This window comes from Triticum urartu, chromosome 3, assembly GCF_003073215.2.
Source record: "Triticum urartu cultivar G1812 chromosome 3, Tu2.1, whole genome shotgun sequence".
Lineage (NCBI taxonomy): Eukaryota > Viridiplantae > Streptophyta > Magnoliopsida > Poales > Poaceae > Triticum > Triticum urartu.
The window spans coordinates 99,862,011-99,934,099 of NC_053024.1; positions in this window are offsets into that span (position 1 = coordinate 99,862,011).

The window sequence follows — 72,089 nt, forward strand, 5'->3', positions numbered from 1 at the left end:
AATATGAAATTATTGGTCTTACTTCTATTGCCGTGCCTCCTACTGATCCTTTAGAACAATATTTGCTAGACCATGAAAAAGATATGTTTATGAATGAAAGAAGGGAAATAGATGAAGTATTCTTTAAACAGGGACCTATTCTGAAACACAACTTGCCTGTTGAAATCCTAGGGGATCCTCCTCCACCCAAGGGTGATCCCGTGTTTGAGCTTAAACCATTGCCTGATACTCTTAAATATGCTTATCTTGATGAAAAGAAGATATATCCTGTTATTATTAGTGCTAACCTTTCAGAGCATGAAGAAGAGAAATTATTGAAAACTCCAAAGAAGCACCGTGCCGCTATTGGATATACTCTTGATGATCTTAAGGGCATTAGTCCCACTCTATGTCAACACAAAATAAATTTGGAGAAAGACGCCAAACCAGTTATTGATCACCGATGACGGCTAAATCCTAAGATGAAAGAAGTGGTAAGAAAGCAAATATTAAAGCTCCTTGAAGCAGGTATAATTTATCCCATTGCTGATAGTCAGTGGGTAAGTCCTGTCCATTGTGTCCCTAAGAAGGGAGGTATTACTGTCATTCCTAATGATAAAGATGAATTGATTCCGCAAAGAATTATTACAGGTTATAGGATGGTGATTGATTTTCGCAAATTAAATAAAGCCACTAAAAAGGATCATTAACCTTTACCTTTCATTGATCAAATGCTAGAAAGATTATCCAAACATACACATTTTTGCTTTCTAGATGGTTACTCTGGTTTCTCTCAAATACCTGTGTCAGCTGGATCAAGAAAAGACTACTTTTACTTGCCCTTTCGGTACCTTTGCTTATAGACGTATGCCTTTTTGTTTATGTAATGCACCTGCTACCTTTCAAAGATGCATGATGGCTATATTCTCTGACTTTTGTGAAAATATTTGTGAAGTTTTCATGGATGATTTCTCTGTTTATGGATCCTCCTTTTATGATTGCTTGAGCAACCTTGATCGAGTTTTGCAGAGATGTGAAGAAACTAACCTTGTATTGAATTGGGAGAAGTGCCACTTTATGGTTAATGAAGGTATTGTCTTGGGGCATAAAATTTCTGAAAGAGGTATTGAAGTTGACAAAGCTAAAGTTGATGCTATTGAAAAGATGGTGTGTCCCAAGGACATCAAAGGTATAAGAAGCTTCCTTGGTCATGCCGGTTTTTATAGGAGGTTCATTAAGGACTTCTCAAAAATTTCCCGGCCTCTGACTAACCTATTACAAAAAGATATTCCTTTTGTCTTTGATGCTGATTGTGTAGAAGCATTTGAAATACTTAAGAAAGCTTTGATTTCTGCACCTATTGTTCAGCCTCCTGATTGGAATTTACCATTTGAAATCATGTGTGATGCTAGTAATTATGCTGTGGGGGTTGTTCTAGGACAAATAGTTGATAAAAAATTAAATGTTATGCAATATGCTAGTAAAACTCTAGACAATGCCCAGAGAAATTATTCTACTACTGAAAAGGAATTCTTAGCAGTTGTATTTGCTTGTGATAAGTTCAGACCTTATATTGTTGATTCTAAAGTAACTATTCACACTGATCATGCTGCTATTACATATCTTATGGAAAAGAAAGATGCTAAACCTAGACTTATTAGATGGGTTCTCTTGCTACAAGAATTTGATTTGCATATTATTGATAGAAAGGGAGCTAAGAATCCCGTTGCAGACAACTTGTCTAGGTTAGAGAATGTTCTTGATGACCCACTACCTATTGATGATAGCTTTCCTGATGAACAATTAACTGTCATAAATGCTTCTCGCACTGCTCCATGGTATGCTTATTATGCTAATTACATTGTTGCTAAATTTATACCACCTAGTTTCACATACCAGCAAAAGAAAAGGTTCTTCTATGATTTAAGACATTACTTCTGGGATGACCAACATCTTTATAAAGAAGGAGTAGATGGTGTTATTAGACGTTGTGTACCTGAGCATGAACAGGAATAGATCCTACACAAGTTTCACTCCGAAGCTTATGGAGGACACCATGCTGGAGACAGAACTGCACATAAGGTACTGCAATCCGGTTTTTATTAGCTTACTCTCTTCAAGGATGCCCGTAAGTTTGTCTTATCTTGTGACGAATGTCAAAGAATTGGTAATATTAGTAGACGTCAAGAAATGCCTATGAATTATTCACTCGTTATTGAACCATTTGATGTTTGGGGCTTCGATTATATGGGACGTTTCCTTCCTCTAATGGATACACACATATTTTAGTTGTTGTTGATTATGTTACTAAGTCGGTAGAAGCTATTCCAACTAGTAGTGCTGATCATAACACCTCTATTAAGATGCTTAAAGAAGTTATTTTCCAAGGTTTGGGGTCCCTAGATATTTAATGACTGATGGTGGTTCACATTTTATTCATGGTGCCTTTCGTAAAATGCTTGCTAAGTATGATGTTAACCATAGAATCGCATCCCCTTATCATCCATAGTCTAGTGGTCAAGTAGAACTTAGCAATAGAGAGCTTAAATTAATTTTGCAAAAGACTGTTAATAGATCTAGAAAGAATTGGTCCAAGAAACTTGATGATGCATTATGGGCTTATAGAATTGCATACAAAAATCTTATGGGTATGTCTCCGTATAAAATGGTTTATGGTAAAGCATGTCACTTACCTCTCGAACTAGAACATAAGGCATATTGGGCTATTAAAGAGCTCAACTATGATTTCAAACTTGTCGATGAGAAGAGGCTTTTTGACATTAGCTCACTTGATGAATGGAGAACCCAAGCTTATGAGAATGCCAAGCTGTTCAAAGAAAAAGTTAAAAGATGTCATGACAAAAGGATACAAAAGCGTGAGTTTAATGTAGGTGATTATGTATTGTTATACAACTCTCGTTTAAGATTTTTTGCAGGAAAACTTCTCACTAAATGGGAATGTCCTTACGTCATCGAGGAGGTCTACCGTTCCGGTGCCATAAAAATTAACAACTTCGAAGGCACAAATCCGAAGGTGGTGAACGGTCAAAGAATCAAACATTATATCTTAGGTAATTCTATAAATGTTGAAACTAATGTTATTGAAACCGTAACCCCGTAGGAATACATAAGAGACACTTTCCGGAACGTTTCAGACTCCAAAAAGGAATAGGTACGTGGTACAGTAAGTAAACCGACTCCAAAACAGTTCTAATGGCAATTTTTCTCCGTTTTGGAATATTTAACAAAATAGGAAAATAAGAAGCACATCGAAAAGGACACGAGGCTTCCACAAGGGTGGAGGGCGCGCCCTACCCCCTGGGCATGCCCCCTGCCTCGTGGTCACCTCGTGCGCTCTCCGGACTCCGTTTTCTTGCACAGTACTTCTTTTGGTCGGTAAAAATCCATTAAATAATCTCTCGAAGGTTTTGACCACTGATACGTCTCCAACATATCTATAATTTTTGATTGCTCCATGCTATATTATCTACTGTTTTGGACATTATTGGGCTTTATTATACACTTTTACATTATTTTTAGGACTAACCTATTAACCGGAGGCCCGACCCAGAATTGCCGTTTTTTGCCTATTTTAGGGTTTCGAAGAAAAGGAATATCAAACGGAGTCCAAACGGAATGAAAGCTTCGGGAACGCTATTTTCTCACCGAACATGATCCAGGAGACTTGGACCCTACGTCAGGCAACCAACAGGGAGGCCACGAGGTAGGGGGGTGCGCCTACCCCCCAGGCGCGCCCTCCACCCTCGTGGGCCCCCTGTTGCTCCACCGACATACTTCTTCCTCCTATATATACTTACGTACCCCCAAACGATCAGATACGGAGCCAAAACCCTAATTCCACCGCCGTAACTTTCTGTATCCACGAGATCCCATCTTGGGGCCTGTTCTGGAGCTCCGCCAGAGGGGGCATCGATCACGGAGGGCTTCTACATCAACACCATAGCATCCCCGATGAAGTGTGAGTAGTTTACCTCAGACCTACGGGTCCATAGTTATTAGCTAGATGGCTTCTTCTCTCTTTTTGGATCTCAATACAAAGTTCTCCCCCTCTCGTGTGGAGATCTATTCGATGTAATCTTCTTTTGCGGTGTGTTTTTGAGACCGATGAATTGTGGGTTTATGATCAAGTTTATCTATGAACAATATTTGAATCTTCTCTGAATTCTTTTATGTATGATTGGTTATCTTTGCAAGTCTATTTGAATTATCAGTTTGGTTTGGCCTACTAGATTGATCTTTCTTGCAATGGGAGAAGTGCTTAGCTTTGGGTTCAATCTTGCGGTGTCCTTTCCCAGTGACAGTAGGGGCAGCAAGGCACGTATTGTATTGTTGCCATCGAGGATAACAAGATGGTTTTTTTTATCATATTGCATGAATTTATCCCTCTACATCATGTCATCTTGCTTAAGGCGTTACTCTGTTCTTATGAACTTAATACTCTAGATGCATGCTGGATAGCGGTCGATTTGTGGAGTAATAGTAGTAGATGCAGGCAGGAGTTGGTCTACTTGTCGTGGACGTGATGCCTATATACATGATCATACCTAGATATTCTCATAACTATGCTCAATTCTGTCAATTGCTCAACAGTAATTTGTTCACCCACCGTAAAATACTTATGCTCTTGAGAGAAGCCACTAGTGAAACCTATGGCCCCTGGGTCTATCTTCATCATATTAATCTTCCAATACTTAGTTATTTTCATTGCTTTTATTTTACTTTGCATCTTTATCATAAAAATACCAAAAATATTATCTTATCATATCTATCAGATCTCACTCTCGTAAGTGACCGTGTAGGGATTGACAACCCCTTATCACATTGGTTGCGAGGATTTATTTGTTTTGTGTAGGTGTGAGGGACTCGCGCGTAGCCTCGTACTGGATTGATACCTTGGTTCTCAAAAACTAAGGGAAATACTTACGCTACTTTGCTGCACCACCCTTTCCTCTTCAAGGGAAAACCAACGCAAGTGCTCAAGAGGTAGCAAGAATGATTTCTGGTGCCGTTGCCGGGGAGGTCTACGCAAAAGTCAACATACCAAGTACCCATCACAACCCTTATCTCTCGCATTACATTATTGTGATGCTCGGATAGTCATGCTACAGTGACCTCACACTAATGGTGCCATGTCATCAAGTTTATCTAAGCCAAATTACCCACACATAAAATCAAAGCCGAATGAAAATTTAAATTGCAAGTGAAATAATTATTTCTTTGAACGGTATAACTAAAATGTTTGAATAATTCTACAAATTCTCCTGATCATTGTCTTGTTGAAACCAACTTCACTTGACTCACAAATAAATTCCTAAGAAAATAATAAATGGTCCAACTGTAAATAAAATGCCATTTTCAAAATAAATAAATAATTAAACTTTTTCAGTTGACCCCAAACCTTGTGTGCACCCTTAATATATGGCCTAGTATTTATGTGCAAAAAAAGTTTTTAGAAGAAAATTCATTTACTATAAAAAAATTGCAAACGTTGAAAGAAAAGCAAAACAGAAAAAGTATAAAAGAAGGAGAAAGCCCGTGTGAACTTGGCCCATCAACTCCACTGTACCAGGCCCAGCCCACCACCAGGGCCTTTCTTCAACCCCTGTACAGGGGGAAGACAGAGCCATGGCGTGGAGCTGGCGCACCCGTCCACGCCCCCGATCTCCTCGTGTCGAGCATCCCATGACTCCCCCTTGTGGATAAGGACCTCCCTCGACACCCTAGACAACCCTAACCCGCCATCCCTCCCTCACTTGCCTTCTCCCACCTTAGTCGAGATCACCATGGTTGCATCGACGCCATAACCATGGCTACCGTTGCCGCCTCGCCCTCCATCGTGTCCAACAGGAGTGCCTCGACGTCCTCTTCCTCTCCAGCAACTCCCGCGAGACCACACGCGCTGCATCGAGCTCCTCCTCCTCATCTTCCTCCATGGCCACTGCTACCTCTTGAGCACTGCGTTGGATTTCCCCGAAGAGGAGAGGATGATGCAGCAAAGTAGCGTAAGTATTTCCCTCAGTTTTTGAGAACCAAGGTATCAATCCAGTAGGAGGCTACACGCGAGTCCCTCGTACCTACACAAAAACAATAGCTCAACGCAACCAACGCGCTTAGGGGTTGTCAATCGCTTCACGGTCACTTACGAAAGTGAGATCTGATAGAGATGATAAATAATATTTTTGGTATTTTTGGTATAGAGATGCAAAGTGAAAAGTAAAAGGCAAAGTAAAAAAGCAAAGCAATAATAAAGTGACGAAGATTGATATGATGAGAAAGAGACCCGGGAGCCATAGGTTTCACTAGTGGCTTCTCTCAAGAGCATAAGTATTCTACGGTGGGTGAACAAATTACTGTTGAGTAATTGACAGAATTGAGCATAGTTATGAGAATATCTAGGTATGATCATGTATATAGGCATCATGTCCGAGACAAGTAGACCGACTCCTGCCCGCATCTACTACTATTACTCCACTCATCGACCGCTATCCAGCATGCATCTAGAGTATTAAGTTAAAAATAGAGTAACACCTTAAGCAAGATGACATGATGCAGAGGGATAGTTTCATGCAATATGATAAAAAACCCCATCTTGTTATCCTCGATGGCAACAATACAATACGTGCCTCGCTGCCCCTTCTGTCACTGGGAAAGGACACCGCAAGATCGAACCCAAAGCTAAGCACTTCTCCCATGGCAAGAAAAACCAATCTAGTAGGCCAAACCAAACTGATAATTCGAAGAGACTTGCAAAGATAACCAATCATACATAAAATAATTCAGAGAAGATTCAAATATTATTCATAGATATAATGGATCATAAACCCACAATTCATCGGTCTCAAAAAACACACCGCAAAAAGAAGATTACATCGAATAGATCTCCACGAGAGAGGGGGAGAACATTGTATTGAGATCCAAAAAGAGAGAAGAAGCCATCTAGCTACTAACTATGGACCCGTAGGTCTGAAGTAAACTACCCAAACTTCATCGGAGGGGCTTGGAGGATGATGTAGAAGCCCTCCGTGATCGATGCCCCCTCCGGCGGAGCTCCGGAACAGGCCCCAAGATGGGATCTCGTGGATACAGAAAGTTGCGGTGGTGGAATTAGGTTTTTGGCTCCGTCCCCGATCATTTGGGGGTACGTTAGGTATATATAGGAGGAAGGAGTATGTCGGGGAGCTTCGAGGGGCCCATGAGGCAGGGGGCGCGCCCTCTACCCTCGTGACCGCCTCGTGGCTTTCTTGACGGAGGGTCCAAGTCTCCTGGATCTTATCTTATGAGAAAATCACGTTTCCGAAGGTTTCATTCTGTTTGGGCTCCGTTTGATATTCTGTTTCTCCGAAACACTGAAATAGGCAAAAAACAACAATTCTGGGCTGGGCATCCGGTTAATAGGTTAGTCCCAAAAATAATATAAAAATGGACAATAAAGCCTAATAATGTCCAAAACAGTAGATAATATAGCATGGAGCAATCAAAAATTATAGATACGTTGGAGACGTATCAGCCACCGTGGATCGCCGTCGTTGGATCGCCGCCATCGAGTCTCCCCCGAGCACATTGAGCATCTCTACGACTACCTTGTGAGCCCTGCATGTTTCCCCTCCCCCCTTGCTAATTTGCGTCATCTAACCGTGGATTTCACCGGAGCCGGAGCCTTGCTCCGCCGGCCACGTCTCCTCCGTGGCTATGGCCGTTGAAGCTCGGCACCACCGCGCCCTCAGCGCTTCGCCACGAGCCCCTGATCGCGCTCGCACCCCCTGGCCGCTCCTACCCATGCCCACCTTCGCCTGGCCACGCCGCGCCGTTGCTCGCCATGGCCCATGCCTGCCGGCCGCGCCATGCTCGACTGCTTGTGGGTGCGTTGCTTCTGCTGTATGCTGCTCACTGCTGCTTCTCCTGCCGCCGATGCGCCCCGCTCCGCCGCCCTGCCTGCTCGTCCTCACGCCGCACTGCTCCACCAACACGCCCGAGACGCGGTGCCGCCCGCCGTTGCGCTGCTGCTGCCCCGCGCCATCCCATAGCTGCTGTTGCCGTGCTGCTGCTACTGCTGGCCCGCTTTTGCTGCTCCTCCGTCACAGCCGCGCGCACGCCCAGCCTCACCCATCTGCTCCGCCGCTGCGGTGTTGCCTCGCCGATGCCCCGCCGCTCGCTTGCGCCGCAGCCGCCTCGCGTCGCCTCCTCTGCCGCGGCCGTGGCCCCCCTCGCTCGTCGCTCCTCCCCCCCCGCTGGGGCCTAGGGCCGCGCCCCTGGCCGCCCCTTCCGCTCGCCAGCGCACCTCCGACCGTCCGACCCCCCCGCTGCCTTTCCCGTCGCCCGACGTGGCCTCTGGCCACCGGCGCGCCATCGCCCGGGTTAATCCCGACGGCACCCCCCGCCCGCGCCCGTTAAGCCGCTCTAGTGGCCTTCTGTGCCACTGGCAGTTGGGCCCTTCCCCTGTATTTTGTTAAAAAGTATAAAAATAATAAATAAATAGATAGTTAATTAATTATTCTTAATTAATCATGTTTAGATAATTAATTAAGTTTAATTAGCATGCTAACTAAACTAGGTTAAATTTGTAATTAGCAAAACAACCTATGACAGGGGGGCCACTCCCTGTTGACCAGTCAAACGTTGACTGGTCAATGGGGACCCCCTGGCCCACCTGTCAGTCACTGTGTACACTTTGTGTACACTGTGTTGGGTGCATCTAGCATTTTAACAATTATTTTCGAAATAAGAATAAATTCAGAAAATGTTTAAATCTTTAAAAATCATATAAATTAATCCGTAACTCGGATGAAAAAACTTTGTACATGAAAGTTGCTCAGAACGACGAGACGAATCCGTGTACGCAACCCGTTCGTCCGCCACACATCCCTAGCATAGCAAACACGCAACTTTCCCCCTCCGATTCATTTGTCCGAAAACGCGAAACACCGGGATCTTTTCCCGGATGTTTCCCCCCTTCGACGGTACCACCTCATACCACGTCAGGGCACCCCTAACACCGCTACTTGTCATGTCATGCATCGCTATGCATCTGTTTTCTTAATATTTATTGTTTCTTCCCCCTCTTCTCTCCGATAGACTACGAGACAGACGTCGCTGCTACCCAGTACGACTACGGTGTTGACGACCCCTCTCTCTTGCCAGAGCAACCAGGCAAGGCCCCCCTGATCACCAGATATCGCCTACTCTTCTCTCTACTGCTTGCATTAGAGTAGTGTAGCATGTTACTGCTTTCCGTTAATCCTATCCTGTTGCATAGCCTATCATTGTTGCTACAATTATTGATACCTTACCTGCAATCCTACATGCTTAGTATAGGTTGCTAGTACTTCATCAGTGGCCCTACATTCTTTTCCGTCTGCCATGCTATACTATGGGGCCGTGATCACTTGGGAGGTGATCACGGGTATATACATACATATATACATGCTATACAGGTGGTGACTAAAGTCGGGTCGACTCGTTGAGTACCCGCAAGTGATTCCGATGTTGGGGGCTGAAGGGGCAGCTGGTTCCACCCAGGTAGTGGTGGGCCTAGGTTCCCGACGGCCCCCGACTGTTACTTTGTGGTGAAGCGATAGGGCAGGTTGAGACCACCTAGGTGAGAGGTGGGCCTGGCCCTGGTCGGCGTTCGCGGTTACTTCAAAATAACACGCTTAATGAGATCTGGGTATTTGATCTGAGTTTGGCTACTGGCCTATACGCACTAACCAAGCACGCGGGAACAGTTATGGGCACTCGACGTCATGGTATCAGCCGAAGCCTTCGTGACGTCAGCGACTGAGCAGCGCGTGCCAGGTTGGACCGGAACGCCTGCTCTTTTATAAGGGAGGCTAGGTCTGCTCACCGCCCGCGTTCGCAACGTGTAGGTGTGCAATGGGCGATGGGCCCAGACCCCTGCGCCATAGGATTTAGAATGGCATGCTGACCTCTCTGTTGTGCCTAGGTAGGGCTGCGACGTGTTGATCTTCCGAGGCCGGGCATGACCCATACAAGTGTGTCCGGACAAAGGGGATCGAGCGTGTTGGGAAATATGGTGCACCCTTGCAGGGAAGTTAATCTATTCGAATAGCCATGATCTTTGGTAACAGGACGACTTGGAGTTGTACTTTGACCTTATGACAACTAGAACCGGATACTTAATAAAACACATCCTTCCAAGTGCCAGATACAACCGGTGGTCGCTCTCTCACAGGGCGACGAGGAGAGGATCGCCGGTTAGGATTATGCTACATGATGCTACTTGGTGAACTTACCATCTACTCTCTCCTCATGCTGCAAGATGGAGGTTACCAGAAGTGTAGTCTTCGATAGGACTAGCTATCCCCCTCTTATTCTGGCATTCTGCGGTTCAGTCCACATATGATTCCCCTTTTTCATTTGATACCAATGCATACATATGTAGTGTAGCTCCTTGCTTGCGAGTACTTTGGATGAGTACTCACGGTTGCTTTGCTCCCCCCTTTCCCCCTTCCTTTACCCGGTTGCTGCGACCAGACGATGGAGTCCAGGAGCCAGACGCCACTGTCGATGACGACTCCTACTACACTGGAGGTGCCTACTACTACGTGCAGGCCGCTGACGATGACCAGGAGTAGTTTAGGAGGATCCCAGGCAGGAGGTCTGCACCTCTTTCGATCTATATCCCCAGTTTGTGCTAGCCTTCTTAGGGCAAACTTGTTTAACTTATGTCTGTACTCAGATATTGTTGCTTCCGCTGACTCGTCTATGATCGAGCTCTTGTATTCGAGCCCTCGAGGCCCCTAGCTTGTAATATGATGCTTGTATGATTTATTTTATTTGTAAAGTTGTGTTGTGATATCTTCCCGTGAGTCTCTGATCTTGATCGTACACGTTTGAGTGTATGATTAGTGTATGGTCAAATCAGGGGCGTCACAAGTTGGTATCAGAGTCGACTGCCTGTAGGAATCCCCCTTCCACACTCCTTGGCCGAAGTCGAGTCTAGACATTACAAAAGTTTTTACTAACATGGCTGTGTGCCTTACGGGCCCACGTCGCCATTTGGGTGATATTAGGATATTTTATTTCTTGTTATACTCTAGGACTCTTATCTCTCTTCTATTCGGGTTAAAAGGTTTTGCTAACTCTAACTCTAGGTTCTTGTAATTACTTCCTTCCGGAGAGGCCCTTATTACAGATGGTCGCCTGTTGCACCAGAAGATTCCAAAGATACTCTATGATGTTCTCTCAAGACTTTGTGCCCGTTGCTTTTGTAATTCCCTACCCCTAAAATACCCCTATGGATAAATACATACACCCGTCGTTCTTACTTTTATTCCAAGTTGATCTTGTTATTACAATATACCTCGAAATTCTCTCTATTGTTCCAAGAATACTTTGAGCCTACTGCCTTGCAGTTCTTTGCCACCTGGATACCCCTACGGATAATTTATTGCACTTATCGAGTATCCTCTCATCCCCAGTTGATTCATGTATTTAATAAAAGTCTTCAAAATACTATTCGTTTTTTTGAAAATCCTCAGTAGCCTATTGTTCCTGAATTCCTTACCTTTCGGCACTATGGTTAATTCCATATTTGTAGAAATCTCCGTTGACATCCTTTGTCACTGTCATTTTGAGTCCCTTGATTCAATATTTTGCGAATGCTTGCCATCCTCAATCAGATCCTAGAATTCATCCTTCTGGCTCAGACGGCATTTTAACATGAGCTGGATCTCGACCAATCAAATTGCCATCGATTGTACCCCTAAGGCTATTCAACTTATCCATCCCTAATTAGAGCATTGCTTGTGATCCCTTGTCTTGGAATTCATAATTCCTTTGTATTTGAGCTTGGAGTTAGTCAGTTGTTTCTATAATCTGATCTCCTTGCATTCTTTCTTCCTTTGGTTGAGTATCGATGCTCACATCAGATCCCTTGTGGACCACCAGACCCTTTGTCGGATTTTATCCGACAGCGTCCTTCATATTCAATAAGCTTGTGAGCCTTTCCTCGGATACATAATGCCTTTGGTAAATTGTATCCTCTGCTTTCTCAAGCATGCTCTACTATTGAGCTTGTGTTATTTATTCTTGGAATTTGTGGCATATGCTCCTAAGATGCCCTGATGGGTTGAACCTACGCCTTCCCTAATCCGTGTGAACCCGAAAGATTTCACAGGTCATACTTATCTGGTATTGCACCAGGTAAAAACTTTCAACAACTAATGTTATTTTCGAAATACGAGAGGTGAATGGAAGGTTATACATTGAAGAAGTGGGAGTCGACCTTGAACTTTGTGTTCATGCACATGGACACGATGTATATCCTATCATGGAAGCTTCTTGTAATAATAACTATTCCCTTGATATAATATCATTTGGAATCTGCGAATTGACCCTTTTCAATCGTGGTTCCGACCATATTTTCTCCTTGATTTCATATTCGGGGACAAGTTAAAGCACTTGTTTTTTTGCAGATCAATACACCTCTGCAACCTCTATTATGATCTACCTTCGAGTATTACCCCGTGGTATGTCGATAATATCATAGAACGATATTACTTCTTATGAGTTCTTCTTCAAGTACTAATTCTCACCGATTCCAATTTTCCCCGGGTTCTGAACTGTTAGACACTCCAGGACACCGATAGTGAATCGAGTCTGTACTCATATTCAATAACTCTAAGTAATTTTCGTTGCTTATGAGTTTAATAATCTTTCAAGTCATTCCTAGCCCGATTGGCTATATAATCATCATGCTAAATTTTAACTGTGCTACCTGGTCCTTCTCGGAGCACAATTTTCGACGATGACCTAATCTTACGTTGATCTTCCTCGTCATATCATTTCTCCTTGAACAACAAACTTGATTTCGAGTTTGTGTTGTACCCTTGGTTCCCATAACTTTTTTGCTTCATCATCATTTGACTTGATGTCATCGCCGACCGATTACATATTCATGAAATCTTTCAACAAATGTGTCGTGTTCATCATCAACATCCTGAGCTCTTCCAAGATATATATCAAATTCTTGATGAGAAATACCATCCTCGCCCCTCGATGGTTTGTGTTACCATTGACCACTTTATTGCCTTCCGTTCAACACAAACTTATTTGTGTTTTGTGTTATACCTTGAGATCCTTGCTATCCAACATTTGTTCTTCTTTACCTTGGAGTATTACCATCTTTTATGTCAACAATGTCGTGGGAATTTCACCATGTCTTCAGAATTCTTGATACAAGTGATATTTATCACCACTGTCCTTCTTTTCTTGGTCCCCATGTTCCAACCGGAATACCGGCAAATGGACTATGATGTGAAAATTTCAAAACTTGTAGCAACCCTATTGCTTGTAAGTTATTGAACGATAGCTACATTCTTTGTGTATTGGATATCGAATCACCCTTCTATCATTGATCTTGCTACCTAAGCCCATAATTCGGGTGCACCTTTCAACCAATGTTTAAATTGTATATGTTTCCTCAAGCATACATCATTATATCATTTGATCTGACAAATGCTATCTCCTTGTTCACATAACCGTGGACATTCATCTTTTGGAAATCTCAATGGATTGTCGCTGAGTCCATCTGTCACCTCCTCATCCTCTCGTTGGTTTACTGATGAAATCTTGTTTCGGGACTCACTTCCATAATTCATTTCCCGAGAATTTTACAATGTCATCTCGATGATTTGTGTTGCACCTTTCTTCTCAGGCATCCTGAGTCCGAGGTATCCTCACACCAATCGGATCTGAATCTCGGTGTGATATGATGGTTGGAACGTATTCCCAAGAGTTATAACATTAGTTTTTAACCCGATAAGGTGAGGTCATGCCTAGCACACCTGGCCGGAGGACCTATTGTTATAATTTCCTTTTGGCAAGGTTAAACCCTTCTTCCATGATGAAATTGAAGACTTATTCTATAAGTTGTTCCTGATAAATCCTTTGAGTATCCAAAGTTTGACCTTTGCATGAAGACCATGTCAATGCTATCTCGAAGCATGCCTGTGGTACTCCGATTTTCAATAAGAGCATTTGAAGCGCAATGCTAAGTTTTCTATATCCATTATCCAAACCCCGTTGTATGGATAATGTCAGGAAATTTCTCTCCCCTACCTAAATGGTTTTATACTTTATATCCTGTCGTGGATATCATGCTCTGCTTATCCTTAGGAAGGATATACCCCTGAAATATGTGTTTAAACACATTTTCCTTTCCATTGTTCTGTTTAATCTGATAACCATATTTTCCTTTCCATTGTTTGGTTTAACATTTCTTGTGATCTATATGATCCAAGCAATAATAATTCAGTGCTTAGGTAAACACCTCGGTGTACAACTCTGTCAGTAAGACTATGTTACTATTGTTGATAACATTTTGGTAGCAACAGATGGACGATAACTTTGCCTAATGGTCTGCCTCGTTCAACGAGCAGGAAAATGGTTCTCTTTGTCCCTCGCCCTTGGTACCAACGATGCAGTCAACATAACTGACTGGTTATTCTCTGACATGCCTTGCTATCATGACCGTGCCAGATGTCAATGCCCTTCCTTATTTTAACCCACATGGTGGGCCCATAACCCATAGTTCCATAGGATCGAAACCTGACTCTCCTGTACACCACTTGTTCCCAAGGTTGTTCCTCGCGCTTGACTTCGTATGTAATTCACGGACCACCAGTCTAGTGATCTATTCTGGTATGAGACGCAATACTTATTCTCGTTGCCCTGAAACCCTTTCACCTTCTGATTAGGCATCGAACGATTGCCTATCCGTCTGGAACTTCTCATGGTACCTTCTTACTTTGCTCCCGATATCTTCTTAAGTTTCAATTCGAGAGTTACTTTCCGCCACCTTCCCTGATGTTATTGACCAGATAGTCAACCTTGCAGAGGACTGTTCTCCTAGAATACCCCCCCTTTATTCTTTCATAAGTACGTTGGAGTTCCTGAAGAAAGGATGCCGACTTCATCATGATGACCCGAAGCAGATAAATGAAGACATCAACGTAATGGATCGACCTCTTTGAGAAGAGCAACCAAGACCGAGAAGACTCGTTAGAATTTCGTAACCAGAACTTTCCCCCTACCAAACCTCTTAAATCTCGGGACGAGATTTCTTGTAGTGGAGGAGAATTGTGACGCCCGGATAGTCATGCTACAGCGACCTCACACTAATGGTGCCATGTCAACAAGTTTAACTAAGCCAAATTACCCAGAGATAAAATCAAAGTCGAATGAAAATTTAAATTGCAAGTGAAATAATTATTTCTTTGAACGGTATAACTAAAATGTTCGAATAATTCTACAAATTCTCCTGATCATTGTCTTGTTGAAACCAACTTCACTTGACTCACAAATAAATTCCTAAGAAAATAATAAATGGTCCAACTGTAAATAAAATGCCCTTTTCAAAATAAATAATTAATTAAACTTTTTTGGTTGAACCCAAACCTTGTGTGCACCCTTAATATATGGCCTAGTATTTATGTGCAAAAAAACTTTTTAGAAGAAAATTCATTTACTACAAAAAAATTGCAAACGTTGAAAGAAAAGCAAAACAGAAAAAGTATAAAAGAAGGAGAAAGCCCCTGTGAACTTGGCCCGTCAACTCCACTGTACCAGGCCCAGCCCACCACCAGGGCCTTTCTTCAACCCCTGTATAGGGGGAAGACAGAGCCATGGCGTGGAGCTGGCGCACCCGTCCACGCCCCTGATCTCCTCGTGTCGAGCATCCCACGGCTCCCCCTTGTGGATAAGGACCTCCCTCGACACCCTAGACAACCCTAACCCGCCATCCCTCCCTCACTTGCCTTCTCCCACCTCGGTCGAGATCGCCATGGTTGCATCGACGCCATAACCATGGCTACCGTTGCCGCCTCACCCTCCATCGTGTCCAACAGGAGTGCCTCGACGTCCTCTTCCTCTCCAGCAACTCCCGCGAGACCACACGCGCTGCATCGAGCTCCTCCTCATCATCTTCCTCCACGGCCACCATGGATCGCCGTCGTTGGATCGCCGCCATCGAGTCTCCCCCGAGCACATTGAGCATCTCTACGACTACCTTGTGAGCCCTTGCATGTTTCCCCTCCCCCTTGCCGATTTGCGTCATCTAACCGTGGATTTCACCGGAGCCGGAGCCTTGCTCCGCCGGCCACGTCGCCTCCGTGGCTACGGCCGTTGAAGCTCGGCCCCACCACGCCCTGAGCGCTTCGCCACGAGCCCCTGACCGCGCTCGCGCCCCTGGCCGCTCATGCCCGCGCCCACCTTCGCCTGGCCACGCTGCGCCATTGCTCGCCGTGGCCCATGCCTGCCGGCCGCGCCGTGCTCGACTGCTTGCGGGTGTGTTGCTTCTGCTGTATGCTGCTCGCTGCTGCTTCTCCTGCCATCGACGCGCCCCGCTCCGCCGCCCTGCCTGCTCGTCTTCACGCCGCACTGCTCCACCAACGTGCCCGAGACGCGCCGCCGCCCGCCGTTGCGCTGCTGCTGCCCCGCGCCATCCCGTAGCTGCTGTTGCCGTGCTGCTGCTATTGCTAGCCCGCTGCTGCTGCTCCTCCGTCGCAGCCGCGACCGCGCCCAGCCTCACCCATCCGCCCCGCCGCTGCCGTGCTGCCTCGCCGACGCCCCGCCGCTCGCGTGCGCCGCAGCCGTCTCGCGTCGCCTCCTCTGCCGCGGCCGTGGCCCCCTCGCTCGTCGTTCCTCCCCCCCGCTGGGGGCCTAGGGCCGCGCCCCTTCCGCTCGCCAGCGCACCTCCGGCCGTCCGACCTCCCCCCGCTGCCTTTCCCATCGCCCGACGTGGCCTCTGGCCACCGGCGTGCCATCGCCCGGGTTAATCCCGACGACACCCCCCGCCCGTGCCCGTTAAGCCGCTCCAGTGGCCTTCTGTGCCACTGGCAGTTGGGCCCTTCCACTGTATTTTTTTAAAAGTATAAAAATAATAAATAAATAGATAGTTAATTAATTATTCTTAGTTAATCCAGTTTAGATAATTAATTAAGTTTAATTAGCATGCTAACTAAACTAGGTTAAATTTGTAATTAGCAAAACAACCTATGACAGGGGGCCACTCCCTGTTGACCAGTCAAACGTTGACTGGTTAACGGGGACCCCCTGGCCCACCTGTCAGTCACTGTGTACACTTTGTGTACACTGTGTTGGGTGCATCTAGCATTTTAACAATTATTTTTGAAATAAGAATAAATTCAGAAAATGTTTAAATCTTTAAAAATCATATAAATTAATCCGTAACTCGGATGAAAAAACTTTGTACATGAAAGTTGCTCAGAACGACGAGACGAATCCGTGTACGCAACCCGTTCGTCCGCCACACATCCCTAGCATAGCAAACACGCAACTTTCCCCCTCCGATTCATTTGTCCGAAAACGCGAAACACCGGGATCTTTTCCCGGATGTTTCCCCCCTTCGACGGTACCACCTCATACCGCGTCAGGGCACCCCTAACACCGCTACTTGTCATGTCATGCATCACTATGCATCTGTTTTCTTAATATTTATTGTTTCTTCCCCCTCTTCTCTCCGATAGACTACGAGACAGACGCCGCTGCTACCCAGTACAACTACTGTGTTGACGATCCCTCTCTCTTGCCAGAGCAACCAGGCATGCCCCCCCTGATCACCAGATATCGCCTACTCTTCTCTCTACTTCTTGCATTAGAGTAGTGTAGCATGTTTACTGCTTTTCGTTAATCCTATCCTGTTGCATAGCCTGTCATTGTTGCTACAGTTATTGATACCTTACCTGCAATCCTACATGCTTAGTATAGGTTGCTAGTACTTCATCAGTGGCCCTACATTCTTGTCCGTATGCCATGCTATACTATGGGGCCGTGATCACTCGGGAGGTGATCACGGGTATATACATACATATATACATGCTATACAGGTGGTGAATAAAGTCGGGTCGACTCGTTGAGTACCCGCAAGTGATTCCGATGTTGGGGGCTGAAGGGGCAGCTGGTTCCACCCAGGTAGTGGTGGGCCTAGGTTCCCGACGGCCCCCGACTGTTACTTTGTGGTGAAGCGACAGGGCAGGTTGAGACCACCTAGGTGAGAGGTGGGCCTGGCCCTGGTCGGCGTTCGCGGTTACTTCAAAATAACACGCTTAACGAGATCTGGGTATTTGATCTGAGTTTGGCTACTGGCCTATACGCACTAACCAAGCACGCGGGAACAGTTATGGGCACTCGACGTCATGGTATCAGCCGAAGCCTTCGTGACGTCAGCGACTGAGCAGCGCGTGCCAGGTTGGACCGGAACGCCTGCTCTTTTATAAGGGAGGCTAGGTCTGCTCACCGCCCGCGTTCGCAACGTGTAGGTGTGCAATGGGCGATGGGCCCAGACCCCTGCGCCATAGGATTTAGAATGGCATGCTGACCTCTCTGTTGTGCCTAGGTAGGGCTGCGACGTGTTGATCTTCCGAGGCCGGGCATGATCCATACAAGTGTGTCCGGACAAAGGGGATCGAGCGTGTTGGGAAATATGGTGCACCCTTGCAGGGAAGTTAATATATTCGAATAGCCGTGATCTTTGGTAACAGGACGACTTGGAGTTGTACTTTGACCTTATGACAACTAGAACCGGATACTTAATAAAACACATCCTTCCAAGTGCCAGATACAACCGGTGGTCGCTCTCTCACAGGGCGACGAGGAGAGGATCGCCGGTTAGGATTATGCTACACGATGCTACTTGGTGAACTTACCATCTACTCTCTCCTCATGCTACAAGATGGAGGTTACCAGAAGCATAGTCTTCGATAGGACTAGCTACCCCCTCTTATTCTGGCATTCTGCAGTTAGTCCACATATGATTCCCCTTTTTCATTTGATACCAATGCATACATATGTAGTGTAGCTCCTTGCTTGCGAGTACTTTGGATGAGTACTCACGATTGCTTTGCTCCCCCCTTTCCCCCTTCCTTTACCCGGTTGCTGCGACTAGACGATGGAGTCCAGGAGCCAGACGCCACCGTCGATGACGACTCCTACTACACTGGAGGTGCCTACTACTACGTGTAGGCCGCTGACGATGACCAGGAGCAGTTTAGGAGGATCCCAGGCAGGAGGCCTGCGCCTCTTTTGATCTGTATCCCCAGTTTGTGCTAGCCTTCTTAAGGCAAACTTGTTTAACTTATGTCTGTACTCAAATATTGTTGCTTTCGCTGACTCGTCTATGATCGAGCTCTTGTATTCGAGCCCTCGAGGCCCCTGGCTTGTAATATGATGCTTATATGACTTATTTTATTTGTAAAGTTGTGTTGTGATATCTTCCCGTGAGTCTCTGATCTTGATCGTACACGTTTGAGTGTATGATTAGTGTACGGTCAAATCGGGGGCGTCACAATTATTTGCCATTTGCCTCTCGTTTTCCTCTCCCCCACTTCACCCTTGCCATTTTATTCGCCCTCTCTCTCTCTATCCTCCCTCTCTTTCTCTATTTGCCTCTTTTTGCCCATTTCTTGTTTGCTTGTGTGTTGGATTGCTTGCTTGTCACGATGGCTCAAGATAACACTAAATTGTGTGACTTTACCAATACCAACAACAATGATTTTATTAGCACTCCGATTGCTCCTCTTACCGATGCTGAATCTTGTGAAATTAATGCTGCCTTGCTGAATCTTGTCATGAAAGATCCGTTTTCCGGCCTTCCTAGTGAAGATGCCACTACCCATCTAAATAGCTTCGTTGATTTGTGTGATATGCAAAAGAAGAAAGATGTGGATAATGATATTGTTAAATTGAATCTATTTCCTTTTTTCGCTTAGAGATCGTGCTAAAGCTTGGTTTTTGTCTTTGCCTAAAAATAGTATTGATTCGTGGAATAAGTGCAAAGATGCTTTTATCTCTAAGCATTTTCCTCCCGCTAAGATCATCTCTCTTAGAAACGATATTATGAATTTTAAGCAACTTGATCATGAACATGTTGCACAAGCTTGGGAGAGGATGAAATTAATGATACGTAATTGCCCTACTCATGGTTTGAATTTGTGGATGATTATACAAAAATTTTATGCCGGATTGAATTTTGCTTCTAGAAATCTTTTAGATTCGGCCGCGGGAGGCACTTTTATGGAAATCACTTTAGGAGAAGCTACTAAACTCCTAGATAATATTATGGTTAATTATTCTCAATGGCACACTGAAAGATCTACTAATAAGAAAGTGCATGCGATAGAAGAAATTAATGTTTTGAGTGGAAAGATGGATGAACTTATGAAATTATTTGCTAGTAAAAGTGTTTCTTCTGATCCTAATGATATGCCTTCGTCTACTTTGATTGAGAATAATAATGAATCTATGGATGTGAATTTTGTTGGTAGGAACAATTTTGGTAACAACGCGTATAGAGGAAATTTTAATCCTAGGCCTTATCCTAGTAATTCCTCTAATAACTATGGTAATTCCTACAACAATTCTTATGGAAATTATAATAAGATTCCCTCTGATTTGAATCTAATATTAAAGAATTTATTACTACTCAAAAGAATTTCAATGCTTTGATTGAAGAAAAATTGCTTAAGATTGATGATTTGGCTAGGAGCATTGATAGAATTTCTCTTGATGTTGATTCTTTGAAACTTAGATCTATTCCACCTAAGCATGATATCAATGAGTCTCTCAAAGCCATGAGAATTTCCATTGATGAGTGCAAAGAAAGAACCGCTAGGATGCGTGCTAAGAAAGATTCCTTTATAAAAAGCGTGTTCTTCTAGTTACCATGATAATAAAGATGAAGATCTAAAAGTTATTGATGTTTCCCCTATTAAATCTTTGTTTTGCAATATGAATCTTGATAATGATGGGACTTAATATGATCCACCTTTACCTACAAGGCGTTCCAAAAATTCGGAGTTTTTAGATCTTGATGCTAAATTTGATAAAAGTGGGATTGAAGAGATCAAAACTCTAGATGTTAATGAACCTAATATTTTGGATTTCAAGGAATTTAATTATAACATCTGCTCTTTGATAGATTGTATTTCCTTGTTACAATCCATGCTAAATTCTCCTCATACTTATAGCCAAAATAAAGCTTTTACCAAACATATCGTTGATGCTTTGATGAAATCTTATGAAGAAAAGCTTGAGTTGGAAGTTTCTATCCCTAGAAAACTTTATGATGAGTGGGAACCTACTATTAAAATTAAAATAAAAGATCATGAATGCTATGCTTTGTGTGATTTGGGTGCTAGTGTTTCCACGATTCCAAAGACTTTGTGTGATTTGTTAGGTTTCCGTGATTTTAATGATTGCTCTCTAAACTTGCACCTTGCGGATGCCACTATTAAGAAACCTATGGGAAGAATTAATGATGTTCTTATTGTTGCAAATAGGAATTATGTGCCCGTAGATTTTATCATTCTTGACATAGATTGCAATCCTTCATGTCCTATTATTCTTGGTAGACCTTTCCTTAGAACGATTGGTGCAATTATTGATATGAAGGAAGGAAATATTAGATTCCAATTTCCCTTAAGGAAAGGCATGGAACACTTTCCTAGAAATAAAATTAAATTACCTTATGAATCTATTATGAGAGCCACTTATGGATTGCCTACCAAAGATGGCAATACCTAGATCTATCCTTGCTTTTTATGCCTAGCTAGGGGCGTTAAACGATAGCGCTTGTTGGGAGGCAACCCAATTTTATTTTTATTCCTTGCTTTTGCTACTGTTTAGTAATAAATAATTTATCTAGCCTCTGTTTTGGTTGTGTTTTTTGTGTTTAATTAGTGTTTATGCCAAGTAGAACCGTTGGGAAGACTTGGGAAAAGTCTTGTTAATCTTGCTGTAAAAAACAGAAACTTTAGCGCTCACGAGAACTGCTGCCATTTTTATTCGGAAAGTGCTATTTAGTTAATTATTTTTGAATATGATTAATAGATAAATTCCTCACGTCCAGAAATTTATTTTCGAATTTTTGGGGTTCCAGATCTTGCGCTAGCTACAGATTACTACAGACTGTTCTGTTTTTGACAGATTCTGTTTTTCGTGTGTTGTTTGCTTATTTTGATGAATCTATGGCTAGTAAAATAGTTTATAATCCATAAAGAAGTTGGAATACAGTAGTTTTAAAACCAATATAAATAAAGAATAAGTTCATTACAGTACCTTGAAGTGGTCTTTTGTTTTCTTTCGCTAACGGAGCTCACGAGATTTTCTACTTTAAGTTTTGTGTTGTGAAGTTTTCAAGTTTTGGGTAAAGATTTGATGGATTATGGAACAAGGAGTGGAAAGAGCCTAAGCTTGGGGATGCCCCGGAAGGCATCCCCTCTTTCATCTACTTCCATTGGTAACTTTACTTGGAGCTATATTTTTCTTCACCACATGATATGTGTTTTTCTTGGAGCGTCTTGTATGATTTGAGTATTTATTTGTTAGTTTACCACAATCATCCTTGCTGTACACACATTTTGAGAGAGACACACATGATTCGGAAACTATTAGAATACTCTATGTGCTTCACTTATATCTTTTGAGTTATATAGTTTTGCTCTAGTACTTCACTTATATCTTTTAGAGCATGGTGGTGGATTTGTTTTATAGAAACTATTGATCTCTCATGATTCACTTAGATTATTTTGAGAGTCTTAAATAGCTTGGTAATTTTCTTAAATAATCCTAATATGCTAGGTATACAAGATTAATAATAAAATTCTCTTATGAGTGTGTTGAATACTATGAGAAGTTTGATACTTGATAATTGTTTTGAGATATGGAGATGGTGATATTAGAGTCATGCTAGTTGAGTAGTTGTGAATTTGAGAAATACTTGTGTTAAAGTTTGTTATTCCCGTAGCATGCACGTATGGTGAACCGTTATGTGATGAAGTCAGAGCATGATTTATTTATTGATTGTCTTCCTTATGAATGGTGGTCGGGGACGTCTTTTCCTACCAATCTATCCCCCTAGGAGCATGCGCGTAATACTTTGCTTTGATAACTTGTAGATTTTTGCAATAAGTATATGAGTTCTTTATGACTAATGTTGAGTCCATGGATCATACGCACTCTCACCCTTCCACCATTGCTAGCCTCTCTAATACCGCGCACCTTTCGCCGATATCATACACCCACCATATACTTTCCTCAAAACAGCCACCATACCTACCTATCATGGCATTTCCATAGCCATTCCGAGATATATTGCCATGCAACTTTACACCATTTTGTTTACTATGACACGCTCCATCATTGTCATATTGCTTCGCATGATCATGTAGTTGACATTGTATTTGTGGAAAAGCCACCGTTCATAATTCTTTCATACATGTCACTCATGAGTCATTGCATATCCCGGTACACCGCCGGAGGCATTCATATAGAGTCATATCATGTTCTAAGTATCGAGTTGTAATTCTTGAGTTGTAAGAAAATAAAAGTGTGATGATCATCATTATTAGAGCATTGTCCCAAGTGAGGAAAGGATGATGGAGACTATGATTCCCCCACAAGTCGGGATGAGACTCCGGACGAAAAAAAGAGGCCATAAAAAAAGAGAAAAGGCCCAAATAAAAAAATGAGATAAAAAGAGAGAAGGGACAATGCTACTATCCTTTTACCACACTTGTGCTTCAAAGTAGCACCATGATCTTCATAATAGAGAGTCTCCTATGTTATGACCTTCATATACTAGTGGGAAATTTTCATTATAGAACTTGGCTTGTATATTCCAATGATGGGCTTCCTCAAAATGCCCTAGTTCTTCGTGAGCAAGCGAGTTGGATGCACACCCACTTAGTTTCTTTTTGAGCTTTCATATACTTATAGCTATAGTGCATCCGTTGCATGGCAATCCCTACTCATTCACATTGATATCTATTGATGGGCATCTCCATAGCCCGTTGATACGCCTAGTTGATGTGAGACTATCTTCTTCCTTTTTGTCTCCTCCACAACCACCATTCTATTCCACCTAAAGTGCTATGTCCATGGCTCACGCTCATGTATTGCGTGAAGATTGAAAAAGTTTTGAGAATGTCAAAAGTATGAAACAATTGCTTGGCTTGTCATCGGGGTTGTGCATGATTTAAATACTTTGTGTGGTGAAGATAGAGCATAGCCAGACTATATGATTTTGTAGGGATAACTTTCTTTGGCCATGTTATTTTGAAGAGACATAATTGCGTAGTTAGTATGCTTGAAGTATTATTATTTCTATATCAATATTGAACTTTTGTCTTGAATCTTTCGGATCCAAATATTCATACCACAATTAAGAAGAATTACATTGAAATTATGCCAAGTAGCATTCCACATCAAAAATTCTGTTTTTATCATTTACCTACTCGAGGACGAGCAGGAATTAAGCTTGGGGATGCTTGATACGTCTACAACGTATCTATGATTTTTGATTGCTCCATGCTATATTATCTACTGTTTTGGACATTATTGGGCTTTATTATACACTTTAATATTATTTTTGGGACTTACCTATTAACCGGAGGCCCAACCCAGAATTGCTGTTTTTTTTGCCTATTTTAGGGTTTCGAAGAAAAGGAATATCAAACGGAGTCCAAACGGAATGAAACCTTCGGGAACGTGATTTTCCCACCGGACATGATCCAGGAGACTTGGACCCTACGTCAAGCAACCAACAGGGAGGCCACGAGGTAGGGGGGCGTGCCTACCCCCTAGGCACGCCCTCCACCCTCGTGGGCCCCCTGTTGCTCCACCGACGTACTTCTTCCTCCTATATATATACCTACGTACCCCCAAACGATCAGATACGGAGCCAAAACCCTAATTCCACCGCCGTAACTTTCTGTATCCACGAGATCCCATCTCGGGGCCTGTTCCGGAGCTCCACCGGAGGGGGCATCAATCATGGAGGGCTTCTACATCAACACCATAGCCTCTCCGATGAAGTGTGAGTAGTTTACCTCAGACCTACGAGTCCATAGTTATTAGCTAGATGGCTTCTTCTCTCTTTTTCGATCTCAATACAAAGTTTCCCCCCTCTCTTGTGGAGATCTATTCGATGTAATCTTCTTTTGCGGTGTGTTTTTTGAGACCGATGAATTGTGGGTTTATGATCAAGTTTATCTATGAACAATATTTTAATATTCTCTGAATTCTTTTATGTATGATCGGTTATCTTTGCAAGTCTCTTCAAATTATCAGTTTGGTTTGGCCTACTAGATTGATCTTTCTTGCAATGGGAGAAGTGCTTAGCTTTGGGTTCAATCTTGCGGTGTCCTTTCCCAGCGACAGTAGGGGCAGCAAGGCACGTATTGTATTGTTGCCATCGAGGATAACAAGATGGTTTTTTTTATCATATTGCATGAATTTATCCCTCTACATCATGTCATCTTGCTTAAGGCGTTACTCTGTTCTTATGAACTTAATACTCTAGATGTGTGCTGGATAGCGATCGATGTGTGGAGTAATAGTAGTAGATGCAGGCAGGAGTCGGTCTACTTGTCTTGGACGTGATGCCTATATATATGATCATACCTAGATATTTTCATAACTATGGTCAATTCTTTCAATGCTCAACAGTAATTTGTTCACCCACCTTAAAATACTTATGCTCTTGAGAGAAGCCACTAGTGAAACCTATGGCCCCCGGGGTCTATCTTCATCATATTAATCTTCCAATACTTAGTTATTTTCATTGCTTTTATTTTACTTTGCATCTTTATCATAAAAATACCAAAAAAATTATCATATCATATCTATCAGATCTCACTCTCGTAAGTGACAGTGTAGGGATTGAAAACCCCTTATCGCGTTGGTTGTGAGGATTTATTTGTTTTGTGTAGGTGCGAGGGGCTCGCGCGTAGCCTCCTACTGGATTGATACGTTGATTCTAAAAAACTAAGGGAAATACTTACGCTACTTTGCTGCACCACCCTTTCCTCTTCAAGGGAAAACCAACGCAAGTGCTCAAGAGGTAGCAACCACCGTATCACGCAAATATCTCCTATCTTTGTTTTGAGCTGTTTTTCTGACAGATCTAGATCGCCATGGCTTCTTCAAGTGCCCCCAAGGACAAGTTCTTCGAGAAGGTCATCAACCCCTACCTCGCGGAGGTGCTGCAACATCGTCAAACCATTGAGATGCATGAGGGTTTGCTGCACATCCGTGATGTGGAGGGACCAAGGAGGACCAGAAGCGTGGAGACAAGGCTCGAGGCAATGGAGCAACAAATTTTCAAGTGTTAGGAGATGGTGGAGCGTGGACTCGACTCCAATCACATAATGATCACGGAGTTCACCAACAACCACAAGCTGTACGCCAAGGACATTGTGGAGGCCATCTTCAAGCTTCATGAGAAAATCGAGCACCTCCAAGCCCAGATCTATGACCTGCAAAATCAAAACTGTGAGTATGAATATAGATTCAAGAGGATGAGTTTGGTTGCAGATTTGAGGACCCCGGAGACTCGATCATCCTTCTATGATGGTGAGCCTATGCCTTGGAAGAGGTACGACAAGCCTACATCATCAACAACTCCATCTCCTTCACCGGAAAAAGAGATATAATCACATGGGTATGGGCACTCCCCTTGGCAACTGCCAAGCTTGGGGGAGTGCTTCGGTATCGTATCACCATCACTTTTATCTTTACCGTTTTTCTTAGTTCGATCCTTTTGATAATATCTTGATCTAGTAGAATAAAGTTTTAGTATGATCTAGTTGTGAGTTTTTCTTTATGATCTTCCTATGTAATTGAGTTTGTGAGTTTTATATAATAAAGATTAGTGTTGAGTCAAGGGCTTGATTATTTTGCTATGATCTAGAGGGAATAGAATAAAAGAGAAGAAATAAAAAGAAATAAAGAGATCATATGGATCTTATGGAGAGTAATGAGCTCACATATAAAGAGTATGATGAATAAAAGTTGTTGAGAGTTGACAAACATAATTTTGGTCATCATTGCAATTAATAGGAAGCAATAAAGAAAGAGAGGCTTTCACATATAAATATACTATCTTGGACATCTTTTATAATTGTGAGCACTCATTAAAGTATGATATGCTAAAGAGTTGACGTTGGACAAGGAAGACAACGTAATGGGTTATGTTTTCTTTCATCTGAGATAAATTATATTGTCATGGATCATCCAACATGTTGAGCTTGCCTTTCCCTCTCTTGCTAGCCAATTTCTTTGCACTAAGTAGAGATACTACTTGTGCTTCCAAATATCCCTAAACCCAGTTTTGCCATGAGAGTCCACCATATCTACCTATGGATTGAGTAAGATCCATCAAGTAAGTTGTCATCGGTGCACGCAATAAAAATTGCTCTCTAAATATGTATGAATTATTAGTGCGGAGAAAATAAGCTTTATACGATCTTGTGATGTGGAAGAAATAAAAGCGACGGACTGCATAATAAAGGTCCATATCACAAGTGGCAATATAAAGTGACGGTCTTTTGCATTAAGATTTTGTGAATCCAACCATAAAAGCGCATGACAACCTCTGCTTCCCTCTGCGAAGGGCCTATCTTTTAATTTTATCTTCCACCTTATATAAGAGTCATGGTGATCTTCACCTTTCCTTTTTACATTTTATCCTTTGGCAAGCACAATGTGTTGGAAAGATCCTGATATATATGGCTAATTGGATGTGGGTTTTCATGAACTATTATTGTTGACATTACCCTTGAGGTAAAATGTTGGGAGGCAAAACTATAAGCCCCTATATTTCTCTGTGTCCGATTAAAACTTCATAACCATGAATATCGTGTGAGTGTTAGCAATTATGAAAGACTAAAATATGGTTGAGTATGTGGACTTGCTGAGAAGCTCTTATATTGACTCTTTCCTATGTTATGATAAATTGCAATTGCTTCAATGACTGAGATTATGGTTTGTTAGTTTTCAATGAAGTTTCTAATTCATACTTGAGTGTGTGAATGAATTGTTACTTTAGCATAAGAGATCATATGACAATATATATATGTTGCTGTTCTAAGAATGATCATGATGCCCTCATGTCCGCATTTTATTTTATCGACACCTCTATCTCTAAACATGTGGACATATTTTTCCATTTCGGCTTTCTCTTGAGGACAAGCGAGGTCTAAGCTTGGGGGAGTTGATACGTCCATTTTGCATCATGCTTTTATATCAATATTTATTGCATTATGGGCTGTTATTACACATTATGTCACAATACTTATGCCTATTCTCTCTTATTTTACAAGGTTCACATGAAGAGGGAGAATGCCGACAACTGGAATTCTGGGCTGGAAAAGGAGCAAATCCTAGAGACCTATTCTACACAGCTCCAAAAGTCCTGAAACTTCATGGAAGTCATTTTTGGAATTAATAAAAAATACTGAGTGAAGAAAGCACCAGAGGGGGCCCACACCCTGGCCACGAGGGTGGGGGGCGCGCCCTACCCCCTGGGCGCGCCCCCTGCCTCGTGGGCCCCCTGGTGGCCCTCTGTTTCCCATCTTCTGCTATATGAAGTCTTTCTTCAAGGAAAAAAAATCATAAGCAAGCTCACTGGACGAAACTCCTCCGCCACGAGGCGGAACCTTGGCGGAACCAATCTAGGGCTCCGACGGAGCTGTTCTGCCGGGGAAACCTCCCTCCGGGAGGGGGAAATCATCACCATCGTCATCACCAACGATCCTCTCATCGGGAGGGGGTCAATCTCCATCAACATCTTCACCAGCACCATCTCATCTCAAACCCTAATTCATCTCTTGTATCCAATCTTTGTATCCAAACTTCAGATTGGTACCTGTGGGTTGCTAGTAGTGTTGATTACTCCTTGTAGTTGATGCTAGTTCGTTTACTTGGTGAAAGATCATATGTTCAGATCCATTATGCATATTAATACCCCTCTGATTATGAACATGATTATTCTTTGTGAGTAGTTACGTTTGTTCCTGAGGACATGGGAGAAGTCTTGCTATAAGTAGTCATGTGAATTTGGTATTCGTTTGATATTTTGATGAGATGTATGTTGTCATCCCTCTAGTGGTGTCATGTGAACGTCGACTACATGAAACTTCACCATTGTTTGGGCCTAGAGGAAGGCATTGGGAATTAATAAGTAGATGACGGGTTGCTAGAGTGACAGAAGCTTAAACCATAGTTTATGCGTTGCTTCGTAAGGGGCTGATTTGGATCCATATGTTTCATGCTATGGTTAGGTTTACCTTAATACTTCTGTTGTAGTTACGGATTCTTGCAATGGGGGTTAATCATAAGTGGGATGCTTGTCCAAGTAAGGATAGTACCCAAGCATCGGTCCACCCACATATCAAATTATCAAAGTACCGAACGTGAATCATATGAACGTGATGAAAACTAGCTTGACGATAATTCCCAAGTGTCCCCGGGAGCGCTTTCCTTCAAAAAAGAGTTTGTGCAGGCTTTTCCTTTACTACAAAAGGATTGGGCCATCTTGCCGCACCTTATTTACTTTTATTACTTGCTACTCGTTACAAATTACCTTATCACAAAACTATCTGTTACCGATAATTTTAGTGCTTGCAGAGAATACCTTATTGAAAACTGCTTATCATTTCCTTCTACTCCTCGTTGGGTTCGACACTCTTACTTATCGAAAAGGCTAAGATAGATCACCTACACTTGTGGGTCATCACCGCGCCGATGAACCAGACCGGCCACCACGTGGGCAAGATAAAGCGGCCACCTACGCTGAACACCAACCCGCACCACCTTGCCGTAAGGGCAGAGAGACAGCAGCTCCAGGATACCCCTACGACCTACGACAAGACCTGAGCAATAGAGCAGGCCAACCAAGATCAATCTATGGATCAAAGGGGCGCCCCAATGCGAGAAGATGACTGTCAAGCTTGGCCTGACAGGCATAACCTCACCAGGGCCAAAAACCGCATACGGATGTCATCCGAACTCCGTCGTGACGTTGCCCGATACAGAGGCGCCACACACCCCTTATGCTTTTGACGAGGTAATGCAGCACCAGTTCCCAGAAGGGTTTAAACCCGTAAACATTGAATCATACGACGGCACGACAGATCCCGCGGTATGGATTGAAGATTTCCTTCTCCATATCCACATGGCCCGCGGTGACGATCTCCATGCCATCAAATACCATCCCTTGAAACTGAAAGGACCAACACGACACTGGCTAAACAGCCTCCCAGAGAACTCTATTGGTAGCTGGGAAGACCTGGAGGACGCCTTTAGAGACAACTTCCAAGGTACCTATGTCTGACCTCCAGACGCCAATGACCTCAGTCACATAGTCTAGCAACCCAGAGAGTCAGCCCAAAAACTCTGGACCAGGTTCTTAATTAAAAAGAACCAAATTGTCGATTGTCCGGATGCCAACGCCCTCACGGCCTTTAAACACAACGTCCATGACGAGTGGCTTTCCTGACACCTCGGCCAAGAAAAACCGAAGTCCATGGCTGTAATGCCCCGTATGTAACTTTCCATATTTGTATTCCAACTCTTGCCATTTTCGGCACTAAGTTATGATATTCCCTCATGGTTGGGTTTTGTCTCCGTTTTGCTTTTTGCCCATGTCATGCATATCATATCATGTCATCATGTGCATCGCATTTGCATACATGTTCGTCTCATGCATCCGAGCATTTTCTTCGTTGTCCGTTTTGCATTCCGACACTCCTACGTCCTCCAGCGTCCCCTTTTGCCTCTTTTCGTGTGCGGGTGTTAAACGTTCTCGGATTGGACCGAGACTTGCCAAGCGTCCTTGGTATACCACCGGTAGACCGCCTGTCAAGTTTCATGCCATTTGGACTTCGTTTGATACTCCAACGGTTAACCGAGGAACCGTAAAGGCCTCGTGTGTGTTGCAGCCCAACACCTCTCCAAAGTGGCCCAAAACCCATCTAAACCCCATCCATCCTCTCAGTCGTTCGAGCACGATCACGTGGCCAAAAACCGCACCTCATTTGGACTCTCCTAGCTCCCTCTACCTATAAATATGTCCTCTTCCCCAAAATTTTCGTCCCAAACCCTAGATCCAACCTCCCTGCCGCCGCTGGACACGTCCGAGACGGCCGGACGTGTCCGCACCGCCACCCACGTCCAACCGCAAGCCGCCACGTGTCGCCGCCGCCGTCCGCGCGCCACCGGCCCGCCTCAGCCCGCAGCAGGCCCGCGGGGCCCGAAGCCTGCCGCCGCTCGGGTCGCGCCTCTGCCCCGCGCCCGTGCCCCCGGATCCGCCCGCCGGCGAGCCGCCCCTCGCCGCTCAGCCCTGCGCCGCTGCCGCGGAGCTCGCCGCTGGCCGCCGCGCGCCTCCGCGCCCGCGCGCCTGAGGCGCCCTGCCGCCGCCACCTCACGCGCTCCGCCGCTCGGCGCCGCCCCGTCTCCACCTCCGGATCCGGCGAGTTCTCCCACGCCCGAGAGCCTCTTCTTACCCTATGAACTCCGGCGAGCTTTCCCCGGCCAACCTCAGAGACCGTGCCTCAGATCTGGATCCAGAGAGAGGGTTGACCTTTTTTTTCTCACTAAGTCATTTCCTGTGCATATTTTCTAGACATGTTCATAACACCATATCTCATCATCTGTAGCTCCGTTTTGCACGTGTGATATATCAAATTGTTCATCTGGATGTGCTCTTCATTTCATTCCATTGCACCATGATTGTTTGAGTTCATCTTGATGACCTAAATGCTGTTGCAAGAGTGCTATACAATGTTAGTTTCTGTTTCTTAATAGATTATGGACATTTGTCATTGTTTCCATGTTTAATGTGTGCCTCCTATGAACTTGAGCCCTACATGTGTTTTGGGCTATGCCATGCCATCTTTACAGGGGTGTATGCCATGTATTTTTGTGATCAATTTGGTGACTAGCACAAGCATGCAAAGTAGCTCTCGTGATGTTGCTGATTTCAGGGACTTAGAATTCTTCAAAGTCATTTCCCTGATGTGATTTTTATGCCATGTATTCATGTTGCTACAGATTGATCCGTGCCTCTTTTGATCATGTTCAGTAAGGATGATTTTGAGATATTGTTATGTTCTATCCATCCATATCTTTGTTTGCAATTATGGAGTACCGTAGCATGACCCAATCTTGCTCTACTTTTGCTATAAAATGTTCCGGGCAGATTGTTTACGTGTTAATCAATTTTGCCAAGGTTGTTGTAGTTGATCCATTCATTCTATGAGTTGGTTCTTGCCATGGTTAGCTTCTTGATCACGTCTTCTTGCTGGGTGTATGCTTAGTTTGTCATGCAATGCCTTGTGGTGAGTGCATCGAGCTCGCAAACATGCCTACGTAACTCTGTTTATGCCATGTCCTGTTTTCTGCTAAGTCTGAATCTGTTAACGAAACTTGCTATGTTTACATGGTTGCCATTATAACTTCTGATCCTTTTTGGCTTATGGTCAGTAATGGACTTTTGTTATATGCTTTAACTAGTTTCATGCCATGCCTTGATTTGCCATGATATGTTCCTGTAGCATGTTGATAACTTGCTCTAAACATTGCTTCCTGATGTTAAATCCTAGCATGTTGTTATTTTCACCAAGTCTGTGAACCTGATATCTTTTGCACTTTTGCCATGCTTGTTTGAACCTGCTATTGTGTGAATTTGCCAGTGTTCATCTTTTGTCAGGAATCTTGAGTGGATCACTGCCATGTGCTTTGTTGCTACGTTAGAGTATAGTAGCTTAGTTTCTTTATGCATTTTAGATGGCATCGTGCTGTTAATCGCAAAATAGTGCCATTATTGTTTTGCTTGCCATTTGCAAACCGTGCATCCGATTCCGGTGATCTATATATCGATTTCGACCGAAATCAACTCATCTTTCCAGCGGCGCACTTGGTTTGCCAAGTTGAGTCCTGGTTCAGTCTTTCCTTTCCGAAGCACGCATATGCATTGCATATTACATCCCGCATATCATGCCATGTTTTGCATCATGTTGCTTGCGCATTGCACCGTGGTTGATTGTGTTTCCCTTGCTTGTGTTCTTGCCTTGGGTAGAGCTGGGTGACGAGTACGTGATCGAGGAACCCGTTGAGTACGCTTACGAGGATCAAGCTTACGTCAACTCGAAGAACTTTGCAGGCAAGATGACCATACCCTCGAAATCACTTCTATCTTTGCTTGCTAGTTGCTCGCTCTTTTGCTATGCCTATGCCGCGATACCCACCACATGCTTTTCATGCCTCCCATATTGCCATGTCAAACCTCTAACCCACCTTGTCCTAGCAAACCGTTGTTTGGCTATGTTACCGCTTTGCTCAGCCCCTCTTATAGCATTGCTAGTTGCAGGTGAGGATTGGAGTTTGTTCCTTGTTGGAACATGTTTATTGTTGGGATATCATTATTATATATTGTTTACTTTAATGCATCTATATACTTGGTAGAGGGTGGAAGGCTCGGCCTTATGCCTGGTGTTTTGTTCCACTCTTGTCGCCCTAGTTTCCGTCATACCGGTGTTATGTTCCTTGATTTTGCGTCCAAGGGCACTTTTTCAGTCCCCTTATGTATCCTCGATCGATTGATCCTCTCAAAGGATCCTACACTAAGGTGAAAAGCGGTGCAGACTTGCGGCAGAGTGTCCAAAGGATCTTCAAGACCACCTCTTCTTTTTTAGGACTTGTATACAACTTTCCCTTGTTCCCAAATTCTTGGCATGTAAAATAGCCTTGATGACTATGGCATTCTCTGTAAGAGCACGTTTGGCGTACCAATCAGAATATAGCAGAAACAGTTTTGTCCTACCTTATTCGGTATTGGCCTATTCCATAATCTATATTTCGTCTTCATGACTGATTGACATACACACATTGGCGTCAATTGCCAGGGGCTTTATTCGGCCACAAAGATTCAAAAAAAATAATATCGAACACTTTTATAGTACACTTGAGCATCCCGAATACCGCATTATATGCATCGGCTCCGAATCATGTCTTTGGTCAATAGTTGGGTTGCCCGGCTCCAGGAATGGAGCCAGGATTTTGGCATGGGGGGGGGGGGGGGGGGTTTCACCCTAAGTTTTTGGGCAACTGCTATGTTGTGGTAGAAAATTTTAGGGCCTGGTCTAATGGAAACGCCTGTGCAACCATGCCTGATTTTATTTATTAATTCCATTCACATGACAAAAACAAATTCTAGAAACACATTACAAATTCTTTTTTAATGACAAAAACAAATTCACAACTCTAGAAACACAAGATAATCTTACAAACTAATAATTACCAATAATATGATGTGATAGATAACACATTAGGAAATCTCATTAATTTCCCTGTAATTGATGGGATCGACTCACTGATTGAACCAAATTCCAAAGTCGGAACACCAAAAAGCATGGAATTCTATGGAAGTAATCAAAGAACAGTGGCACTAGGAGAAAGATTATAGTTTTAGAAGGACAAAACAAGAACTGATCTAGTGCTCGTACAGTATTAAACTAGAACCTTTTTTCCTTGTTTTTTTGCCACTCATCCGTACGGGATCGGCGCTCACCCGCGGCCGTCCTCTTCCATTGTCCGGCGATGCGACGGAATAACAAAAAGATCACCGGCAAGGCAATGTACAGGCGTGACCCTAGATTGCAGGAGGCAGTTTGGAAACGTAGCGATTATAGCGACGTGTGTGTACGTGCCTCATTTATCTCTACACAGATCGCTTTTTATTTTTGAGAGAACGACTGCTGCTAGCGTGCTACTAACTGGCCCCTTTATCTTCTATGATGGGCTGCAATGCTACTCACTATTTTGGGCTTTGGCCTTCACGTTAACAAACGACACAGGGACAGGGGGGTGAAACAACCCACGGTCAGTTGTCTAACAGAAAAAATTAGCGAACAACAACCCTTATTAAGGGGGCGACACAATCGTTGGGGGGGGGTCAAGCCCCCCTCGTCCCCCCTTGAATCCGTCCCTGCCCGGCTCCTGTGGTTACCACCTTACGTTCCGCTTGTTCGGCTAAGGTAGTAAAGGGAGAACTACTGCGATTGTGTTTCCGGCTCGTCCGGTCAAATACCTCAATAGAGAAAGCTGAAAACTGACTGTCATGATATGGCGAGAGCTGGTCAGCGGTTCGGTGACTTATTAAATCTTTCGCGATTTTTTCTGTATTACACAATGGACTAGCATCTACCTGGTTAGGCGTTTAAAGCACCCAAGTTCGGATAGCCGAACAACACCAGGGGCTAAGCCTATAATCCCATTGTCAAACTCCTATGGCTAAGTGAGAGTGGTAAAGCCGCATAGTCTGATTGCCTAGTTCGCTGCACGATCACCTCCTTTACGGACCAAGACGTTGGGACAAGTGTGGTCACATGCTATTCTGAACACCCCCGTAGTATCTACATGGGGGATGAAGCCGACGATTGGAAAACTTTCAGATACAACAAACAGCCGCACAGGGGGGAAATAATTTGAGATAAACAAGCATATCATACAAAGGCTTTGTTTCATAATACAAAGTCCGGGCAGCCCGGATACATTCATTCAAACATAATATCCTTCGAGCATTGACCCTCTATTAAACGGGCACCCTCCAGGATGTCCTCGAAGTATCGCTCCGGCTTGTGGTAATCATTGCCCTCAGGTGGACCCTCAACGGCCACGACAGCAGCCTTCATCTTCGCCCAGTGCATCTTGATGCGGGTGAAGGCCATCCGCGCACCCTCTATGCATGCCGAGCACTTCACAACTTCAACTCGGGGTAGGGCGTCGCCGAGTCGCTTGACCAAGCTGAAGTAGCTTCTCAGAACAGGTCCGACTAGCCATAGCTGGACTATAATGTCCTTCATGGCCAAACCAGACATCCTGTGCAGCTCCGCCAACTGCATCATCTGGTTGTTCAGCAACGCCGGCCTTTCTGGTGCCAAGTGCCGAGACCAGAAGAGCTTCTCCGTGGTGTTTCCCTCTTGGGACCGGAAGAATTGCGCGACGTCGGCCGCACTCCCTGGAAGATCCACAAAAGCGTCTGGAGAACTCCATAGTCGATTAAGCAAGGCATATCTCTGACCGCCAAATATACTTTGTAAAAGAAAGGGCTTAGCCGCTATCTGTCCGGCTTGCTTGATCTAATCGCAAGCTGCCCGGGACTCGGTCTGTGCCTCCTTTGCCTCTTGAAGGGCCTTGGTGAGTTCGGTCGCCTGGGCCTTATTACTCTCCTCCAAGGCCTCACACTTGTTGGCGGCATCCTAGAGCGCCTGCTCCATGATGACCCACAAGTATAGGGGATCAATTGTAGCTCTTTGCGATAAGTAAGAGTGTCGGACCCAACGAGCAGCAGAAGGAAATGACAAGTAGTTTCCGGTAAGATATTGTCTGCAAGTGCTGAAATTGTAAGTAGCGGAGTAGTTTGATAGTAAGATAATTTGTAACGAGCAAGTAACGATAATAGTAATAAAAGTGCAGCAAGGTAGCCCAATCCTTATGAGGCAAAGGACATGCCAAAACGGTCTCTGATGATAAGCAAAGCGTTCTCGAGTGTACACGGGAATTTCGTCTAGTCACTTTCATCATGTTGGTTCGATTTGTGTTCGCTACTTTGATAATTTGTTATGTGGGTGGACCGGTGCTTAGGTGTTGTTATTACTTGAACAAACCTCCTACTTATTATTAACCCTCCCGCAAGCATCCGCAACTACAAGAAAAGTATTAAGAATAAATTTTAACCATAGCATTAAACTTTTGGATCCAATCGGTCCCTTATGGAATAGCGCATAAACTGGGGTTTAAGCTTCTGTCACTCTCGCAACCCACCATCTAATTGGTACTCCACAATGCATTCCCTTAGGCCCAAATATGGTGAAGTGTCATGTAGTCGATGTTCACATAACACCACTAAGGGAATAACAACATACATACCATCAAAATATCGAACATATATCAAGTTCACATGATTACTTACAACATGATTTCTCCCGTGACCTCAAGAACAAAGGTAAATACTCACAAATAATAATCATGCTCAAGATCAGAGGGGTATTAAATATCATAATGGATCTGAACATATAATCTTCCACCAAATAAACAATATAGTAATCAACTACAAGATGTAATCAACACTACTAGTCACCCACAAGCACCAATCTATAGTTCCGGTAACAAGATTGAACACAAGAGATGAACTAGGGTTTGAGATGAGATGGTGTTGTTGAACATGTTCATGGAGATTTCCCTCCCCAAGATGGGAGAGTTGTTGGTGATGGTGATGACGATGATATCCCCCTCCGGGAGGGAAGTTCCCCCGGTAGAATCGCTCCGCCGGAGGGCAAAAGTGCTCCTGCCCAAGTTCCGCCTCGAGGCGGCAGCGCTACGTCCCAAAAGTCTTATCCTCATTTTTTCTAGGTCAAAATAACTTATGTACCAGAAGATGGGCACCGGAGGTGGGCCGAAGAGGCCACAATCCACCAGGGCACGCCTGGGGGGGCTGGCGCGCCTAGGAGGGTTGTGCCCACTGATAACCCACAAGTATAGGGGATCGCAATAGTTTTTGATAAGTAAGAGTGTCCAACCCAACGAGGAGCTAAATGTAGAACAAATATTCCCTCAAGTTCTATCGACCACCGATACAAATCTACGCACGCTTGACGTTCGCTTTACCTACAACAAGTATGAAATTAGAAGTACTTTATAGGTGTTGTTGGATAAGTTTGCAAGATAATAAAGAGCATGTAAATAAAAATTAGGGGCTGTTTATATAAAGACACAACTAAGTTAGTTTTAGTAAAGAGCTTGTTGTTACGAGAAAGTTATTTGTCCCTAGGCAATCGATAACTAGACTGGTAATCATTATTGCAATTTTATTTGAGGGAGAGGCATAAGCTAACATACTTTCTCTACTTGGATCATATGCACTTATGATTGTAACTCTAGCAAGCATCCGCAACTACTAAAGATCATTAAGGTAAAACCCAACCATAGCATTAAAGTATCAAGTCCTCTTTATCCCATACGCAAACAACCTACTTACTCGGGTCTGTGCTTCTGTCACTCACGCCACCCACCATAAGAAAATAATGAACATATTGCAAACCCTACAGCTGGAATCCCTCACGCTTGCACGACACGGAGAGCACCATATGACAGCACCAATAATAAAACATGCAACTCAAACCAATCACGATCCTCAAATAACCCATAGGACAAAACAGATCTACTCAAACATCATAGGATAGCCATACATCATTGGGAAATAATATATAGTGTTGAGCACCATGTTTAAGTAGAGATTACAGCGGGTAAAAGAGGGGTTACACCGCTGCATAGAGGGGGGAAGAGTTGGTGATGATGGCGGTGAAGTTTTTGGTGAAGATTGCGGTGATGATGATGGCCCCCGGTGGCACTCCGGCGCCACCGGAAGCGAGGGGGAGAGAGTCCCCCTCCTTCTTCTTCTTCCTTGACCTCCTCCCTAGATGGGAGAAGGGTTTACCCTCTGGTCCGTGGTCTCCATGGCGTGGGAGGGGCGAGAGCCCCTCCGAGATTGGATCTGTCTCTCTGTCTCTCTCCGTTTCTGCGTTCCCAGATTCTTCACTTTCACCGTTTCTTATATTCCCGGAGATCCGTAACTCCGATTGGGCTGAAATTTTAACACGGTCTCTATCCAGATATTAGCTTTCTTGCGGCGAAAGAAGGGCATCAACCACCTTACGGGGTGGCCACGAGGGTCAGGGGCGCGCCCCCCTGCCTCGTGGCCCCCTCGGGCATCGTCTCGCGTGGATTTTTCTTCCCAAAAATCATATATATTCCAAAAAAAAACTCCGTCAGTTTTTATCCCGTTTGGACTCCGTTTGATATGGATGTTCCGCGAAACAAAAAACATGCAAAAACAGGAACTGGCACTGGGTACTGGATCAATATGTTAGTCCCAAAAATAGTATAAAAAGTTGCCAAAAGTATATGAAAGTTGTAGAATATTGGCATGGAACAATCGAAAATTATAGATACGACGGAGACGTATCAGCATCCCCAAGCTTAATTCCTGCTCGTCCTCGAGTAGGTAAATGTTAAAAAGATAATTTTTAATGTGGAATGCTACCTAGCATAATCTTGATCACATATCTAATTATGGCATGAATATTAAGATACGAGTGATTCAAAGCAATAGTCTATCATTTGACATAAAAACAATAATACTTAAAGCCCACTAATAAAGCAATCATGTCTTTTCAAAATAACAAGGCCAAAGAAAGTTATCCCTACAAAATCATATAGTCTGGATATGCTCCATCTTCACCACACAAAATATTCACATCAAGCACAACCCCGATGACAAGCCGAGCAATTGGTTCATACTTTTTAACGCGCTTCAACATTTTCAACCCTCACGCAATACATGAGCGTGAGCCATGGATATAGCACTATAGGTGGGATAGAATGGTGGTTGTGGAGAATACAAAAAGGAGAAGATAGTCTCACATCAACTAGGCGTATCAACGGGCTATGGAGATGCCCATCAATAGATATCAATGTGAGTGAGTAGGGATTGCCATGCAACAGATGCACTAGATCTATAAGTGTATGAAAGCTCCAACTGAAACTAAGTGGGTGTGCATCTAACTTGCTTGCTCATGAAAACCTCGGGCATTTGAGGAAGCCCATCATCGGAATATACAAGCCAAGTTCTATAATGAAAATTCCCACTAGTATATGAAAGTGATAACTCAAGAGACTCTCTATATGAAGAACATGGTGCTACTCTAAAGCACAAGTGTGGTAAAAGGATAGTAACATTGCCCCTTCTCTCTTTTTCTCTCATTTTTTTATTTTTTTCTCTTTTTTGGGCCTTCTCTTTTTTGGCCTTTCTCTTTTTTTATTTTTTTATTTTTTTCGTCTAGAGTCTCATCCCGACTTGTGGGGGAACCATAGTCTCCATCATCCTTTCCTCACTGGGGCAATGCTCTAATAATGATGATCATCACACTTTTATTTAGTTACAACTCAATATTACAACTCGATACTAGAACAAAGATATGACTATATGAATGCCTCCGGCGGTGTACCGGTATGTGCAATGATCTAGCGTAGCAATGGCATCAAAAAATGAACAAGCCATGAAAACATCATGCTAGCTATCTTACGATCATGCAAAGCAATATGACAATGAATGCTCAAGTCATGTATATGATGATGATGGAAGTTGCATGGCAATATATCTCGGAATGGCTATGGAAACGACATAATAGGTAGGTATGGTGGCTGTTTTGAGGAAGGTATATGGTGGGTTTATGGTACCGGCGGAAGTTGCGTGGTATTAGAGAGGGTAGCAATGGTGGAAGGGTGAGAGTGCGTATAATCCATGGACTCAACATTAGTCATAAAGAACTCATATACTTATTGCAAAAGTTTATTAGCCCTCGAAGCAAAGTACTACTATGCATGCCCCTAGGGGCGATAGATTGGTAGGAAAAGACCATTGCTCGTCCCCGACCGCCACTCATAAGGAAGACAATCAATAAATACCTCATGCTCTGACTTCGTTACATAACAGTTCACCATACGTGCATGCTACGGGAATCACAAACCTCAACACAAGTATTTCTACTAATCCACAACTACCCACTAGCATGGCTCTAATATCACCATCTTTATATCACAAAACTATTGCAAGGAATCAAACATATCATATTCAGTGATCTACAAGTTTTATGTAGGATTTTATGACTAACCATGTGAATGACCAGTTCCTGTCATCTCCCTAAATAGATATAAGTGAAGCAAGAGAGTTTAATTCTTTCTAAAAAAGATATGCCCACGCTCTAACAAATATAAGTGAAGCAAAAGAGCATTCTACAAATGGCGGTTTTCTATGTAAAGAGAAACAGGCAATCCAAACTTCAAATGATATAAGTGAAGCACATGAAGCATTCTATAAAGCCATACTCAAAAGATATAAGTGAAGTGCATAGAGCATTCTATAAATCAACCAAGGACTATCTCATACCAGCATGGTGCATAAAAGAAAAATGAAAACTAAATGCAAAAGACGCTCCAAGATTGCACATATCGCATGAACGAAACGAATCCGAAAATATACCAATACTTGTTGAAGAAAGAGGGGATGCCTTCCGGGGCATCCCCAAGCTTAGATGCTTGAGTCTCCTTGAATATTTACTTGGGGTGCCTCGGGCATCCCCAAGCTTGATCTCTTGCCTCTCTTCCTTCTTCTTATATCGAGACCTTCTCGATCATCGAACACTTCATCCACACAAAACTTCAACAGAAAACTCAGTAAGATCCGTTAGTATAATAAAGCAAATCACTACTCTAAGTACTGTTGCAAACCAATTCATATTTTGTTTTTGCATTGTGTCTACTGTAATATAACTTTTTCATGGCTTAATCCACTGATATAAATCGATAGTTTCATCAAAACAAGCAAACTATGCATCAAAAACAGAATCTGTCTAAAACAAAACAGTCTGTAATAATATGAACATTCACCATACTTCTGATACTTGAAAAATTCTGCCAAAATTAGGAAAAATAAAAAATTTGTATAGAAAGACAGTGTAGAAAGAATCAGAACCATTTGACGTTCCAATAAAAAAAATGTAAAATCGCGCACTACAGCCAAAGTTTCTGTCCTGCACCGCACAAACCAACAAGCAAAGTAAACATCCTAAAGGCAAACCTTGGCACATTATTTTTATAATAGAATGGAATTGTAAAAGGGGATAATTATTTTTATTGAAAAGTTTTTGTAATCAAGCTTCACAAAGTTTCCGTTAGCATGAACAAAGTTCAAGGCTAGCTCCCACTTCAACAATGCTTGTCTCTCTCACTTTCACTTTCCTTTTTGAAAAAAGATTTAGGTTCCCCTCTTTATTTTTGTTGTTTTTAAACTATATGAAAGCAATCAACAGAAATAAATGACTCTCTAAAACTTCCAGGTTGTCTCCTTGGCAGCGCTTCCTTTAAAGCCATTAAGCTAGGCATATAGTGCTCAAGTAATGAATTCACCCGGATCCCAAGGTATATCAAAGCCAATTTTAATTAGCAATGATTTGTAATTTAGTAGTGAGCACAAAGCAACATATATCATGTAATGACGAAGTCTAACTCTCTTGCTATGCATCGGCAGGTCATAAAAGAACAATTCATGCACACATAGTAAAGGCCAATGCATATTATAAACAGTTTCTTGCAATTCTATCGTATTGGAAACATAGAGAGGTGGAGATATAGTTCCTCTCTTATAATAATTGCAAGTAGGAGCAGCAAGAACATGCATATTACATTCATCAAAATCATCATGTTTAATAGTAAAACGCAACCCATCAATATAATCCTTAATAAGTGCAAACTTCTCCGATATAGTGTAGTCGGGAGAATTCAGAAAGATAATAGGACTATCACGCGTGGGTGCAATAGCAACAATTTCATGTTTAACATAAGGAACTATAGCAAGTTCATCTCCATAAGCATAATTCATATTGGCATCTTGGCCACAAGCATAGCAGGCATCATCAAAAAGGGATATTTCAAAAGAATCAACGGGATCATAACAATTATCATAGCATTCATCCTTCGGTAAGCATGAAGGGAAATTAAACAATGTATGAGTTGAAGAGTTACTCTCATTAGAAGGTGAGCACGGGTGATCAATCCGTTCTTCCTCCTTTTGTTCTTCGCTCTCCTCCTCATCTTTTTCATCCAGTGAGCTCACAGTTTCATCAATTTCTTCTTCCATAGACTCCTGCAAAATATTAGTCTCTTCTTGGACAGCGGAGACTTTCTCAATAAACGCATCAATATCGTCATTGAATTCATAATTCTCATAGCAATATTTAAGGATAGCTAAATTTTCAGGTCTATAAACTGAATCATCAAAATTTCACACTCTTTAGACAAAGATTCAATTTCATAAGCACCCATAAAAGCAACAAATTCTTCTATTTGTTCCACATCATAGTAATCATATATACCATTAGCATAAGAAGCCAAGGTTTCATTATAATTAAATTTGCATAAAAAGGGAAGGTGTGGAGCCTTCATCCTAGAGCAACAAGTATAATCATATCTCAAGCATAGTTGCCTAGCATACCATTTCAACATATAAATTTGATCCCATAATAGTTTCCCTTTTTGAGTCAAGCGATAATCCCTAAAGTATTCACATTGGTCCAACGTGTCTCCCATAACATAATTGAATGGGGTTTTCACAGGATTATCAAAGTAGTACATAATATCTTTCACATAATGAGCATCGAGGGTTTTAGGAGGTTCCCCATCTCCATGAGTAGTAGGTACACCTAATTTTTTTTGGTATTTCATGTTCCATATCCATGACTAAAGATAGAGAACACTAAGAACGACAAATAAAAATTACTTAGTGATAAAGCAAACAAGCACACACGAGAATATTCACCCCACGCTATGACTCCCCGGCAACGGCGCCAGAAAAAGGTATTGATAACCCACAAGCATAGGGGATCGCAACAGTTTTCGATAAGTAAGAGTGTCGAACCCAACGAGGAGCCAAAGGTAGAACAAATATTCCCTCAAGTTCTATCGACCACCGATACAACTCTACGCACGATTTACGTTCGCTTTACCTACAACAAGTATGAAACTAGAAGTACTTTGTAGGTGTTGTTGGATAGGTTTGCAAGATAATAAAGAGCATGTAAATAAAAAGTAGGGGCTGTTTATATAAAGACACAACTAAGTTAGTTTTAGTAAAGAGCTTGTTGTTACGAGAAAGTTATTTGTCCCTAGGCAATCGATAACTAGACCGGTAATCATTATTGCAATTTTATTTGAGGGGGAGGCATAAGCTAACATACTTTCTCTACTTGGATCATATGCACTTATGATTGGAACTCTAGCAAGCATCCGCAACTACTAAAGATCATTAAGGTAAAACCCAACCATAGCATTAAAGTATCAAGTCTTCTTTATCCCATACGCAAACAACCTACTTACTCGGGTCTGTGCTTCTGTCACTCACGCCACCCACCATAAGAAAATCATGAACATATTGCAAACCCTACAGCTGGAATCCCTCACGCTTGCACGACACGGAGAGCACCATATGACAGCACCAATAATAAAACATGCAACTCAAACCAATCACGATCATCAAATAACCCATAGGACAAAACGGATCTACTCAAACATCATAGGATAGCCATACATCATTGGGAAATAACATATAGCGTTGAGCACCATGTTTAAGTAGAGATTACAGCGGGTAAAATAGGGGTTACACCGCTGCATAGAGGGGGGGAAGAGTTGGTGATGATGGCGGTGAAGTTTTTGGTGAAGATTGCGGTGATGATGATGGCCCCCGGTGGCACTCCGGCGCCACCGGAAGCGAGGGGGAGAGAGTCCCCCTCCTTCTTCTTCTTCCTTGACCTCCTGCCTAGATGGGAGAAGGGTTTCCCCGCTGTTCCTTGGTCTCCATGGCGTGGGAGGGGCGAGAGCCCCTCCGAGATTGGATCTGTCTCTCTGTCTCTCTCTGTTTCTGCGTTCCTAGATTCTTCCCTTTCACTGTTTCTTATATTCCCGGAGATCCGTAACTCTGATTGGGCTGAAATTTTAACACGATCTCTATCCAGATATTAGCATTCTTGCGGCGAAAGAAGGGCATCAACCACCTTACAGGGTAGCCACGAGGGTCAGGGGCGCGCCCCCTGCCTCGTGGCCCCCTTGGGCATCGTCTCGCGTGGATTTTTCTTCCCAAAAATCATATATATTCCAAAAAACAATCTCCGTCAGTTTTTATCCCGTTTGGACTCCGTTTGATATGTATATTCCGCGAAACAAAAAACATGCAACAAACAGGAACTGGTACTGGGCACTGGATCAATATGTTAGTCCCAAAAATAGTATAAAAAGTTGCCAAAAGTATATGAAAGTTGTAGAATATTGGCATGGAACAATAAAAAATTATAGATACGACGGAGATGTATCACCCACTTGGTGGCCCCCCTCTGGTGGTTATTGGCTCCAGTATTTCTTAAATATTCCATAAAAAATCTCCATGAAGTTTCAGCTTATTTGGAGTTGTGCAGAATAGGTAGCCTGACGTACCTTTTTCAGGTCCAGATTTCCGGCTGCCTGAATTCTCCCTCTTGGTGTGTTCCTTGCAAATTATGAGAGAAAAGGCATTAGAATTACTCCAAAAAGCATTATTATGGATAAAATAATTTATAAAGAACATTAAGAAAACATGGTGCAAAATGGACGTATCACTCCACTTCAGTCAGCCGCTCCTCATACTTACGGCGGGTTACCTGCTCGGCCTCTAAATCCGTAGCTGCTTTGTCAGCGGCTGCTTGGCTCACTCGCGCCTGCTACTTGGCTTGGGCAAGGGCGCACTTCAGGTCTTTGACCTCGGTCGCCCTATTTACAAATATAATCGGCAACACAGGAGATTAGACTCTGTATTGACATATTCCTTTAAGTGTGTCAATTTTTTTCAACCATACCTTGCGTTTCCTCAAAACGCTTGCTGGTGCGAACGAGCTCTTCATCATCCCACTCCAACTTCCACTTAAGTTCGGACACTTCGGCGGCCTTGGCTGTTGCCGCCAACAGTGAAGCCTGTTTATCAAAATAGACATGTTTATTATCTCCTGCGAATACTACTTGATCCTCTGTTCGGCCCCTCTTCACAAAAGCCGAACAGTGTCTCAGGGGCTACTATCTATAAACTGGCATACTTTGGCATATACAAAGCATCTAAGAATATTACATCACATACCTCAAAGCCTGTTAGTAGGCTGGTAAAGGCTTCATTCAACCCGCTTTTAGCGGACTGAACCTTCTCAACCACCGTACCCATGAGGGTACGGTGCTCCTCCACAATGGAAGCACGCTGAAGCACTTCCACCAGTGTGTCTGACGCCTCTGGATTGATAGAGGTCACCGGTGGAGTCGAACCCCCCTCTTTCAAAGGAGGTTGCTCGCTCGATTCCAGAGCCATATGGGTCTCCGGAATGATATTCAGACGGGGGCCGGATTGGGCATGGCCCCTGTAACCAGTCTCCATGGGGGTTGGTTCCACCATGTTCTCGGCAGCTGAGGTGTTGCCCTCCGGCGCCGTCTGGGCGGCCTCCCGCACCTCCGTGTGGCCCGGAGAGGTTCTTTGGGATAACACTTCGGTGTTGTCCATGGCAGTGGGTGATATGTATCCAACGTATCTATAGTTTTGTATTGCTCCATGCTATTATATATTCTATTTTGGATGTTCAATGGGCTTATTTATACACTTTTATATTATTTTTGGGACTAACCTATTAACCGGAGGCCCAGCCCAAATTGCTGTTTTTTTGCCTATTTCGGTGTTTCGTAGAAAAGGAATATCAAATGGAGTCCAAACGGAATGAAACCTTTGGGAGCGTGATTTTTGGAACAAATGTGATCCAGAGGACTTGGAGTGGACGTCAAGAAATCAACAAGGCGGCCACGAGGTAGGGGGTGCGCCTACCCCCTGGGCACGCCCTCCATCCTCGTGGGCCCCTCGTGGCTCCACCGACCTACTTCTTCCTCCTATATATACCTACGTACCTCGAAAACATCAAGGAGCACCATGAAACCTATTTCCACCGCCGCAACCTTTTGTACCAAAGAGATCCCATCTTGGGGCCTTTTCCGGAGCTCCGCCGGAGGGGGCATTGGTCACGGAGGGCCTCTACATCAACTCCATGGCCCCTACGATGATATGTGAGTAGTTTACCTCAGACCTTCGGATCCATAGATAGTAGCTAGATGGCTTCTTCGCTCTCTTTGGATCTCAATACAAAGTTCTCCTCGATTCTCTTGGAGATCTATTCGATGTAATCTCTTTTTGCGATGTGTTTGTCAAGATCCGATGAATTGTGGGTTTATGATCAAGATTATCTATGAACAATATTTGAATCTTCTCTGAATTCTTTTATGTATGATTGGTTGATGACCCACAAGTATAGGGGATCTATCATAGTCCTTTTGATAAGTAAGAGTGTCGAACCCAATGAGGAGCAAAAGGAAATGATAAGCGGTTTTCAGCAAGGTATTCTCTGCAAGCACTGAAATTATCGGTAACAGATAGATTTGTGATAAGGTAATTGGTAACGAGTAACAAGTAACAAGTGTAAATAAAGTGCAGAAAGATGGCACAATCCTTTTGTACCAAAGGACAAGCCTGGACAATTTCTTATATAGAGAAAGAGCTCCCGAGGACACATGGGAATTATCGTCAAGCTAGTTTTCATCACGATTATATGATTCGCGTTCGGTACTTTGATACTTTGATATGTGGGTGGACCAGTGCTTGGGTGCTGTCCTTACTTGGACAAACATCCCACTTATTATTAACTCCTATTAGAAGCATCCGCAACTACAAAAGAAGTATTAAGGTAAACCTAACCATAGCATGAAACATACGGATCCAAATCAGCCCCTTACGAAGCAACGCATAAACTAGGGTTTAAGCTTCTGTCACTCTAGCAACCCATCATCTACTTATTACTTCCCAATGCCTCCCTCTAGGCCCAAACAATGGTGAAGTGTCATGTAGTAGACGTTCACATGACACCACTAAAGGGATGACAACATACATCTCATCAAAATATCGAACGAATACCAAATTCACATGACTACTAATAGCAAGACTTCTCCCATGTCCTCAGGAACAAACGTAACTACTCACAAAGCATATTCATGTTCATAATCAGAGGGGTATTAATATGCATAATGGATCTGAACATATGATCTTCCACCAAGTAAACCAACTAGCATCAACTACAAGGAGTAATCGACACTACTAGTAACCCACAGGTACCAATCTGAGGTTTGGATACAAAGATTGGATACAAGAGATGTACTAGTGTTTGATATGAGATGGTGCTGGTGAAGATGTTGATGGAGATTGACCCCCTCCCGACGAGAGGATCGTTGGTGATGACGATGGTGATGATTTCCCCCTCCCGGAGGGAAGTTTCCCCGGCAGAACAGCTCCGCCGGAGCCCTAGATTGGTTTCACCAAGGTTCCGCCTCGTGGCGGTGGAGTCTCATCCCGAAAGCCTGCCTATGATTTTTTCTCGGACGAAAGACCTCATATAGCAGAAGATGGGAATCAGAGGGCCACCAGGGGGCCCACGAGGCAGGGGGGCGCGCCTAGGGGGTAGGGCTCGCCCCCACCCTCATGGCTGGTGGGTGGCCCCCTCTAGTACTTCTTGCGCTCAGTATTTTTTATATAATATGGAAATAACTTCCGTGAAGTTTCAGGACTTTTGGAGCTGTGCAGAATAGGTCTCTAATATTTGCTCCTTTTCCAGCCCAAAATTCCAGCTGCCGGCGTTCTCCCTCTTTATGTAAACCTTGTAAAATAAGAGAGAATAGGCATAAGTATTGTGACATAATGCGTAATAACATCCCATAATGCAATAAATATCGATATAAAAGCATGATGCAAAATGGACGTATCAACTCCCCCAAGCTTAGACCTCGCTTGTCCTCAAGCGAAAGCCGAAATCGAAAAATATGTCCACATGTTTAGAGATAGAGGTGTTGATAAAAATAAAATATAGACATGAGGGCATCATGATCATTCTTAGAACATCAACATATGTATATATATTGTCATATGATCTCTTATGCTAAAGTAACAATTCAATCACAATTTCAAGTATGAATCATAAACTTCATTGAGAACCAACAAACTCTAATCTCAGTCATTGAGGCAATTGCAATTTATCATAACATAGGAAAGAGTCAATATAAGAGATTTTCAGCAACTCCACATACTCAACCATATTTTAGTCTTTCACAATTGTTAACACTCACACAATATTTATGGGTATGAAGTTTTCATCGGACACAGAGAAAGATAGGGGCTTATAGTTTTGCCTCCCAACATTTTACCTCAAGGGTAATGTCAACAATAATAGTTCATGAAGACTCACATCCAATTAGCTATATATATCCGGATCTTTCCAACATATTGTGCTTGCCAAAGGATAAAATGTAAAAAGGAAAGGTGAAGATCACCATGACTCTTATGTAACGTAGAAGATAAAAGTAAAAGATAGGCCCTTCGCAGAGGGAAGCAGAGGTTGTCATGCGCTTTTATAGTTGGATGCAGAAAATCTTAATGTGAAAGAACGTCACTTTATATTGCCACTTGCGATATGGACCTTTATTATGCAGTCCGTCGCTTTTATTTCTTCCATATCACAAGATCGTATAAAGCTTATTTTCTCCCACACTAATATGTCATACATATTTAGAGAGCAATTTTTATTGCTTGCACCGATGACAACTTACTTGAAGGATCATACTCAATCCATAGGTAGATATGGTGGACTCTCATGGCAAAACTGGGTTTAGGGATATTTGGAAGCACAAGTAGTATCTCTACTTGGTGCATAGAAATTGGCTATCATGAGAGGGAAAGGCAAGCTCAACATGTTGGATGATCCATGACAATATGATTTATCTCAGATGTAAGAAAACATAACCCATTACGTTGTCTTCCTTGTCCAATGTCAACTCTTAGCATGTAATACTTTAATGAGTGCTCACAATAATAAAAGATGTCCAAGATAGTATATTTATATGTGAACCTCTCTTTCTTTATTACTTCCTATTCATTGCAACGATGACCAAAACTATGTTTGTCAACTCTCAACAACTTTTATTCGTCATACTCTTTATATGTGAGCTCATTACTCTCCATAAGATCTCTTTGTTTCTTTTGATTTCTTCTCTTTTATTTTATTCCCTCAAGATCATAGCAAAATAATAAAGCCCTTGACTCAACACTAATCTTTATTATATATAGCTCACGGACTCGATTACATAGAAGGATCATAAAGCAAAACTCACAACTAGATCATACTAAAACTTTATTCTACTAGATCAAGATATTATCAAAAGGATCGAACTAAGAAAAACGGTAAAGATAAAAGTGATGGTGAAACAATACCAGGGCACTCCCCCAAGCTTGGCAGTTGCCAAGGGGAGTGCCCATACCCGTGTGATTATGTCTCCTTCTTCGGGGGTGGTGATGTGATATTCTTGGCGATGATGCCCTTCAGGATACGATTCTCTTCCTCGAGCTTATTGACTTGCTGCTTGAGGTTCATTATTTCTTTATGGAGCTCGCCAGTGACGGCTAAAGCTCCTTTCACCCAAGGATGTTGCATAGATACAGGAGAACAAGTAACACTCTTTTTCTTATTTTCATAAGAAAGAAATCTAACATTGGAAGGGATGACCGAGTTTGGAATAGCTGAGCTCTGTAGTTCCCCCATCGTGATTCCTGCCCGGAAACGAGAAGTAACTTCTTGGTCCTCCTCCATGGCATCTATCCTTTTCAAGTCAGCTTCCATCTCTTCCTCTGTTGAGGGCCCAAAGTGATAGGCATCGCTGTTTGCCCCTGGACCTGGTGTCGGATGAGACACCCGACTCTCCCCGACTGACTCTTGAGAAGACATCTTGCGCTAATCTGCGGCAGAAACAACTCGAAACAAGAACATGAGATTTTTGCGTGATACGGTGGTCAAAACCTTCGGGATATTATATAATGAATTTTTACTGACCAAAAGAAAGTATTGTGCAAGAAAACGGAGTTCGGAGAGCACACGAGGTGCCTACGAGGCAGGGGGCGCGCCAAGGGGGGTAGGGCGCACCCTCCACCCTCGTGGAAGCCTCGTGTCATTTCCGGTCTGCTTCTTATTTTCCTATTTTCTTAAGTATTCCAAAACGGAGAAAAATTGCCATTAGAACTGTTTTGGGGTTGGTTTACTTACCGTACCACATATCCTATTCCTTTTCGGAGTATGAAACATCCTGGAAAGTGTCCCTTATGTATTCCTCCGGGGTTACGGTTTCAATAATATTGGTTTCAACATTTATGGGATTACCTGAGATATAATGTTTGATTCTTTGACCGTTCACCACATTTGGATTTGAGCCTTCGAAGTTGTTGATTTTTATGGCACCAGAATGATAGACCTCCTCGATAACGTAACTACCTTCGCATTTAGAGAGAAGTTTTCCTGCAAAAAATCTTAAACGAGAGTTGTATAACAATAAATAATCACCTACATTAAACTCACGCTTTTGTATCCTTTTATCATGCCATCTTTTAAATTTTTCTTCAAACAATTTGGAATTTTCATAGGCTTGGGTTCTCCATTCATCAAGTGAGCTAATGTCTAATAACCTCTTCTCACCGGCAAGTTTGAAGTCATAGTTGAGCTCCTTAATAGCCCAATATGCCTTATGTTCTAGCTCAAGAGGTAAGTGAAATGCTTTGCCATAAACCATTTTATACGGAGACGTACCCATAGGATTTTTATATGCAGTTCTATAGGCCCATAATGCATCATCAAGTTTCTTGGACCAATTCTTTCTGGATCTATTAACAGTCTTTTGCAAAATTAATTTGAGCTCTCTGTTACTCAATTCTACTTGATCACTAGACTGTGGGTGATAAGGAGATGCAATTCTATGATTAACGTCATACTTAGCAAGCATTTTACGAAAGGTACCGTGAATAAAATGTGAACCACCATCAGTCATTAAATATCTAGGGACTCCAAACCTCAGGAAAATAACTTCTTTAAGCATCTTAATAGAGGTGTTATGATCAGCACTACTAGTTGGAATAGCTTCTACCCACTTAGTAACGTAATCAACAGCGACTAAATTATGTGTATACCCGTTAGAGGAAGGAAAAGGTCCCATATAATCAAAGCCCCAAACATCAAATGGTTCAATAACAAGTGAATAATTCATAGGCATTTCTTGACGTCTACTAACATTACCAATTCTTTGACATTCATCACAAGACAAGACAAACTTACGGGCATCCTTGAAGAGAGTAGGCCAATAAAAACTGGATTGCAATACCTTATGTGCAGTTCTATCTCCAGCATGGTGTCCTCCGTAAGCCTCGGAGTGACACTTGCGTAGGATCTGTTCCTGTTCATGCTTAGGAACACAACGTCTAATAATACCATCTACTCCTTATTTATAAAGATGTGGGTCATCCCCAAAGTAATGTCTCAAATCATAGAAGAACTTTTTCTTTTGCTGGTATGTGAAACTATGTGGTATAAATTTAGCAACAATATAATTAGCATAATCAGCATACCATGGAGCAGTACGAGAGGCATTTATGACATTTAATTGTTCATCGAGAAACTTATCATCAGTAGGTAGTGGGTCATCAAGAACATTCTCTAACCTAGACAAGTAATGTGCAACGGGGTTCTTAGCTCCCTTTCTATCAATGATATGCAAATCAAATTCCTGTAGCAGGAGACCCATCTAATAAGTCTAGGTTTAGCATCTTTCTTTTCCATAAGGTATTTAATAGTAGCATGATCAGTGTGAATAGTTACTTTAGAATCAACAATATAAGGTCTGAACTTATCACAAGCAAAAGCGACTGCTAAAAATTCTTTTTCAGTAGTAGCATAATTTCTTTGGGCACCATCTACGGTTTTACTAGCATATTGGTTAACATTTTATTTCTTCTCAACTCTTTGTCCTTGAATAACTTCTATAGCATAATCACTAGCATCGCACATAATTTCAAAGGGTAAATTCCAATTAGGTGGCTGAACAATAGGTGCAGAAATCAATGCTTTCTTAAGTATTTCAAATGCTTCTACACAATCATCATCAAAGACAAAAGGAATATCTTTATATAATAGATTAGTCAGAGGCTGAGAAATTTTTGAGAAGTCCTTAATGAACCTCCTATAAAAACCGACATGACCAAGGAAACTTCTTATACCTTTGATGTCCTTGGGACATGGCATCTTTTCTATAGCATCAACTTTAGCTTTATTGACTTCAATGCATCTTTCAGAAATTTTATGCCCCAAGACAATACCTTCATTAACCATAAAGTGGCATTTCTCCCAATTCAGAACAAGATTAGTTTCTTCACATATCTGCAAAACTCGATCAAGGTTGCTCAAGCAATCATCAAAAGACGATCCATAAACGGAGAAATCGTCCATGAAAACCTCACATATCTTTTCACAAATGTCAGAAAATATAGCCATCATGCATCTTTGAAAGGTAGCAGGTGCATTACATAAACCAAAAGGCATACGTCAATAAGCAAAAGTACCGAAAGGGCAAGTAAAAGTGGTCTTTGCTTGATCATCAGCTGACACGAGTATTTGAGAGAAGCTAGAGTAACCATCTAGAAAGAAAAAATGTGTATGTTTGGATAATCTTTCTAGCATTTGATCAATAAAAGGTAAGGGGTAATGATCTTTTTTAGTAGCTTTATTTAATTTGCGGAAATCAATTACCATCCTATAACCTGTAATAATTCTTTGCAAGATCAGTTCATCTTTATCATTAGGAACAACAGTAATACCTCCCTTCTTAGGGACACAATGGACAGGACTTACCCACTGACTATCAGCAACGGGATAAATTATATCTGCCTCAAGGAGCTTTAATGTTTCCTTTCTTACCATTTCTTTCGTCTTAGGATTCAGCCATCGTTGGTGATCAATAACTGGTTTGGCATCTTTCTCCAAATTTATTTTGTGTTGACATAGAGTGGGACTAATGCCCTTAAGATCATCAAGAGTATATCTGATAGCAGCACGGTGCTTCTTCAGAGTTTTCAATAATTTTTCTTCTTCATGCTCTGAAAGGTTAGAACTAATAATAACATGATATATCTTCTTTTCATCAAGATAAGCATATTTAAGAGTATCAGGTAATGGTTTAAGCTCAAACACGGGATCACCCTTGGGTGGAGGAGGATCCCCCAGTATTTCAACATGCAAATTGTGTTTCAGAATGGGTCCTTGTTTAAAGAATACTTCATCTATTTCCCTTCTTTCATTCATAAACATATCATTCTCATGGTCTAGCAAATATTGTTCTAAAGGATCATTAGGAGGCACAGCAATAGAAGCAAGACCAATAATTTCATCTTTAATAGGCAATTCTTTGTCACGGGGTTGTCTACGAAATTTAGAAAAATTAAACTCATGAGACATATCCCCTAAACCAACAGAAACAATATCCTTATTGCAGTCTATCTTAGCATTAACAATATTCAAGAAGGGTCTACCAAATATAATGGGACAAAAGCTATCTTGAGGGGAACCAAGAACAAGAAAATCAGCAGGATATTTAACTTTCCCACACAAGACTTCAACATCTCTAACAATCCCAACTGGTGAAATAGTGTCTCTATTGACAAGCTTAATTGTGACATCAATCTCTTCTATCTCAGGAGGTGCAATATCATGCATAATTTCTTTGTATAAGGAATGAGGTATTGCACTTGCACTAGCACCCATATCACTTAAGCCATGATAGCAATGATCTCCTATTTTAACAGAAATAACAGGCATGCCTACAAGAGGTCTATGTTTATTTTTAGTATCAGGCCTAGCAATTCTAGCAGCTTCATCACAGAAGTAAATAACATGCCCATCAATATTACGGCCAATAGATCTTTAACCATAGCAATATTAGATTCAACTTTAACTTGCTCAGGGGGTTTGTGTGTCCTAATATTACTTTTGTTGACTAGAGTTGAAACTTTAGCATGATCTTTCATTCTAACAAGGGAAGGTGGTTTCTGAACATAAGGAGTAGGAACAATAGGATCATTATAAGTGATAGTATTTTCTTCAACTTTAATAGGTGAACTACTTTTACTTCAATGGGAGGATTATATTTAAACCACTTCTCCTTAGGGAGATCAACATGAGTAGCAAAGGATTCACAGAAAGAAGCTACTATCTCAGAGTCAAGTCCATATTTAGTGCTAAATTTACGGAAAACATCGGTATCCATAAAAGATTTAACACAATCAAACTTAGGTGTTATACCTAACTCCTTACCTTCGTCGAGATCCCAATCTTCAGAGTTGCGTTTAATTCTCTCCAATAAATTCCATTTGAATTCAATAGTCTTCATCATAAAGGTAGCAATACAAGAAGTATCGAGCATGGAGCGATTGTCGTCAGAAAGCCGAGCATAAATTTTTTGAATAATCATTTCTCTTGAGAGCTCATGATTGGGGCATGAATATAACATTGACTTAAGCCTCCCCCAAGCTTGAGCGATGCTTTCTCCTTCACGAGGCCAAAAATTATATATATATAATTACGATCATGATGAACAAGATGCATAGGATAAAACTTCTGGTGAAATTCCAATTTCAATCGCTTATAGTCCCATGATCCCATATCATCACATAGCCTATACCATGTCAATGCATCTCCCTTCAAAGATAAAGGGAAGACCTTTTTCTTGATAACATCATCGGGCATACCTGCAAGCTTAAATAATCCACAAACTTCATCCACATAGATTAAGTGTAAGTCGGGATGCAATGTTCCATCTCTTGCAAAAGGATTAGCTAGCAGTTTCTCTATCATACCCGAAAGAATTTCGAAGTAAACATTTTAATTTTCAGTAGGTTCAGTAGGTTGAGGAGCAACTCTTTGCTCCACTGGTCGGGGTGAAGATACCCTGAAGAAGCCCCTCAAAGGATTACTTTCCATAGTAACAAGTGATAGTAAATTTCAGCACACTATATAAAATTTTCCTTACCAAATTCCACCTACCAAAGGCGCTTCACTCACAGGCAACGACGACAGAAAAGAGTCTTAATGACCTACAAGTATATGGGATCTATCATAGTCCTTTTGATAAGTAAGAGTGTCGAACCCAACGAGGAGCAGAAGGAAATGATAAGCAGTTTTCAGCAAGGTATTCTCTGCAAGCACTGAAATTATCGGTAACAAATAGATTTGTGATAAGGTAATTGGTAACGAGTAACAAGTAACAAGTGTAAATAAAGTGCAGCAAGATGGCCCAATACTTTTTATCGCAAAGGACAAGCCTGGTCAATTTCTTATATAGAGAAAGCGCTCCTGAGGACACATGGAAATTATCGTCAAGCTAGTTTTCATCACGATTATATGATTCGCGTTCGGTACTTTGATAATTTGTTATGTGGGTGGACCGGTGCTTGGGTGATGTCCTTACTTGGAAAAACATCCCACTTATGATTAACTCCTATTGCAAGCATCCGCAACTACAAAATAAGTATTAAGGTAAACCTAACCATAGCATGAAACATATGGATCCAAATCAGCCCCTTACGAAGCAACGCATAAACTAGGGTTTAAGCTTCTGTCACTCTAGCAACCCATCATCTACTTATTACTTCCCAATGCCTCCCTCTAGGCCCAAACAATGGTGAAGTGTCATGTAGTCGACATTCACATGACACCACTAGAGGGATGACAACATACATCTCATCAAAATATCGAACGAATACCAAATTCACATGACTACTAATAGCAAGACTTCTCCCATGTCCTCAGGAACAAACGTAACTACTCACAAAGCATATTAATATTCATAATCAGAGGGGTATTAATATGCATAATGGATCTGAACATATGATCTTCCACCAAGTAAACCAACTAGCATCAACTACAAGGAGTAATCAACACTACCAGTAACCCACAGGTACCAATCTGAGGTTTGGATACAAAGATTGGATACAAGAGATGAACTAGGGTTTGAGATGAGATGGTGCTAGTGAAGATGTTGATGGAGATTGACCCCCTCCCGATGAGAGGATCGTTGGTGATGACGATGGTGATGATTTCCCCCTCCCGGAGTGAAGTTTCCCCAGCAGAACAACTCCGCCGGAGCCCTAGATTGGTTCCGCCAAGGTTCCGCCTCGTGGCGGCGGAGTCTCGTCCCGAAAGTTTGCCTATGATTTTTTTCTCGGACGAAAGACCTCATATAGCAGAATATGGGCATTGGAGGCCACCAGGGCCCCCACGAGGCAGGGGGTAGGGCGCGCCCCCCACCCTCATGGCTGGTGGGTGGCCCCCTCTAGTACTTCTTGCGCTCAGTATTTTTTATATAATATGGAAATAACTTCTGTGAAGTTTTAGGACTTTTGGAGCTGTGCAGAACAGGTCTATAATATTTGCTCCTTTTCCAGCCCAGAATTCCAGCTGCCGGCGTTCTCCCTCTTTATGTAAACCTTGTAAAATAAGAGAGAATATGCATAAGTATTGTGACATAATGCGTAATAACAGCCCATAATGCAATAAATATCGATATAAAAGCATGATGCAAAATGGACGTATCATTGGTTATCTTTGCAAGTCTCTTCGAATTTTCAGTTTGGTTTGGCCTACTAGATTGATCTTTCTTGCAATGGGGGAAGTGCTTAGCTTTGGGTTCAATCTTGCAGTGCTCGATCCCAGTGACAAAAAGGGAAACGACACGTATTGTATTGTTGTCATCGAGGATAAAAAGATGGGGTTTATATCATATTGCATGAGTTTACCCTCTACATCAGGTCATGTTGCTTAAAGCGTTACTCTATTCTTATGAACTTAATTCTCTAGATGCATGCTGGATAGCGGTCGGTGTGTGGAGTAATAGTAGTAGATGCATGCAGGAGTCTGTCTACTTGTCTCGGACGTGATGCCTATATACATGATCATACCTAGATATTCTCATAATTATTCGCTTTTCTATCAATTGCTCGACAGTAATTTGTTCACCCACCGTAATACTTATGCTATCTTGAGAGAAGCCACTAGTGAAACTTATGGCCCCCGGGTCTATTTTCCATCATACAAGTTTCCAATCTATCTTATTTTGCAATCTTTACTTTCAAACCATATCATAAAAATACCAAAAATATTTATCTTATTATTATCATCTCTATCAGATCTCATGCAAGTGGCCGTGAAGGGATTGACAACCCCTTTATCGCATTTGCTGCGAGGTTCTTATTTGTTTGTGTAGGTATGAGCTGACTCGCGCGTGGTCTCCTACTGGATTGATACCTTGGTTCTAAAAAACCGAGGGAAATACTTACGCTGCTTTGCTGCATCACCCTTTCCTCTTCAAGGGAAAACCAACACATGCTCAAGAGGTAGCAAGAAGGATTTCTAGCGCCGTTGCCGGGGAGAGCTACGCCAAGTCAAGACATACCAAGTACCCATCACAACTCTTACCCTTCGCATTACATTATTTTCCATTTGCCTCTCGTTTTCCTGTCCCCCACTTCACCCTTGCCATTTTATTCGCCCTCTTTTCCGTTCGCCTCTTTTTCCTTCCTGCCTTCTGTGTGCTCATTCTTTTTGCGATTTGTTGCCAGCATGTCTGAAACTGGGGAGGTTATCATTGATAAGGATAATAATATGGAAAACTTTGATGCTATTGATGATCCTCTTGAAAATCCTATTATTTTCCAACTAAAAAGTTTCGTATTGGTAGAGGTAATATTATTGGGAAGGGAGTTATTCAAGATTTCTTTACTTGTGTCGGTGCTTTCCCACCATGAGTGGATCTATCCTTCATAAAACTAGTAGTCTCGCAGATGCTATATCCATGCTCATAGTTGAAATCCAAAGACAATTTTTACATATGCATCCTTCCATACAAAGGATCTTCCTAGAATTTTATAATATTGAGCATTCTTGTGTTAAGCGATCGGCAACCATCTTTTTAGCTCACGAGTTCAGATTTATAATAAAAGAATCCAATGAAATCTTTGCGTATTATAGGGTGGATGCTGGCCATCCTCCCATAGAAGCAATCCTTTTCTATCAAGAAGACATTATGTGTTTACAATCTTTAGATCATGTTGCTTTTAATGAAAACCTTAGAAAAAAGCTTCCTACCGATGCTCTTGTTAATAGGATCTCTGAACTTAATGATAATTTTCCCATCCAGAACAATGGGCTAGGTTTTTCCCTTGAACAAAGGCTCATGACTTTTTGCCAAAAGAATGCTTATAATGATGAATTGATTGTGCAATATGAGGGGCCAAAGGAGGAACCAACACCCCCCGAGCTTGATCTTGGGGACTATTGTTCCATTAAATCTAGCCCTTTTGATTACTTTTGCTTGCCACAAAGAAAGCTTGCTGCTGAACGTAGGGAGTATGAGATGAGCTTTCGCGATTTACCTTATCATTTCATGGCAATACCTAGATCTATCTTCGCTTTTATGGGGGGTAAACCAACGCATGCTCAAGAGGTAGTAGTGGGTGGTGAGGCTTGCGGAGGCGTCTCGCTCTCCACCATATTCGGCCCCAGCGAATTCCCAGAAGACGATGATAGCTGGGGGAGATCGCGGGCCGGGCTATAGCATGAAATTTCAATATGTTAAAACCACAATCGTAAATACTTGATATATATTAAGTATCCTTGGACATTTACGACGCAGCCAGGGGCTTCGACCTGGGCGCCACTCGGGGATGACTTCGGCGTCTGAGTCCGAGTCATCCGAAAGGGAAATCTTCGCCTTCTTGGATGCTTACGCTTCTAGGTCCATGGAGGCCGCTCTTTTCTTCTCCCCCCTTTAAGGGGAGAATTGATCTCCTCCTCTTCCTCTCCGTCTTCATCTTTCTCGTGGGAGGAGGGAGCTTCGGTATCTTCAGACGCAGTGTCCAAAGTACCTTTACGGTGAAGGCCACTTTTGGCCTCCTTGCCCTTCTTCTTGGCCTTCTTCTCCGGCGCCTGGTACGGCACCGGGACCAACATCCTTGTCAGTAGAGGACTGGCTGTGTCTTTGGGTAGCGGAGCCGGACACTGGATTCGCTCCGCCTTCTTTGTCCATCCCTGAGGGAAGAATGGAAAGCTCAGCATACTCATTGGATTTGCAAGATGAAGTTATGTTCGGAAATCATAAAACTTACTGGAGTGGCCGGATGAGCGCAGTCGAGGCCGATGTCTTCGGTCATCTCCGGCCACGACCTCTGGGCCTTGAAAAGCAGCTTCCAGATCTCTTCGTGCATCGTGCCGAAGAATCGCTGCAAGGTCCGAGGGCCAGCTAGATTGAATTCCCACATGTGGAGAGGCCGCGCTGGCAGGGGAGAATCCGGCGAAAAAGCATCACCTGGATCACATCAGCAAGACTAGTGTTCTTCTCCATCATATTCTTGATGCGCTTCTGCAGCATCATCACCTCGCCGGAAGATGCCCAATCCAGGCCCTTGTTAATCCATGACGTGAGCCGCATTGGGGGTCCAGACTTGAACTCAGGAGTGGCTGCCCATGTGGCGCCGCGAGGTTCGGTGATGTAGAACCACCCCTATTGCCATCCCTTCACGGTTTCCACAAAGGCCCCTTTGGGCCAGGTGACGTTGGGGAGCTTGCTCACCATGGCTCCGCCGCAGTCCGCATGTTGCCCGTCGACCACTTTCGGCTTCACGTTGAAGACCTTAAGCCATAGGCCGAAGTGGAGGGAATGCGGAGGAGAGCCTCACACACGACGATGAACGCCGAAATGTGGAGGAAGGAATTTGGGGCTAGATCGTGGAAATCTAGCCCGTAATAGAACATGAGGCCACAGACGAAAGGGTGGAGGGGAAACACTAGTCCACGGAGGAAGTGGGGGATGAATATCACCTCTCATTGGGCTCCGGAGTAGGAATAATCTGTTTTTTGGTGGGGAGCCGATGCACGATGTTCGCGGCCAGGTATGGTGGACACTTGAAAAAGATTTGGGTTTAAGGGTTTTTGGATGCACAAGTAGTATCTCTACTTAGTGCGGAATTTTTGGCTAGCAAAGATAGGGGGCAAGCATCACATGTTAAAGGATCCATGATAATATGACTTCTATGTGAATATGAACAAGCATAAATCATTACCTATCTTCCTTGTCCAACGTCAACAATTTTGGCATATAATATTTTGATGAGGGCTCACAATCACAAAATATTTCTAGGATAGTATATCTATATGTGATTCTTCTCTTCCCTTATTAATTCTTTCATGAGTTGCATCATTGACTAATGCTATGTTTGTCAATCTCTAATAAAATTTTCTACTTATACTTTTCCTTATGTGGTGCTATCACCTAGCATAGGATTAGTATATAATCTTATTGATTTATTTCCTTCCTCCTTTTCTTTCTTATTTCTTCTCTTTATTTGCAACATGAAAGTAAATAAAGCAAAAAGTCAAACTAACTTTATTATATAACTTGCACACGATTACAAGGATAGATCACTAAGCAAACTCTCAAATAAGAAAGGATCGAACTAAACTTTATTTCATCTAAAAGCAAAATATTGAACTAAGATAAGTAAAAGCAAAAAGATAGTGGGATGATACGATACCGGGGCACCTCCCCCAAGCTTGGCGGAAGCCAAGGGGAGTGACCATACCCGATACTCAGTTCTCCTTTGGTGGTGAAGATGGTGATGGTGGTGATGACAATTGTGCCTTCAGCTTTTTCATATTGTAGTTGAGGAGAGCAATTTCCTCTTTTAAATCATCGACCTCCAACTCCAGATTCAAGACCTTGTCACATAAATCTCCTTTGCTTTTCTGTCGTAAACGAGAAGGAATAGATCGGTTGTTAGACCGGTTAGCTCTCTTAGGGAGACTGGACTTCTTGAACTCTATGTGCATATCCCCAGGTTGAGGTAGAGGAACATCCTCCTCCTCCGAGCTTGAATCATCAACCCTCATCAAGTGAGCATCCTCCTCGTCATCTGTAGTTTGACCATAAGGACATAGGTCCCCATAGGTCTTTGGGTCAGCAACGAGATGTGAGACATAGCTCTCACCGCCAGAGTCTTGGGACGACATATTTTCAAAACTGTGCAGGAAACAACAAGAAAATGTTGGAGAATGTAGTAATTTCAAAAAATTTCCTACGCACACACAGGATCATGGTGATGCATAGCAACAAGAGGGGAGAGTGTGTCTATGTACCCTCGTAGACCGAATGCGGAGGCGTTAGCACAACGCGGTTGATGTAGTCGTACGTGTTCATGATCCGACCGATCCAAGTACTGAACACATGGCACCTCCGAGTTCTGCACACGTTCAACCCGATGACGCCCCGCGAGCTTTGATCCAGCGAAGCTTCACGGGAGAGTTTCGTCAGCACGATGGCGTGGTGATGGTGATGATGATGCTACCGACGCAGGGTTCACCTAAGCACCGCTACGATATAATCGAGGTGGATTATGGTGGAGGGGGGCACCGCACCCAGCTAAGAGATCAATGATCAATTGTTGTGTCTTCGGGGTGCCCCCTGCCCCCGTATATAAAGGAGCAAGGGGGAGGAGGCGGCCGTCCAGGGAGAGGCGCTCCAAGGGGGAGTCCTACTCCCACTAGGAGTAGGACTCCTCCTATTCCTAGTCGGAGTAGGAGAGGGGGAAGGAAAGGGAGAGGAGGAGAAGGAAAGAGGGGGCCGGCCCCCCTTGCCCTAAACCAATTCGGTTTGGGCCTTGGGGGCGAGTCCCACACTTCCCTTGCTGCCCTCTATTTCCACTAAGGCCCATGTAGGCCCATTAAGCCCCCAGGGGGTTCCGATAACCCCCCGGTACTCCGGTATACGTCCGAAACCTTCGGGAACCTTTCCGGTGTCCAAACATAGTCGTCCAATATATCGATCTTTATGTCTCGACCATTTCGAGACTCCTCATCATGTCAGTGATCATATACGGGACTCCGAACTACCTTTGGTACATCAAAGCACAAAAACTCATAATACCGATCATCACCGAACTTTAAGCGTGCGGACCCTACGGGTTCGAGAACTATGTAGACATGACCGAGACACGTCTTCGGTCAATAACCAATAGCGGAATCCTGATGCTCATATTGGCTCCCACATATTATATGAAGATCTTTATCGGTCAAACGCATAACAACATACGTTGTTCCCTTTGTCATCGGTATGTTACTTGCCCGAGATTCGATCATTGGTATCTCAATACCTAGTTCAGTCTTGTTACTGGCAAGTCTCTTTACTCGTTCCGTAATACATCATCCCGCAACTAACTCATTAGTTACAATCCTTGCAAGGCTTATAGTGACGTGCATTACTGAGTGGGCCCGGAGATACCTCTCCGACAATCGGAGTGACAAATCCTAATCTCAAAATACGCCAACTCAACAAGTACCTTCGGAGACACCTGTAGAGCACCTTTATAATCAACCAGTTACGTTGTGACGTTTGGTAGCACACAAAGTGTTCCTCCGGTAAACGGGAGTTGCATAATCTCATAGTCATAGGAACATATATAAGTCATGAAGAAAGCAATAGCAACATACTAAATGATGAAGTGCTAAGTTAACAGAATGGGTCAAGTCAATCACATCATTCTCCTAATGATGTGATCCCGTTAATCAAATGACAACTCATGACTATGGCTAGGAAACTTAACCATCTTTGATCAACGAGCTAGTCAAGTAGAGGCATACTAGTGACACTCTGTTTTGTCTATGTATTCACATATGTATTATGTTTCCGGTTAATACAATTCTAGCATGAATAATAAAAATTTATCATGAAATAAGGAAATAAATAATAACTTTATTATTGCCTCTAGGGCATATTTCCTTCAGTCTCCGACTTGCACTAGAGTCAATAATCTAGTTCACATCGCCATGTGATTTATCACCAATAGTTCTCATCACCATGTGATTAGTTCACATCGCCATGTGACTAATATACAAAGGGTTTTACTAGAGTCAATAATCTAGTTCACATAGCTATGTGATTAAGACCCAAAGAATACTAAGGTGTGATCATGTTTTGCTTGTGAGAGAAGCTTAGTCAACGGGTCTGTCACATTCAGACCCGTATGTATTTTGCAAATTTGTATGTCAACAATGCTCTGCATGGAGCTACTCTAGCTAATTTTTCCACTTTCAATATGTATCCAGATTGAGACTTAGAGTCATCTAGATCAGTGTCAAAACTTGCATCGATGTAACCCTTTACGATGAACCTTTTGTCACCTCCATAATCGAGAAACATATCCTTATTCCACTAAGGATAATTTTGACCATTGTCCAGTGATCTACTCCTAGATCACTATTGTACTCCCTTGCTAAACTCAGTGTAGGGTATACAATAGATGTAGTAAATAGAATGGCATACTTTATAGAACCTATGGCTGAGGCATAGGGAATGACTTTCATTCTCTTTCTATCTTCTGCCGTGGTCGGGCTTTGAGTCTTACTCAATTTCACACCTTGTAACACATGCAAGAACTCTTTCTTTGACTGTTCCATTTTGAACTACTTCAAAATCTTGTCAAGGTATGTACTCATTGAAAAAACTTATCAAGTGTCTTGGTCTATCTCTATAGATCTTGATGCTCAATATGTAAGCAGCTTCTCCGAGGTCTTTATTTGAAAAACTCCTTTCAAATACTCCTTTACGCTTTCCAGAAAATTCTACATTATTTCCGATCAACAATATGTCATTCACATATGTTCATCAGAAATGTTGTAGTGCTCCCACTCACTTTCTTGTAAATACAGGATTCACCACAAGTCTGTATAAAACTATATGCTTTGATCAACTCATCAAAGCATATATTCCATCTCCGAGATGCTTGCACCAGTCCATAGATGGATCGCTGGAGCTTGCACATTTTGGTAGCACCTTTAGGATCGACAAAACCTACTTGTTGCATCATATACTACTCTTCTTTAAGAGATCCATTAAAGAATGTAGTTTTGACATCCATTTGCCAGATTTCATAAAATGTGGCAATTTGCTAACATGATTCGTACGGACTTAAGCATCGCTACGAGTGAGAAAATCTCATCATAGTCAACACCTTGAACTTTCTCAAAACCTTTTTCGACAAGTCTAGCTTTGTAGATCGTAACACTACTATCAGCGTCCGTCTTCCTCTTGAAGATCCATTTATATTCTATGGCTTGCCGATCATCGAGCAAGTCAACAAAAGTCCACACTTTGTTTTGATACATGAATCCCATCTCAAATTTCATGGCCTCAAGCCATTTCGCGGAATCTGGGCTCATCATCGCTTCCTCATAGTTCGTAGGTTCATCATGGTCAAGTAACATGACCTCCAGAACAGGATTACCATACCACATTGGTGCGGATCTCACTCCGGTTTACCTACGAGGTTTGGTAGTAACTTGATCTGAAGTTATATGATCAACATCATTAGCTTCCTCACTAATTGGTGTAGGAATCACATGAACAGATTTCTGTGATGAACTACTTTCCAATAAGGGAGCAGGTACAGTTACCTCATCAAGTTCTACTTTCTTCCCACTCACTTCTTTCGAGAGAAACTCCTTCTCTAGAAAGGATCCATTCTTAGCAACGAATGTCTTGCCTTCGGATCTGTGATAGAAGGTGTACCCAAATGTCTCCTTTGGGTATCCTATGAAGACACATTTCTCCGATTTGGTTTTGAGCTTATCAGGATGAAAATTTTTCACATAAGCATCGCAACCCCAAACTTTAAGAAACGACAACTTTGGTTTCTTGCCAAACCAAAGTTCATATGGTGTCATCTCAACGGATTTAGATGGTGCCCTATTTAACGTGAATGCAGCTGTCTCTAATGCATAACCCCAAAACGATAGTGGTAAATCGGTAAGAGACATCATAGATTGTACTATATCCAATAAAGTACGGTTATGACGTTCGGACACACCATTATGCTGTGGTGTTCCAGGTGGCATGAGTTTGTGAAACTATTCCACATTGTTTAAATTGAAGACCAAACTCGTAACTCAAATATTCGCCTCTGCGATCAGATCGTGGAAACTTTATTTTCTTGTTACGATGATTTTCCACTTCACTCTGAAATTCTTTGAACTTTTCAAATGTTTCAGACTTATGGTTCATCAAGTAGATATACCCATATTTGCTCAAATCATCTGTGAAGATCAGAAAATAACGATACCTGCCGCGAGCCTCAACACTCATCGGACTTCATACATCAGTATGTATTATTTCCAACAAGTCTGTTGCTCGCTCCATGTTTCCGGAGAACGGAGTTTTTAGTCATCTTGACCATGAGGCATGGTTCGCAAGCATCAACTGATTCATAGTCAAGTGATTCCAAAAGCCCATCAGCATGGATTTTCTTCATGCACTTTACACCAGTATGACCTAAACGGCAGTGCCACAAATAAGTTGCACTATCATTATTAACTTTGCATATTTTGGCTTTAATATTATGAATATGTGTATCACTATGATCGAGATCCAACAAACCATTTTCATTGGGTGTATAACCATAGAAGGTTTTATTCATGTAAACAGAATAACAATTATTCTCTGACTTCAATAAATAAACGTATTGCAATAAACATGATCAAATCATATTCTTGCTCAATGCAAACACCAAATAAAATTTATTTAGGTTCAACACTAATCCCGAAAGTATAGGGAGTGTGCGATGATGATCAAATCATTATTGGAACCACTTCCAACACACATCGTCACTTCACCCTTAACTACTCTCTGTTTATTCTGCAACTCCCGTTTCAAGTTACTACTCTTAGAAACTGAACTAGTATCAAATACCGAGGGCTTGCTATAAACACTAGTAAAGTACACATCAATAACATGTATATCCAATATACCTTTGTTCACCTTGCCATCCTTCTTATCCGCTAAATACTTGGGGCAGTTCTGCTTCCAGTGACCAGTCCCTTTGCAGTAGAAGCACTCAGTCTTAGGCTTAGGTCCAGACTTGGGTTTCTTCACTTGAGTGGCAACTCGCTTGCCATTCTTCTTGAAGTTCCCTTTCTATCCATTTTCCCTTTTCTTGAAATTAGTGGTCTTGTTAACAATCAACACTTGATGCTCTTTCTTGATTTCTACCTTCGTCGATTTCAGCATCACGAAGAGCTTGGGAATCATTTCCGTTATCCCTTGCATATTATAGTACATCACGAAGTTCTAGTAACTTGGTGATAGTGACTAGAGAACTTTGTCAATCACTATATTATCTGGAAGATTAACTCCCACTTGATTCAAGCGATTGTTGTACTTAGACATTCTGAACACATGCTCACTAGTTGAGCTATTCTCCTCCATCTTGTAGGCAAAGTACTTGTCAAAGGTCTTAAGCCTGTCGACATGGGCATGAGTCTGAAATACTAATTTCAACTCTTGGAACATCCCCGTGGTGTTCAAAACGTCTTTGAAGCCCCGATTCTAAGCCGTAAAGCATGGTGCACTAGACTACCAAGTAGTCATCATATCGAGGTCGCCAAACGTTCATAACGTTTGCATCTGCTCCTGCAATCGGCCAGGACATAATTCTTCTGTGCAGCAATGAGGATAATCCTCAGATCACGGATCCAATCCGCATCATTGCTACTAACATCTTTCAACTTAGTTTTTCTCTAGGAACATATCAAAATAAACAGGGAGCTACATCGCGAGCTATTGATCTACAACATAGTTATGCAAATACTATCAGGACTAAGTTCATGATAAATTAAAGTTCAATTAATCATATTACTTAAGAACTCCCACTTAGATAGACATCCCTCTAGTCATCTAAATGATCACGTGATCCAAATCAACTAAACCATGTGCGATCATCACGTGAGATGGAGTAGTTTTTAATGGTGAACATCACTATGTTGATCATATCTACTATATGATTCATGCTCGACCTTTCGGTTTCCAGTGTTCCGAGGCCATATCTGCATATGCTAGGCTCGTCAAGTTTAACCCGAGTATTCTACGTGTGCAAAACTGTCTTACACCCGTTGTAGATGAACGTTGAGCTTATCACACCCGATCATCACGTGGTGTCTCGACACGACGAACTTTGGCAACGGTGCATACTCAGGGAGAACACTTATACCTTGAAATTTTAGTAAGGGGTCATATTATAAAGCTACCATCGAATTAAGAAAAATAAGATGCATAAAAGATAAACATCACATGCAATCAAAATATGTGACATGATATGGCCATCATCATCTTGTGCCTTTGATCTCCATCTCCAAAGCATCGTCATGATCTCCATCGTCACCGGCATGACACCATGATCTCCATCATCTTGATCTATATCAATGTGTCATTAGATGGTCATCTCGCCAACTATTGGTCTTGCAACTTTTGCTATCGCATGGCGATAAAGTAAAGCAATTATTTGGCGCTTGCATCTTATGCAATAAAGAGACAACCATAAGGCTTCTGCCAGTTGCCGATAACTCCGTTACAAAACATGATAATCTCATACAATAAATATAGCATCATGCCTTGACCATATCACATCAAAACATGCCCTGCAAAAACAAGTTAGACATCCTCTACTTTGTTGTTGCAAGTTTTGCGTGGCTGCTATGGGCTGAGCAAGAACCGTTCTTACCTACGCATCAAAACAACAACGATATTCGTCAAGTTAGTGCTGTTTTAACCTTCACAAGGACCGGGCATAGGCACACTCGATTCAACTAAAATTGGAGAAACTGACACCCGCCAGCCACCTATGTGCAAAGCACGTCGGTAGAACCTGTCTCGCGTAAGCGTACGCGTAATGTCGGTCCGGGCCGCTTCATCCAATAATACCGCCGAATCAAAGTGTGACATGCTGGTAAGCAGTATGACTTGTATCGTCCACAACTCACTTGTGTTCTACTCGTGCATATAACATCTATGCATAAACCTGGCTCGGATGCCACTATTGGAGAACGTAGTAATTTCAAAAAAAATTCCTACGCACAGACAGGATCATGGTGATGCATAGCAACGAGAGGGGAGAGTGTGTCTACGTACCCTCATAGACCGAAAGCGGAAGCGTTAGCACAACGCGGTTGATGTAGTCGTACGTCTTCACGATCCGACCAATCCAAGTACCGAACGCACGGCACCTCCGATTTCTGCACACGTTCAACTCGACGACGTCCCGCGAGCTCCGATCTAGCGAAGCTTCATGGGAGAGTTTCGTCAGCACGATGGCATGGTGACGGTGATGATGATGCTACCGATGCAGGGCTTCACCTAAGCACCGCTACGATATAATCGAGGTGGATTACGGTGGACGGGGGCACCGCACACGGCTAAGAGATCAATGATCAATTGTTGTGTGTTTGGGGTTCCGGTAACACCCCGGTACTCCGGTATATGTCCGAAACCTTCCGGAACCTTTCCGGTGTCCAAATATAGTCGTCCAATATATCGATCTTTATATCAATCTAGGGCTCCGACGGAGCTGTTCTGCCGGGGAAACTTCCCTCCGGGAGGGGGAAATCATCACCGTCGTCATCACGAACGATCCTCTCATCGGGAGGGGGTTAATATCCATCAACATCTTCACCAGCACCATCTCATCTCAAACCCCAGTTCATCTCTTGTATCCAATCTTTGTCCCAAAGCCTCAGATTGGTACCTGTGGGTTGCTAGTAGTCTCGATTACTCCTTGTAGTTGATGCTAGTTGGTTTATTCGATGGAAGATCATATGTTTAGATCCTTTATGCATATTAATACCCCTTTGATTATGAACAATAATATGATTTGTGAGTAGTTACGTTTGTTCCTGAGGACATGGGAGAAGTCTTGCTATAAGTAGTCATGTGAATTTGGTATTCGTTCGATATTTTGATGAGATGTATGTTGTCTTTCCTCTAGTGGTGTCATGTGAACGTTGACTACATGACACTTCACCATTGTTTGGGCCTAGAGGAAGGCATTGGTGGGTAATAAGTAGATGATGGGTTGCTAGAGTGACAGAAGCTTAAACCCTAGTTTATGAGTTGCTTCGTAAGGGGATGATTTGGATCCATATGTTTCATGCTATGGTTAGGTTTACCTTAATACTTCTTTTGTAGTTGCAGATGCTTGCAATAGGGGTTAATCATAAGTGGGATGCTTGTCCAAGGAAGGGCAGCACCGAAGCACCAGTCCACCCACATATCAAATTATCAAAGTACCGAACGCGAATCATATGAGCGTGATGAAAACTAGCTTGACGATAATTCCAATGTGTCCTCGAGAGCGCTTCCCTTTATATAAGTGTTTGTCCAGGCTTGTCCTTTGCTACAAAAAGGATTGGGCCATCTTGCTGCACCTTATTAACTTTTATTACTTGTTACCTGTTACAAATTACCTTATCACAAAACTATCCGTTATCGAAAATTTTAGTGCTTGCAGAGAATACCTTACCGAAAACTGCTTATCATTTCCTTCTGCTCCTCGTTGGGTTCGACACTCTTACTTATCGAAAGGACTACGATAGACCCCCTATACTTGTGGGTCATCAAGACTCTTTTCTGGCGCCGTTGCCGGGGAGTGAAGCGCCTTTGGTAGGTGGAATTTGGTAATGAAAATTTTATATATTGTGCTAAAATTTACTATCACTTGTTACTATGGAACATAATCCTTTAAGGGGCTTGTTCGGGGTATCTTCACCCCGACCAGTAGAGCAAAGAGTTGCTCCTCAACCTACTGAACCTACTGAAAAAGTTTACTTTGAAATTCCTTCGGGTATGATAGAAAAACTGCTAGCTAATCCTTTCACAGGTGATGAAACATTACATCCCGATTTGCATGTAATCTATGTTGATGAAGTCTGAGGATTATTTAAGCTTGCAGGTATGCCCGAGGATGTTATCAAGAAGAAGGTCTTACCTTTATCTTTGAAGGGAAAGGCATTTACATGGTTTAGGCTATGCGATGATATGGGATCATGGAACTACAACCGATTGAAATTGGAATTTCATCAGAAGTTTTATCCTGTGCATCTTGTTCATGTTAATCGTGATCGTAATTATATATATATATATATATATAATTTTTGGCCTCGCAAAGGAGAAAGCATCGCTCAATCTTTGGGGAGGCTTAAGTCAATGTTATATTCATGCCCCAATCATGAGCTTTCAAGAGAAATTATTATTCAAAAAATTTATGCTCGGCTTTCTCTCGATAATCGCTCCATGCTCGATACTTATTGTACTAGCTCTTTTGTGATGAAGACTATTGAATTCAAATGGGATTTATTGGAGAGAATTAAACGCAACTCTGAAGATTGAGATCTTGATGAAGGTAAGGAGTCAGGTATAACACCTAAGTTTGATTGTGTTAAATCTTTTATAGATACCAATGCTTTTCGTGAATTTAGCACTAAATATGGACTTGCCTCTGCGATAGTAGCTTCTTTCTATGAATCCTTTGCTACTCATGTTGATCTCCCTAAGGATAATTGGTTTAAATATAATCCTCCCATTGAAGTAAAAGTAGTTGCACCTATTAAAGTTGAAGAAAAGACTATCACTTATAATGATCCTATTGTTCCTACTACTTATATTGAGAAACCACCTTTCCCTGTTAGAATAAAGGATCATGCTAAAGCTTGAACTGTAGTTCGTAAGAGTAATACTAGAACACCTACTCCCTCTGAGCAAATTAAAGTTAAACCTAGTGTTGCTATGGTTAAAGATCTCTTGGCCGATAATATTGATGGGCATGTTATTTACTTCTGTCATGAAGCTGCTAGAATTGCTAGGCCCGATACTAAAAATAAACATAGACCTGTTGTAGGCATGCCTGTTATTTCTGTTAAAATAGGAGATCATTGCTATCATGGCTTATGTGATATGGGTGCTAGTGCAAGTGCAATACCTCATTCCTTATATAAAGAAGTTATGCATGATATTGCACCTGCTGAGATAGAGGAAATTGATGTTACAATTAAGCTGGCCAATAGAGACACTATTTCACCAATTGGGGTTGTTAGAGATGTTGAAGTATTGTGTGGGAAAGTCAAATATCCTGCTGATTTTCTTGTTCTTGGTTCCCCACAAGATAACTTTTGTCCCATTATATTTTTTAGACCCTTCTTGAATATTGTCAATGCTAAGATAGACTGCTTAAAGGATGTAGTTACTATTGGTTTGGGGGATATGTCTCATGAGTTTAATTTTGCTAAATTTCGTAGATAAACCCATGATAAAGAATTGCCTAGTAAAGATGAAATTATTGGTCTTGCTTCTATTTTCGTGCCTCCTAGTGATCCTTTAGAACAATATTTGCTAGACCATGAAAATGATATGTTTATGAATGAAAGAAGGGAATTAGATGAAGTATTCTTTAAATAGGGACCTATTTTGAAACACAACTTGCCTGTTGAAATTCTAGGGGATCCTCCTCCATCCAAGGGTGACCCCGTGTTTGAGCTTAAACCTTTACCTGATACTCTTAAATATGCTTATCTTGATGAGAAAGAGATATATCCTATTATTATTAGTGCCAACCTTTTAGAGCATGAAGAAAAGAAATTATCGAAAACTCTGAAGAAGCACCGTGCTGCTATTGGATATACTCTTGATGATATTAAGGGCATTAGTCCTACTCTATGCCAGCACAAAATAAAATTGGAGAAAGACGCGAAACCGGTTGTTGATCACCGATGACGGTTAAATCCTAAGATGAAAGAAGTGGTAAGAAAAGAAATACTAAAGCTTCTGGA